Below are 56,908 nucleotides of genomic sequence, written 5' to 3'. Positions count from 1 at the left end.
TTTAGTCCACTTACACCTTGATTTTATACCTGAATATGACGCGAGTTCAAATAATGTGCAATCGTTAAGTCCATTGAATGACTGAAGGAACCATTGAAGGTCCTTGAGTGGAAAACAGGATCAGACCCAAACTCAAAATCTATAGAATTATAATTTTACAACAAACACTTATGCATCTAATTTATAATTATAGCATGCTTAAGAAAATTACAGAAGAGAAAAAAATGGGTTTAGAAAGCCTTACCTCTGAATAACCGTTCTTTATGAAGAATCTCTAAAAAAAAAGGGACACTACCACGATGTTACCACTATATTCTCTAGATGAAAATCCAAAAGGTGTAGACTCTGGCTATTTTGGATGAGAGAGAATTTCAAAGAGAAAAGGGGAGGAGAGGATTGTGTAGCAGTTGGAACTTACAAAACCTTTCTGTAATTCAATTCCATGACGAAAAAGATGAACAACCACTATTCCACACAACTGGCCTCCCACTAACGTAGTTGGGAGAAAATGGGGAGGGAGTTTTTTTTTTAATATAAAAATAACAAATAAAATAATTTTAATAAATACATTAATATATATTTATATAATAACTACTTTATCATATAATATATATTAAACTATATGTTATATCAAATATAACATATAACCTATAGTTTAATATTGTATTCAATATAATATTACTTATAGTTTAATTCTCTCAACCACGATATTTAATATAAATCTTATTTATATTAAATTTAATTATATGAATTCAATTCACATAATTAATATTTGAATCATATTCAAATATTTAATTTTCTCTCAAATAAATTTTATATTATAATGTATCAAATACATTATAGTAATTATATCATATAGAATTAAATTAAATTAATCGTATCACATATAATTAATTCCCTCAATTAATTTGAAAAATCCAAATTAATCTAAAAATTGATCATCGTTAATTCCAATTGAGCTACAAAGGGGACCTATGGACCTGTAGCTTGAAGCTCCAACGGTACGTGAATAATTAATTAAACTTTTTTAATTTTAATATTCACCATCCATTAACTATCGAGCACTCTACTAAAGACCGATAACTGCACTCTTCGCACTACACATACATTTATGTTTTAATTGGATATAACTAATCAATAGTACAATGACCCTTCACAAAATGCTCGTAAGTACAACTGGGCCAAATTTATCGTTTTGTCCCTGTAGTTATATCTAACTCCTTAAGTACCACTGATCCTATGACGCCCCAACAAAAAAAAAAGGAAACAATAAATAACATAGGTTTGTTTTGTGATTTTGGGAATTAGGGTTAGGGGAGGAGGGAAATATTTAAATATGCCTTTACCTCCTCGATATACGTGCAAGTCAAAAAGGAAGAGAAAAAAATAAAACTTTTTTTATCCTCCTTCACGCCGAGAGACCCCTTCCCCTGTCTCTTCATCTCCCAGCCATGCAAGACTTGCAAGGGGTCGATCAATCTAGCCGCGACCAGACACAGACGTGCTCAAAAGTTTCAGACGTCGTCGCCTAGGAGCTTCAGCCGCGATCCAATCGGGAACCCTTAGACGCACGTCGTGCGTGCCGTCAACGAGCCATCCACGATCGAAGCTCCGCCATTCGTCGTTCACCACGTAGCTTCATCGTCGTCGTCATTGCGATCGGTGCCTGCGACAGTCTTCGTCTAGGCAGCTTCAAGGTCTTCTCGTGTGGCCTCTGTTCGCGCACTATGGGGTAAGATCCTTGGTTATTTTTTTGGTCAGTTTCTTAGTTTCTTGAAAGATCTTGGTTATTTGGTGTAATTTTGGCTTGACGATTGGTCCAATGTTGAATTTAGGGGACTGAAGTGGAGGTTCTAAGGCGTTGTAGCAACCGTCAAAGTCTTCATTGGTCCTTTTTGGCAAATTTTGGGTGTAAATTGTGTGGGGATTGTTGAATTAATTTATATAGATTTTAGGGATTTGCCTACAAGTTGAACTGTGTGTTTATGGTTGGTGCTAGAGGCTTTGATTCAAGCCTTTGTTAAGTTAGGAGGAAGGTTCAACTGCTCGTTTGCTTTTTCTTAGGCCTAAATCCAAAGTAAATGATTTACTACCTGTTCGCCCCTAAACCCAAGTATGCATTAAGTATTGGTTTCTACATTGGCTTGGAATAATTTTTTTTTTGTCATGCTTGTTGGTCAGTTGAAATTTTTGGAAGTTTACACTTATGTCATGGAACTTCGATAGTATGTGTTGTTGCAGTATTTGATTGATGAATAAATTGTGAAACTGTTATGAAACTTAAGCATGATTTAAGACTTGATTGTATGTCCATGCCTATATGAGACTTTAGTGACTGTTAGCACTTCCATCGGGCTATGCACTTCGCATATTGTGAGCCTTCGGGCCACACCTTATGCCTACATACGATGTTCCTTTGGGTTCACCACTTATATTTATGAGTGTGCCCTCCGGGGCCACTATTTATGAAAGCATGCCTTCGTGTTCGCCCCTTATGCTTATGCCCATGCCTACGATGCCATTGTGCGCTCGAGTCCGATAGGAAGGCTAATAGATCACTAAGTGGGTCTATAGTAGGTTGCTCACTAAGTATACCTATATACTCATTCTTTTCCTTTCATATTTTTCAGGTAAAGGTAGAGATAGACCGATGAATGATAAGAGGGATCCGTGACTTTGGCCATTTGGACATGTGTCACTTCCGCACTTAGGTTTCATCTGATAGGGTCTGATCTAAGAATTTAGTATTTTAAAATTTATGGATATTCCTTTATCTCATTTGTTAATTTGTTTAATTGATATTTATTTTAAATTTTGGGTCAGGGATACCCCGAACGGTGTTTTCAGGATTTATCTATTATTTAAGTTTATCTAATGAAATAAAATTTTTAATTCTTTTATTTAATTTTACTTCGAGGATTTCATCGTCAAACCTATGCATGCACCTAGTAGCTTTCTAGAAACATAATAGAAATCTGGGTCGTTGCAGTTGGTATCAGAGCCAAAGTTTTAGGTTCTGTAGACTAACTTACATCGTGAGTCCAAAATGTTCCTATGGCCACAAACGGATCTTTTGTCGTCGTCAAGTATGTCCCTTAAGTTATCTAGGGAATTTTGCATGAAACTTTACCTATTGTATAATCATATTTGACGGGTTTCTCGGCAAGTGTTTTGTTAAAGTTTCAGTGTGGTTATTAGGTATGGCACCGAACTGGAGGAAGGGGTAGTTGAGGTAAGAATGTTATTAGGGAGCAGAACCCTAACGTACAAGACCCTGAGGTGCAAAGCCAAGAAATGTGGGACCCGTCGCCTTTTGATCGCAAAGGGTTATACCAAGGAGCGGGCCTCGAAATTCGACCATGACCCCGTCAGACCATCACCCTTAGAGATTCTAGCAGAGTACACTGCCATGGCTGCAACTATTGGGAATGTCGTCATGCGAGCTGTGGTAAGGCAACTAAGGGATTTTGTGGCCGAGCAGATATCTCAGCATGCAGAGTCGCTGCAGGTGCCACCCCCACCGGCCCCAACACCACAAGTTCATAATCAAGTCAGAGTATCGAATCAAATTGTGGCAGGCCCTTCCGTGGAGGCCGAATATCTAGAAGATTTCAAGAAGTATGACCCTCCGACGTTTAATGGGTTCCTGAAAAACCCCACTAAAGCAGAGTTGTGGTTGTCCACTATGGAAGGGATTTTTCAGTACATGAAGTGCCTAAAAGAGCAGAAGTTACAGTGTGTTGCCTCTGTTCTCGTCAATAATGTCAAGCATTAGTGGGGTTCAACTGAAAGAATGATAGAAGCTAATGGGGCTAAACAACGTGGGACCAATTCAAAGAGCAGTTTTACGAGAAGTACTTCTCTGCTCACATGAGGTACAGTAAGCAGGCCGAGTTTATGAACCTAAAGCAGGAGACCATGATAGTAGAGGAGTACGAGGATGAGTTTGACAAACTATCTTGCTTCGCCCCTGATATGGTGTCTATTGAAGCAAAAAGAGCTGAAAGATTTGTGCAGGGATTTCAGGATGGGGTGCGAGATATTGTGCAAGCTCTTGAGTCTCCCATCTACGTGACAGTATTTCGAGTGGTAGCACGAGTAGGCTATCCTTCAAGGATAGAGTTCCTGAAGTCTTTGACGGAAGAACTTGCCTCAAGTCAGAAGAGGAAAGCTAAACAGAAAGCATCGGGGCCTCCGTAGAAGGTTCAGAGGACAGGTCGCTAAGAGACATCAAACAACAAGCTACTATTTCAAGAGGAGTTTGGAGAGATAGGTCGGCGTGCAAATCATATGGGAAGCTCATTAGGGACGTTGTCTGATTGGCACAGGGACTTGCTTCAGATATAAGCAGGTTAGGCACACGGTTGACCAATGCCCTAGTAGTGGTTCTGGGAGTATGGGGGGTCAGTGATAACGGGCAAAAATGCAAGTTATCATAGTGCTAAGTTCTTAAACAATGTTGGATTGCGTTGATAAAACATGTTAAATTGCGTCCATCAAGCATCAATTTCATAATATTGCAGTCGCATGCGTTCAACGCATAGGAACAGTTGATTTTTGTATTTTTATGTAGAATATGCGTTAACACAAGGCAAGAAATGTGATCATAGAAAATCATCGGTCGAGCGTAACTTCACCGTAAGGCTTTGCAATGATTGTGCTCGCAAACATTCGCCCGAGAAGGATTGCTGCAATTAGGTCAGCGCAACATGGTGGGCACATCTGGGTGAAAAGCTAATTAATTCCGATGGGACAGAAAGCTGATGACAGTCAAATCCGAATTAAGTTGACAGCCGATAACGATCACAAGTACATTCAGCTTTTCGGTAACAAATATTCGGCACATCAGTCAGGAATTAAAGTCATTCCATCTGGACGATCATGAGAGATAAGTCGATGTTCACCTTGGATATTTTATAAATACTAGAAGCATCCTTCAGAAAAGAGGTTGACGAGTTCACGAGTTCGGTTATTCTTTGTTCCACATGTTTGCACGCCTTTGTTCATAGTCTTCTTTCATTTTAAGGCAGAGCAAGAGAAGAGTGGTGACACCGGAGATCGCTCAGGGCAACTCGAGAGAGAACTTTGGGGTGTAGAAGCAGAGAGCGGGCCAACTCTCACAAGAGCGAGATTATCTTTTGAGCACGAGTAGAAAAACAGTGTAAACGCCTGGGCAGCAAGAGATTGCTACCAGGCTCTTTATTTTATACTTGTATTGTTATTTTGTACTTTATCTTCATATTTATACAATGGAAGTCCTATTTCTACATCTGTTCACTCTCTTAATATGCACGAGTAACTAAACTAGTCGAATAGGTTGAGAAGAACTAAGCTAACATGACCTAGGAAGTTCATTGTTTACGATTGTCTTGTTTTATGCTGTGCAAAACACCCCTTTAGAGCTCTCGAGAGAGAGTCTGAAGAAAGAACCTAAGACTCGAGAGAGTCAAGTTAGAATATAGACTCAAAAGAGCAAGATTAGAATTGCATAAACAAGAGATAGGGACTTAGAGATAAGCTCTATTAATCAACCTACATCACATGCATCCTAGAGATAGGAATGATATTATGTGGTCGCCTTATTTGTATGTGTGTTATCCTGTCATCGCATAAATAAGAATAAAGGCTTATGTATAGGTCCTATAGGCTTATCGCATATATCGCATGCGTTTTAGCATTAGAAGTCGTAGCATTCGCATCGAGAGATGGTTTACTATTGTATGCATGTTGCATGGTCACAAAGCACGAACGCATCCTAGGAAGTGTTAGCCAAAATCCTTCTCAACCCGTTCACCACATATTCATTGCATCTCCCGTTTACCAACTATTTTCAAACTCCGGCGCAATTGTTATTTTTCTTCATTAATGCAATCAACAACAAACCAACAATTTATTTATTTGGTTACCATAAGGCTTTCATAAAAATCACCAACGCAACCTGTTTTCACAAGTTCCTGTGTTCGACCCTGGACTTACCAAGAAACTCAGAGGAATTTACACTTGGATTCCGCTAAGGAAACTTGAGTGTGCAACGCAATTTCACCAACGCATATCATCCACATTTTCACTTCATAAAATTAAGTATCAAGTTTTTGGCACTGTTGCCGGTGACTTCGGCAAAATAGAGTGCTAACGATAATTTTTCTCATTTCTTTGCAGACTCTCAATCTCTGGCGAATTACGACAAGGAGATTGAGAGAATGTTTAGAAGGAGATTGTGAGACCACTAATAGCAACCACAATCAAATAAAGAAGAGATCGCGTAGCAGCCTGGAAACGGAGAACCAAATGATAACAATGTCATGGCGAATCCAATCCTATTGGCAAACAATCGCAATAGACCCATTAGGGACTATGCATCGTCAAACCTTTATGATTTCTCTTCAGAAATCATGAGGCCTACCCTCAATGGAAGACGATTCAAAATGAAGCCGGTGATGTTACAGATGATCCAGACTGCAGGACAATTCTAAGGAAGGCGTAGCGAGGACCACCTGTCTCTTATACACATCTAGATGTGTATAAGAGACAGCTGCAGGTCAATTCAGAGGAAGGCGTAGCGAGGACCCGCACACCCACCTCTGAAGCTTTATTGAAATCTGCAATAGTTTTGTGTTCCTGAATATCTATGCCGAAGAAGTTCGACTAACTTTGTTCCCATTTTCTCTCTGTGATTAGGCCAAGAAATAGGCGTATTCTCTCGAGCTGGGAGAGATCACTTCTTAGGCTGTCTCTTATACACATCTAGATGTGTATAAGAGACAGGTGATGCCTAGGCGAGGTTTAAGAGGTTGATCAGGGACTGTCCACACAATGGGTTGCCAGACTGCCTTCAGATGAAAATTTTTTTATCGTGGTTTGAATCCTGCTTTGCAGACCACTGCCAATGCGGCAGCCGCTGGTGGTCTACTTGATAAAACGTATGACGAGGCGAAGAATATCTTGAATCGCATCTCTAAGAACCATGAAGATTGGAGAGAAAGTGACCAGAGATTGAGACTCAAAGACAATGACACAAATAATGGTGCTATTGTTTCACTACAAAACCAGATGACCGCAATGATGAACTTAATACAAAGAATTGCGATCAGCAGCCCGACACTGCAAAATGGGCAAATCAACACAATCAGTCAAAACACCGCAAGGGGTGTGACTTGCGGTGATGGGCATGTGATGGAAGATTGCCCGAAAAATCCACAATCAGTTTACTTTGTAAAGAATAACCCCTTTTCGAACACCTACAACCCCGGGTGGAGAACCCACCTCAATTTTCTTTGGAAGAATCAACAATAGAATTTCCAACCCGTGGCACAAAAAGAAAGGCCACCAGGATTATTCCTACGCAACAATAGTCAAACGAGCAATCAAGCAAGTATCTCACAACCACCGCAATCCTCTTCCTTAGAAAGCCTATTGAAGCAATACATAGATAAAAACGAAACGGTGCTTCAAAGTCAGGTTACATCCATTCGAATTTAGAATTACAAATGGGCTAGATTGCGAGTGAGCTGAAGAGTAGACCACAAGGGGCTCTGCCAAGTTCAACTGAACTTCCATGCAACCCGGGGGGATCAGGTAAAGAGCAACGTTAGGTTGTGACATTACGAAGTGGGAAGATTGTGGAGGGAGAAAAGAAGGAGCTTAGTCGAACGACTTCCATTGCGGTTGAACCCGATATTACGGTGACGCAAGAAGAAGAAAGAGAAAAAGAAGCAGTAAAACCAGAGGTTGCGTTGACCTTAAAGCCAACTGAGACGGGAATCGTGAAAGTACAGTTACCCCTTTCCCACAGAGACTAAGGAAGAAAAAGAACGAAGAGGTACAATACCAACACTTCCTATTTATGTTAAAGCAATTACATATTAATATTCCTTTCAGTGAAACGATTGAGGAAATGCCTGCATACGCAAAGTTTCTGAAGGATATGGTAACTAAGAAAAGGGGTGCTGGTAAATTTTCCACGGTGGCGTTAACTCAAAGTTCGAAATCAATTATTCCACCAAAGATGAGCAATCCTGGGAGCTTTACTATTCCTTGCTCCATAGGATAACTGTACATCGGGCAAGCCCTTTGTGACCTGAGACCCAACATAAATTTGATGCCTCTGTCAATCTTTAGATAGCTGAACGTGGGGCAACTTGTACCTACAACAGTGACTCTCCAACTGGTCGATAGATCTCTGATCATCCAGAGGAAAAGGTGAAGAATGTGCTGATAACCATTGATAAGTTTATCCTACTAGCTGACTTCATCATATTGAACTATGAGGCCGACAAAGATGTTCCCATCATTCTGGGGCGACCTTTTCTATCAACGGGTTATGCTCAAATTGATGTGCATAAAGGGGAAATCACTTTGAGCATCAACGAACAGAAGCTCAAGTTTAACATAATTCGTGCCATGAAGTTTCCGGATGAAGAAGACCTGCATGACTTAGATGATGACCAGAATGTGATTGAAGAAGAAAAGTTTGATGAAAAAATGAAGAAGAGGATGTCAGCGCATCCGTTGTTGCCGTAATGCGATCACAATAAAAACAAGCAAGGAAGAAGAAATGATCGCAGAGCAAGAAAAAGAGCCAACAGAAAAAGAAGAAAGAAAAACAATGCAGCCTTTCCTAGTGGAGCCACTAACACTTTAATTTAAGACCCTATCGACCCATTTGAAGTACGCATTTTTGGGGCAGAATGAGAAGTTGCCATTAGAGGAATGAAAGTACGCATCATTTCCTCTGCACTCAACGAAAACCAGGAGAATGCATTGATGAACATTCTTAGGAAACATGTACGAGCAATTGGCTGGACGCTCGCTGACATTAGAGGAATTAGCCTAGCGTACTGCATGCATCACATTCGTCTTGAAGAGGACCACAAAGGAACGATTGAACATCAACGCAGACTCAACCCTGCGATGAAAGAGGTCATCAAGAAGGAGATCATTAAATGGCTAGATGCGGGCATTATTTATCCTATAGCAGATCTGTCTCTTATACACATCTAGATGTGTATAAGAGAGATGAAAGAGGTCATCAAGAAGGAGATCATTAAATGGCTAGATGCGGGCATTATTTATCCTATAGCAGATAGCACGTGGGTCAGCCCCATGCAGTGTGTGTCGAAAAAGGATCACATGACGGTAGTCCTGAATGAACACAATGAATTAATACCGTAAAGGACCATCACTGGATGATGCATTTGCATGGACTACTGCAAGCTAAATGCGGCCACAAAGAAAGATCATTTTCCTTTGCCATTCATTGATCAAATGCTAGACCGATTAGCAAGAAATGACTTCTACTACTTCCTGAATGGGTATGCCGGATACAACCAAATTATGATAGCTCCAGAAGATCAAGACAATATCACATTCACCTGCCCATATGGGACCTTCGTTTTTCGCTGCATGCTGTTTGGCCTCTGCAATGCGCCAAGCACGTTCCAAAGGTGCAGATGGCTATCTTTTAAGATTATCTCGAGGACTCTATTGAAATCTTTATGGATGACTTCTCTGTTTATAGGAACACCTACGAAGTCTGTCTAGCCAACTTGGAGAAGATACTGAAGAGATGCGAAGAGATGAATTTGGTGCTTAACTGGGAAAAAAATGTCATTTCATGGTGAATGAGGGATAGTGTTGGGACGCAAGGTTTTCCGGAATGAGTTGAAGGTGGACAAAGCAAAAATCGAAGCAATTGAAAAACTTCCACCTCCAACAAGCGAGAAGGTTGTACGAAGCTTCTTGAGGCACGCTGGATTCTAAAGACGATTTGTCAAAGACTTATCTAAAATAGCATGACCACTAAATACGTTATTAGAGGCTGAGAGAAATTTTGAGTTTGACAATAATTCCTTAATTCATTCTGAGTTTTAAAAGATGCATTGATTACTACACCCGTATTAATTGCGCCGGATTGGACACTTCCTTTTGAAATCATGTGCGACGCAAGCGGGTATGCGATGGGAGTAGCTTTAGTGCAAAAGAAAAAAACAACCTTGCATCCCATCGCATATGCGAGTAAAACATTAAACCCTGCTTAGACAAATTATGCCACCACAGAGAAAGAACTCTTGGCGGTAATTTTTGCGTCGAAGAAATTTTGAGCATATCTATTGGGAACAAAGGTACTCATCCATACTGATCATTCGGCAATAAAGTACTTAATGACAAAGAAGGACGCAAAGCCGAGGTTGATCAGGTGGGTTCTCCTCCTTCAAGAATTTGATATAGAAATAATTGACCGGAAGGGGACAAAGAATCAAGTTGTAGATCACTTGTCTAGACTGGAAAATCCTGAGGTTGACCACAATGAGTCTGAAGTGAGTGTCGTATTCTCGGATGAGTAGCTGTTCCATATAGAAGAATTGCCCTGATATGAAAACATAGTCAATTATTTGGTTTGTGACCAATTTCCTGAAGATTACACTTACCACCAACAGAAGAAACTCAAACATGAATGCATACATTATTATTGGGATAAGCCGAATCTGTATAAAAGAGGGGCAGACTAGATTTTTCGATTATGCGTACCAAATGCTGCTCAACAACGCATATTATCACAATGTCATGACTCGCCATATGGTGGGCACTTTGGAGGACAGCGCACCGCAGCCAAAGTTTTACGGAGTGGATTCTTTTGACTCACATTATTCAAGGATGCAGTTGTAAACCTCGAACTCTAGGTTTTCTAGATAAGCATATTTAGCCAAAGGAATGTTATATTACACATTTATTAAAGTAGCAATTCATGTTTTATATATAGGAATTATGATGGAAGGGAAGGAAAAACATATTAAATGAGGGGAGACGTGGCAGTTAACCCTTGAACTCGGGAGGCGGTGGGAAATTTTTGGAAGAAGAACTTCAAAAGCATGGTTTCGACAATTGACATAAGCAAATTTAGTAAAATTAGTGTCATTTGAAAATTGAGAGAATCTAGTTTGTGAGGTTGTCTTACTAAAGAAAGATTGCAGGAGGAGAAGAATAAGAAGTGAAGAAAGTTCAGAGGAGGCAGAATCTTGAGTTAATCAGAGCCTGAGGTGAAGATTGGAAGTTCCAGGCCAAACTATAAAGAATTCTCGGCTGAAATTGTAAGGTAAGAAATTTAATTCAATTCTAAACAAGTTTGTAGGAGGAAGTTTCTTGAAAATAGCTCTGGATTTTGAGTTATGAATTTTTAAAGTTATAATAGGGAGTCGGGCATAAGCAAACAGCTGCTTGGGAAGAACAAACAAACAGTTCACCGTGGGGAGTTATAGCGAGATATGGGAATGAGGATCTCGCTCTAGAAGGAAATCTCGCTAAGAATAGGGCTAAGTATCGCTGGTAAGGTGAGTATCGCTAGGATAAAAATTTGCCAGGAAAAGCTTGATCTCGCTCATGAGGATCTCGCTGATCTCGCTAGTAAGGACCTCACTGATCTCGCTCATGAGGATCTCGCTGATCTCGCCCATGAGGATCTCGCCAGTAGAGCTGTCTTTGTTGATGAAATTTCCTTTAGTAAATGAATTATATGAGGTATTTTACTAAGAATTCTAAGTAGTTTAACCGGGAATTATGTCCTTTCAGGCCAAGAAGAGCTAGGAGAGGCGTATAAACTATTAAGAGTCCTGAAGAGCGGTGAGTGACTAAGTGAATTAATGTCTCCAATACTTATGTATATAAGATCAAGTAAGTTACAGTGACATTAATGATGAATTTATACTCCCCCAAACAACAAATGGTTGAAGAATAACTTAACGCATGTTTCCCGGCTTGTATATGTGTAACACAGGCCAAGGTATGTCATGTAATCATTACAAAAGTTAAGTTTCTAATTTTGTAATATGCTTCCTAGAGGAAGGCTATGAGAGAATGAGATCTTGTGAAAATGATAGGCAATGAAACTTAATTTGATGTTACAAAATACCCCGATACCGAAGGACATTTGAGAAGGTACCTGACCAACTTGATACCGAAGGACATTTGAGAAGGTATCTGACCAACTTGATACCGAAGGATATTTGAGAAGGCATCTGACCAACTTGATATTGAAGGACATTTGAGAAGGCATCTGACCAACTTGATATCGAAGGACATTTGAGAAGGTATTTGACCAACTTGGTACCGAAGGACATTTGAGAAGGTACCTGACCAACTTGATACCGAAGGACATTTGAGAAGGTATCTTAGTAGCTCAATACTGAAGGACAAGTTTAAGAAGGTATCTGAGCATAAATACCTAAGATATGATGGTACTTAGCATGGCCACGTACATGTAGGCAGTTATGAATGAGAGGCTGAAGTATGGGTCTTTTGATCGGTAATAAACGTTAGAAGCTAGACAATTAGGCTCGTTCTCAACTAGGGAATAATGATGTTTAATGATGTCTAAGAATGGTTTAAAGCTACATTTCGAGACATTTGCTTGAGTTACTCGTTAGTATATTTACATGTTTATAGTGATGTAATGCTTGATGTTATACGAGTCTATAACCGCTCACTGGGCTTTTAGCTCACAGAATTTCTGTGTTTTCCCTTTTCAGGTAGGGGTCAATTTCCTTAGGGTTGATTTTGTTGTTGCTCGCCATTGAAAGACTCGACTTATTAAGAAGACTTAGGTTGATGATCTGTTTATGTACACATGTTTTGAGAGGGACTAGGGCTTCTTTAGGAATGTTTGGGCCATCTGTGAATATTTTTCTATAAATGTTATGTCATGGTTGTATGCATGTATTTATGTAATCTTTGTAGAACCTTAAGGGAGGTTTGCTATATGCGTATATTACTAATGTTTTAAACAGGTTGGTATTTAGATTAGAAGGCTTAGGTGGTGCATGGGTATTGGCAATAGAGCTAGTAACTACTACGGTTATATCCTCTTCTAGAATAAAAGGGTAATCTGAGAGGGGGTGTGATAGCAGCTGACTACGTAATGAAGTGCGATCCGTGCCAACGACAGGTAACATTTCATGGAAACATGCAATGCCAATGAACACTATCTTGGAGCTTGAATTGTTCGACGTATAGGGGATTGATTTCATGGAACCATTCCTTCCTTTGAATGGTAAACATTACATTTTATTAGCCATCGATTATGTCTCCAAGTGGGTAGAGGCAATAACATGCATCGCAAGTGATGCGGCAGTAGTCTCCCAGTTTATGAAGAAAAAGATTTTCACTCGTTTTGGCACTTCCTGTGCCATCATAAGTGATGAAGGGTCCCACTTTGTCAACCATAATATCAATGAGCTACTGCGCAAATACAACATTCTCCACAAGATGGCCACCGCATACCATACGCAGATGAATGGTCAGGTCAAAGTGTCTAATCGAGAAATTAAGCTAATATTTGAGAAGGTAGTAAGGCCTTCATGGAAATATTGGGCAACGAAACTTGACAATGCGTTGTGGGCATACCAGACTGCATTTAAAACACCAATAGGTATGTCTCCATATGCGTTGGTATTTGGTAAGGTGTGTCATTTGCCTTTGGAGCTGGAATATAAGGTACTGTGGGCGGTAAAGAAGTTGAACTTTGATTTGAAGAAGGCAGAAGAAGTGCGAAAAATGCAATTGGTCGAGCTAGAAGAATGGAGGATTAACGCATATGAAAATGTGAAGATTTTTGAAGAGCACACCAAGCGCTAGCATGACAAACGCATATGCGGTAAGAACTTCCAAGTCAGGCAAAATGTCTTACTCTTCAACTCACGTCTACAGCTATTCCCGCATGGCGCGGTGGAATTATCAAATGATGACGGAATCAACATATTCAAATTTAATGGGCAGCGAGTAAAGGCGTATCATGGAGAAGGATGACATCACCAAGTCGACTCTGTGGAATTAAAGAACTTTGAATAAAGAAGGAAGTAGGTGGTCCCTGCATTATCAAACGATCGTAATTCATTAGGGACACAAGTTTTGGGAAACATCAATTCTTCAGTACTTTTCTACTATTCGGAACACTCACTATATCTTTCAGTCTTATTCTATTCTTATTTTATTTCTTTAAAAAAAAAAGGAGATTGCGATAACAAATTTCGTTTTGTTTAAAATAATTTGACCCTCTCTCTGTTTTTCTTGCAATGATCGAGGCGCTGGATTGCGGAGATATTACGCGAAGAAGCAACTTATCTCACTCCATCACCTCAATCTAAAAAAGAGAGATCGCCGCAAAGATGGATGCGCCAATACACAAATGCGGACGACAACGCAAATTTAGGGGTGTATTCTTCTTTATCTTTATTTCAAATTTTGTGCTATCACATCGCATTTTAGTTTTAAAAGTCTTATCACCACATCCTCTTTGATTACCGCAATCATGTGACATAGATAAATTTAGTAAATTACCACATGTTGTTTCTTTGCCAAGTATGATTTCAATGATGAAAAATATGCTTCTATTTCTTTCATATATACAAGAGTGAACTTAGTTTTAAGATAGTCACCTCATAAAATATTTTTAGAAGTTAGGGGTTTGCTATCTTTCTTTCAAACTCTCTTTACGAAGCTTTCTAAGAACATCGCATGACTCATTTCAATCTTTTGGCAATGAGGACATTGCCGCATTTTAAATTTGGGGGTGAGGTATTTATTTTCAACCTTGTTATTTTGAAGAAAAAAAAATTTGAGAATAACAACTTCACTGTCAACGCAATGGGAAACCTATGTTGATAAGAGTTAAGTTGTGAAAGGCACTTCCCATAATTGGATGTCCACATGACACACGTGAGGGTAAGCTAAAACGAAAGTAAGTCACTAGGATCAACGCATAAATAAATGACCGCAACTCCGTTGCCAAGTAGGTAAAAGTTTAGTATGAAAATAGCGCATTGCTCATAGTTGGATGTCTACATGACACCCGTGGGGGCAAGCCAAAACGAAGGCAAAGCACTTGGATTAGTACAAGGTCAGAAAAAAAAAATAATGTCACGAAATATGCAAGGATAAAATCATTTGACACTCCGGTGGAAAATTTTCTTTTTGAAATAAATCATGCGATGTTCTAGAAATTAGTAGAGTCCTTTTGAAAGTTAAGCTTGCAGTCCCTAGGTCTTAGAAACATTTTAAGAAGAGACTTGAATAAGACTTAAGGAAATTTTGGCATATAGGATTTATACGAAGTATCCTTGAGAAATCTAGGAAAATAACTTTGCGGTTTACTTGCTAAAGGAATCTTTAGCTTATGCTTGAGGACAAGCATTATTTAAATTTGGGGGTGTGATAACGGGAAAAAATGCATGTTATCATAGTGCTAAGTTTTTAAACAATGTTGGATTGCGTTGATAAAACATGTTAAAATTACGTCCATCAAGCATCAATTTCATAATATTGCAGTCGCATGCGTTCAACGCATAGAAACAGTTGATTTTTGTATTTTTATGCATAATATGTGTTAATGCAAGGAAAGAATTAAGATCATAGGAAATCATCGGTCGGCACAACTTCACCGCAAGGCTTTGCGATGATTGTGCTCGCAAACATTCGCCCGAGAAGGATTGCCGCAACTTGGTCATCGCAACATGGTGGGCACATCTGGATGAAAGCCTAATTAATCGCGATGAGACAGAAAGTTGATGATAGTCGAATCCGAATTAAGTTGACAGCCGTAATGATCACAAGTACATTTAGCTTTTCGGTGACAAATATTTGGCACATCAGTAAGGAATTAAAGCCATCCCATCTGTACGATCGTGAGAGAGAAGCCGACGTTCACCTTGGATGTTCTATAAATACCAGAGGCATCCTTCAAAAAACGGGTTGACGATTTCACGAGTCCAGCTATTCTTTGTTCCACAAGTTCGCACGCCCTTGTTCATAATTTTCTTTCATTTTAAGGTGGACAAGAAAAGAGTGGTGACGCCGGAGATCGCTCAAGGCAACTCAAGAGAGAACCTTGGGGCGAAGAAGCAAAGAGCGGGCCGACTCTCGCGAGAGGGAGATTATCTTTTGAGCATGAGTAGAAAAACAGTAAACGCTTGGGCAGCAAGAGATTGCTACCAGACTCTTTATTCTATACTTGCATTATTATTTTGTACTTCATTTTCATATTTATACAATGGAAGTTCTATTTCTACATTATGTGTAGGTTCTATAGACATATCACATATATCGCATGTGTTCTAGCATTAGAAGCCGTAGCATTCGCATCGAGAGATGGTTTATTATTGTATGCATGTTGCATGGTCGCAAAGCACGAACGCATCCTAGGAAGTGTTAGCCGAAACCCTTCTCAACCCGTTCACCGCATATTCATCGCATCTTTCGTTTACCAACTCTTTTCAAACTCCGCCGCAATGGTTATTTTTCTTCATTCACGCAATCAACAACAAACCAACAATTTATTTATTTGGTTACCGCAAGGCCTTCATAAAAATCACCAACGCAATTTGTTTTCACAAGTCCCTATGTTCGACCTTGGTCTTATCAGGAAACTCAGAGGAATTTACACTTGAATTCCGCTGAGGAAACTTGAATGCACAACGTAATTTCATCAACACATATCATCCACATTTCCACTTCATAAAATTAAGCATCAGTCAGCCCCCGAGTTCACATTAAGGTAGTTCAAACCGACAGTAGCAGCACGGTTGGGTCTATGCCACCAACCATCAAGAAGCTGAGCACTCGAGAACAGTAGTAATAAGTACGCTCCCAATCTTGGGACACTATGCTTTGGTGTTATTTGACTTTGGATCATCTTATTATTTAATTTTGTCATTGTTTGTAAAGCATGCTATGCTAGCTTTAGAGCCCTTGGGTTATGTTTTTTCAGCGTCTACTCCGCGAGAAGAAATCATGATAGCAAGTGAAAAGATAAAAGTATGTCAACTAGAAACAGCGAACCACACCCTTGATGTGACTCTGATAGTGTTGGATATGCAGGACTTTGAAGTAATTCTGGGCATGGATTGGTTGGCTGCCAATCATGCCAGTATAGATTGTTCTCATAAGGAGGTGATTTTTAACCTTCATATGGGAAGCTAGTTTTAAGTTCAAATGGGTTGGGACTGTAGTCTTGCCCAAGATGATTTCAGCTGTGAACGCCAAGAGGTTGCTTAACCAAGGTACCTGAAGTATCTTGGCTAGCGTAGTTGACATCAGAGAAACTGAAGTTGCCTTAACCTTAGCACCAATTGTGAGAGAATACCTGGATGTGTTTTTAAAGGAACTTCCAGGGTTGCCTCCACCCAAGGATATTGATTTTGCAATTGAGTTAGAGCCAGACACTATTCCTATATCCAAAGCTCCATATAGAATGGCTCCGGCCGAATTGAAAGAACTTAAGGTCCAGTTGCAAGAACTACTTGATAAAGGGTTCATACGACCTAGTGTATCCCCCTAGGGTGCACCAGTGTTGTTTGTAAAGAAAAAGGATGGATCGTTACACCTATGCATAAACTACAGGGAGTTGAATAAAGTAATCATCAAGAATAAGTATCCGTTTCCCATAATCGATGATCTGTTTGATTAGTTATAGGGAGCTACTATAGGTTACCACCAACTGAGAATAAGGGAGAGTGATATCTCGAAGGCAACATTTCGATCTAGATACGGATATTACGAGTTCATCATAATGTCGTTTGGTTTGACCAACGCTCCAATGATATTTATGGATTTGATGAACAGAGTCTTCAGGGATTTCCTTAACACCTTTGTAATTGTTTTCATTGATGACATGTCTATTCCAAGACAGAGGCGAAACACAAGGAACATCTTTAGAAAGTCCTAGGAACGTTGAGGGAGAATAAGCTATATGCAAAATTTCAAAGTGTGAATTTAATGAGGCAATGGGAGATGTCAAACTATTTTTTGGAGAATCTTTCATCTTACTTAAGAATGTATATTATGTACCGAAGATGAAAAGAAACATAATCTCCATTTGCTGCCTGCTGGAAAATATGTACAGAGTATATTTTGAATTTAATGAAGTATTTGTTTTTTCAATAGGTGTTCATATTTTCTCTGTAAGACTCAAAAATAACTTGTACACATTAAAACCAACTGAAACAAAGGTCATTCTAAATATAAAGATGTTTAAAACGGCTGAGACTCAAAATAAAAGATGAAAAATTTCTTTTAACACCCATCTTTAGCACCTTAAACTTGGTCACATTAATCTCAACAAGATTAAGAGATGGGTTAAAAACGTGAAGGATCTCTTATCAAAAAGCACCTCTGAGTGGAAGCAAGATCGTTCCAAACTCATTGTGACATAAATACCACATTCACAATCAAACATACTAGTTATGCATTTAACAAAAAATTATGGCATGCTTTTAATTTTAAACAATAAAGGAACGAGATACATACCAGTTGAAGAACTCTTCTTCGCTTTAAATCTCACTCACGTCAATCCAGCCAATCTCGCTGTCGCTGAGATCATCAAGCCTATCGTTCACCAAATCTCGGTGTTGTCTACCACTGAACACACTCCTCACGAACAAGGCAACAATGGAGGACACAACCACCTGGAAACCTCGGTATTCTCAGAGTGAGAATCCAGGAGGTGTGGGCTCTGTTGGATTTGGTAGAGGGATGGAGGAAGGAACGATCGTTTACCACGACTAAGTAAGTGGGAGACATCGGAAGTCTATCGTATAGATGGATGCTTGATCGTTTAGGTAAAGGTACACGATTGTGTAGTAAAAGGGGTTTAATCGTTGAAGAAAACACGGGCACGCGATCGCTTAGAAAAAGTTAGATGATCGTTTAGGTAAAACTATGCAATCGTTTAGGAAAAACACGCATGTATACGATCGTTTAGTAAACTTTGAGCTGTCATGTATGCTCTCGTTTGCTAGGTGATGGGCGGTGTACTAATCGGGGAGCGATTAACTAATCTATATGCAAAATGAAAACCATTTTCATTTTATCCTTCAGTTATGTAAACTGATTGCAACATCCCATTATCTCATTCGATTACGGAGAAAAAACCGCCAACAATTATCTTATAATTGTTAAATTAAAAAATAAATATAACCATATTATATTTATAACCTATGATTTAATATCACATTGTATGCAACATATGAACCATATTTCTTTTCTCCTCCACTAGATATAAATCATATTTATATTCTTTTCCTCCAATTAATGTATCTCATACATCATGTCAACTATATCATATATAATTGACCAGTTCAATCATATCATATATAATCAAACTCCCTCTTGTCAAATTGAACATTTCAAACTGACCAAAAAACTGATTCTCAACTTAAATCCATTTAGCTACCAAGGGAACCTTATGGACCTATGACTCAAAGCTTCAACAGTACGTGAATAGCTGACTAAACTTTTTAGCCACGAGATCCACCATTCGTTAACTGTCAGGCATTCCATTAAAGACTGACAGCTGCACTATTCTCACCACATATATATTTGTGTCCATCGGATATAACCAATCAACAGTACGATAGTCCTTCATCGATGCTCGTAAGTACAGCCGGGCAATTTACCATTTTTCCCCTGTAGTTACATCTATCTTCTTAAGTACCACTGATCCCTCTAATGAACAATACAACATAGTCCTACTATATGTAGACACCTTTCAGACCATGAGAAGGTGTGTGGCGCCACATCGTTCAAGCCCATAAATTAGCCCTTAAGGGAGTAATCTAACCCTTCTTCGGGGAAGGAGTGAATTCCATCTTGGTAGCTAAATTTTCAGCTCTTAAATCAGACGAATTCCCAAAGTGGTAGGTTTGAGTCGGTGATCTGACCACTCGCATTCATGCAAATCAAAGGACCGCCCTCAAATGTAGGAGTTCCCAACTCACTCAGGATTAAGGTCATGTTACCTATGGTCATCCTGGTGAAATGAAGTCTTTGTCATGAACGACATTATATAACGAGACTATAACACTTCGTGGTCTGGTCTTATACAAACTCCTTTGTATAGGACGCCCCCGATCACACGTTTCTACATGAATGATCAGGATTAGACCATCTGTAGCAAGTCACAACATTTTTCACTATTCTACTAAGCGGGTCGCATCCATAGCGTTACCAGGATAAGGTATCCCTCCTATATCCATATACTACAGACCATTTTGGTTATCACTTAAGGCATGATCTACCTGTATGACTCCACATACATGCTTAAGTTACAACGACAACCATGGATCTTAGTTTATTGGTTTGTGGTAAAGCAATTAAAACATACAATGTTCCATAGACAACAATGAAGAAAATATCATATATTATTACATCACAAGCATTTATTCAATACAATGTTTACAAATTATATGACCTAACGAGAGCTTAGGGCATCAACCCCAACAAAATGGTTATCTAAGTCAGTTAGAAGACAGTTCTTTACCTCCATATGAATCATGTCTTAATGAAAAATGACTAAAAGATCTTTTTCTAAAAAAGGTCTTCGTGCCAAAGAACCTCTCGAACTTATACATTCAGACCTCTATGGTCCGATGAATATAAAAGCACGAGGTGGATATCAGTATTTTATCAATTTCATTAATGATTACTTTAGATATGACTATATTGACCTAATGTTTCACAAGTCTGGAACTTTTGAAAAAATCAAAAAATTTAAGACCAAAACAAAAAACTTGTTAAGTAAAGAATTAAAACACTTTGATCTAATTGAGGTGGTGAGTATATGGACTCACAATTCCAGAACTATTTAGTAGATCATGGAATCCAAACCCAACTCACAGCACCTGGAACACCACAATAAAACGGTGTTACAGAAAGGAGAAATTGAACCTTGTTGGACATGGTTCGATCAAAGATGAGTTACGCTTAGTTACCTCAATCCTTTTGGAGGTATGCAGTACAGACTGCAGTATATATTTTGAATGTCGTTCCCTCAAAAAGTGTGTTAGAAACACCGCATGAATTTAGAAAGGACGCAAAAGTAGTTTACGTCATTTCCAGATCTGGGGATGTCTAGCGCATGTGTTGGTACAAAATCCTAAGAAGCTGGAAACACATTCAAAATTATGTCTCTTTATAGGATACCCAAAAGAAACAAAAGGGGGATTAGTTTGTGATCCTCAAGAAGATAAAGTGTTTGTATCAATAAATACTACATTCTTGGAGGAAGATCATATTAAAAATCATCAACCTCGTAGTAAACTAATATTACAAGAAATGACCAAATATACTACAGAAAAATCAACAAGAGTTGTTGATGAAGGAAATCAGACATGAGGATTTCCATGAGCAGCGAAAGAATCGTTCAAAATTCCATTCGATTTGATATAAACAATTACAGTACAAGAACAGAAACTAACAGGTCATGCACAATAGGAATTACAACATGCTAACAAGAGTATCAAGGGATAGAGTATGCATACCTTTGAAGAAACATTCTTCAAGAATCCCTCGATCAGTCTACACGCATCCATAGCAATACGGACGCAACGACCGTTACAACATGAGCAAATACACAAACACAACGAACAGCCTCCACAAAACCAATCGAGTCACACTCGATTCACGAAATGAGTGAGAACACCACCACAATGGTTACCTTGGTATTCTCACTGTGAGAATCCAGGAGTTGTGGGCTCTGTATGATATTGGCTTGAGGAAGAGTCTAAAGGACAATGATCATGTAGACGATCAAGCAAGTGGAAGATAGGAAGCTGTCTATTGTATAGACAATGTGCTCGAACGTTTTGCTAATGGCAGCCTATTGTATAGACTTAGCCACAAGATTGTTTAGCTACGACCAGCTGAATGACAATTGTATAGTTAAAACTCCACGATCGTTTAGTCTCTTTATCATCTTCACTTAGTGAAACACTTTCACTTTCGTGAGTTCTTTCCGAAAGTGGCAATTCACTAAATTTAGGAAAACATTTTTCCTTTTATCTCAGGATTACCATAAAACCACCAATAACCTTCCACTCAATCGGTTATTAGAGAAAGATAAATTAATTATCACATAATTAATCTATTATAAATAAATATGATAAACAACTTATCATATTGTATTTATAACCTGTAGTTTTAATATTTCATCTCATGAAACATATAAACCATAGTTCTTTTTCTCTTTTATGGTATTTAATACAAAATCATATTTACATTAATCCTCCACTTGATGTATCTCACACATTACACAAATTATATCATATATGATTGAATTTCCTCTTGTTAGTTCGAACACTACAAACTAACCCCAAAAACTTATTCTCAGCTTGAATCCATTGAGCTACCAAGGGGACCTTATGGACCTATAGCTTGAAGCTCCAATGGTACGTGAATAACCGATTAAACTCTTTAGTCGCGGGATCCACCATCCGTTAACTGCCGAGCACTCTACTAAAGACCGACAGCTGCACTCTCATCACTACATATATATTTTCGTGTCCATATCAACCAATCAACAGTGTGATAACCCTTCACATATCGCTCGTAAGTACACGTGAGCCAATTTACAATTTTGCCCTTATAGTTACATTTAACATCTTAAGTACCACTGATTCCTCTAATGAACAACAAGTCATAGTCTTACTATGACTGGATCCTTTCTTCCAAAGAAAGGATGTGGCCACTATGTTTAAGACTTGGAATCAGCCCTTAAGGGAGCAATCTATATACTCACACCTGCTTCGAGGAAGGAGTGAATTCCGCCTTGTGTAACTATGTTTGTAGCTCCCCAATCAAATAAATCCCTAAAAAGGTAGGCTTGTTGAGTTGGCAACGTGGCCACTCTCACCCATACTAATCAAAGGACCACCCTCAAAGGCAAGAGTTCCCAAAACACTCATGATTAAGGTCATGTCAACTATGGTCGTTTAAATGAGATGTAAGTCTCAAGTATCAACAACGTTATATAAAGAGACGAATCATCTCGTGGTCTGGTCTTATACAAACTCTTTGTATAGGACACCCTCGCTTACATATCTCTGCATGAATGGTCAGGATCAGACCATCTGTAGCAGTTCACAACATTTGTGAACCTCTACAAAGTGGGCCATATCTGTAGTGTCACCAAGATAAGGTATCCCTCCTATATTCTTATACTACAGACCTTTTAGGTTATTACTTAAGGCATGATCCACTTATATATCTCATATACATGCTTAAGTTTACGTACAATAACCACGGATCTTTGTTTATTGGATATGAGTGAATGAAAATAAAATAACTCTTATTTTATTCATAATAATGTGTAAAAATTTTACAAACTATGAGATTCCGGAAGAATTAGGACACCAAGCCCAACAGTTTATCAAGCTGGTCTATCAACAACTGTTATTACCCCGTCACATCCTTTTCAAGAGTTGAGTATGCCTCGACGTAGTGGGAGGGTTGTTCAATAACCTGAACGCTATATGGGTTTAACATAAACTCAAAACATCATACATGACAATGGATCAGAGGATCCATTGACCTTTAAACAGGCAATGGAAGATGTTGATAGGGAACAGTGAATAAAAGTCATGGATGTAGAAATGGAGTCAATGCACTTCAATTATGTCTAGAAACTTATAGATCAACCACGTGGGGTTAAACCTATAGATTGTAAACGAATCTACAAAAGAAAACAAAACTGAACTAGCAAGGTGCAAACTTGCAAAGCCAGACTCATGGCAAAAGGTTTTACCTAAAGAGAGGGGGTTGATTATGAAGAAACTTTTTCTCCTGTTGCCATGATAAAATCTATAAGAATACTTCTATCTATTGCCACATATTATGAATATGAAATATGGCAAATGAATGTCAAGACAACTTTTCTAAATGGTCATTTTGATGAAAATATTTTTATGTCTCAACCAAAATGGTTCATTAAACAGGGACAGGAACAGAAAGTCTGTAAGCTTAAACGATCAATTTATGGATTGAAACAAGCTTCTAGAACCTGGAATATAAGATTTGATACAACGATCAAATCTTATGGCTTTGAATAGAATGTTGACGAACCTTGTGAATACAACAAGAAAATAGTCAACAAAACTGTAGCATTCTTGGTGCTTTATATTGATGATATCTTGCTCATTGGGAATGAGACAAGCTTCCTTATTGACGTAAAGAGATGGCTAGCATCATAGTTCCAAATGAAAGATTTGGGTGATGCTCAATATGTTCTAGGGATTCAAATTTTTCGAAATCGAAAGAATAAAACTCTAGCACTATCTTAAGTATCTTATATTGACAAGATGTTGTCAAGATATAATATGCAAAATTCCAAATATATATATATATATATATGTTGCCTTTTAGACATGAAATTCATTTGTCAAAGGAATAGTGTTTTAAGACGCCTCAATGAAAAGAATTGCATATGCATCTGCAGTTGGGAGTTTAATGTATAAAAAGGTTATGTACACGTCCTGACATATACTTTGCAATTGGAATCGTCAGCAGGTTCCAATCCAATCCAGGACACAGTCATTGAACTGTTGTAAAAAACATCCTTAAGCATCTAAAGAGAACAAGGAACTATGTACTTGTGTATGGACCTAAGGATTTGATCCTTACTGGATACACTGATTCTGATTTTCAGACTGACGTAAATTCTAGGAAATCTATGTCAAGATTGGTTTTCACTCTCAATGGAGGAGCTATAGTTTGGAGAAGCATTAAACAGAGTTGTATCACTGACTCCATAATGGAAGCAGAATACGTAGCTATGTATGAAACCACTAAAAAAGCAGCATGGCTACGCAAATTCTTGGCAGATTTGGAAGTAGTTCCAGATATGCACCCATCACTTTGTATTGCAACAAGAGTGGAGCAGTTGCCAACTCCAAAGAACTAAGGAGTCACAAACGTGGAAAACATATTAAAAGAAAGTACCATCTCATCAAGGAGATAGTACACCGAAAAGACGTGATCATCACGAAGATAGCCTCAGAAGAAAACTTTGCTAATTAATTTACGAAGGCCCTCTTGGCTAAAGTTTTTTAGGGCCACTTGATTGGACTAGAACTACGAGTAACATGATCTAAGGAAAGTGGGAGAATGTGTATGGTATTTTAAATGCCCATTGTATTTTCCCTCTATGGTTCTCAACATTGTACATATTTGTAAGTTTATTCTCACTGGAGTTTTAGTCCAACAGGAGATTGTTGGAAAATATCCTAAAACTCGCAGTTCGTAAACTTCATGTTAAACATTCTATTTATCAATAAAATATTATTTAGTATTTTATTCAACAAAATTATTGATATTGCATTCTATCATGAAAATCCAATAAAAAAATCCACTGCTATAGTATGAATGCATTAACTTTATGTGGTGACATAAATAGGATCAAGTTATAGTATATAGCTTAGATGGTCTATAAGTATATGGATGAAATTGGGTATCTCATCCTGGTAACACTATTGGATGCAGCCCATTTTGTATGCTGATACAGATGATGTGATCCGCAGATCATTCATATAGTGACATGTGAGTGGGGGCATCCTATGCAATGAGTATGCATAAGACTGGACCTCGAAATAGTCACTTTTCTTTATAACGATCATTTACTGTTAAAACGGACTATTTTATACTGAAATAACCTAGGATAACTCGATCTTAATCTTGAGCTAACTATGAACTCCTGTTTATTCGAGATTATCATTTGATATGCATAGATGAGAATAGTCCAACAACACTGTTTATAGGCCTTCCATTTTGGGGATAATACCGGATAGATAGCTGGGGACATGGCCTTGCAAGATGGAATTCACTCCTACCCATCGTAAGGTTAACAGATAGGTTGTTCTCTTAAGTATTGATTCCTGGTCTTGAATGATAGGGCTCCGCCCTTTTTGGCAAAGAGGGACATGATTCATAAGTGGTATTGTGGATCAGTTGTTCAATAGAGGGTAAGTGGGAGCTTAAGAAACAAGATGCATTTATAGGGGTAAAACAGTAATTTTGACCCACCTGTAAATACAAACAACCTGTGAAGGACGACTTATCAATTATGGTTAAAATGGACAAAAATATATCTACAATGAGAAGAGTGCAACTATCGAGTTATAGTGATATGTCTTTATAGTTAACGAACAGTACAGTGTGGTATGTCTTGATATTAATTAGTGACTTCTTTAGTGGAATTGATATTTTATTAATTTAATATCTATATTAAATTAATAAAATATCAATTCCACTTTTATGAATCAATTTCATATAATTAATATTTAAGCCATAATTTAAATATTAATTGATTCTCCAATTTCATTTAATTTTCAATAAAATTAAATATTTCAATCGTATCGTATACAATTAATTGAAATTCTAAATTACATTCAAAATGTTTCAAATTCATAATCCTAATTCATAAATTAATACTCAATTTATTAATCCAATTTATGAGCTAGTAGAGGGACCTAATGGACCTACAGATCATGAGCTCCAACAATTTATAATTAATTAGTTAAACTCTTTAAAATCGAATTAATCACTATTCGTTAATTATCAAGACATAACACTATAGCTCAATAGTTGCACTCTCCTCACTGTAGATATATTTCTGTCCATTTTAACCATAATCGGTAAGTCGATCCTTCACGCATCGTTAGTATTTATAGCTGGGTCAAAATTATCGTTTTACCCCGATAAATGCATTTTGTTCCTTAAGCTCTCATTGACCCTCTATTGAACAATTGATTCACAATACCACTTATGAATCGTGTCCCTCTCTGCCAATAAAGGGCGGGGCCCCGTTATTCAAAACTAGGAATCAGCATTTAAGAGAACAACCTATATGCTAACCCTACGACGGGCAGGAGTGAATTCCATCTTGCAAGGCTATGTCTCCAACTATCTATCCGGTCTTATCCCCAAAATGGAAGGCTTATTGAGCAATGTTGTTGAACTAATCTTACCTATGCAGATCAAAGGATAATCTCGAATAAACAGAAGTTCATAGTTAGCTCAGGATTAAGATCAAATTATCTTAGGTTATTTCAGTACGAAATAGTCAATTTTAACAATAAACGGCCATTATAAAGAAAAGTGACTATTTTGAGGTCCAGTCTTATGCAAACTCATTGCATCGGAAGCCCCCACTCACATGTATCTACACGAATGATCTGTAGATCACATTATCTGTATCAGCATACAAAATGGGTCACATCCAATAGTGTTACCAGGATGAGATACCCAATTTCATCCATATACTTATAGACCATTTAGGTTATATACTATAACTTGATCTTATATATGTCACCACATAAAGTTAAAGCATTCATACTATAGCCATGAATTTGTTTATTGGATTTTCATGATAGAATATAATATCAAAAATTTTATTAAATAAAATACTCAATAATATTTTATTGATAAATATAATGTTTAACACGAAATTTACGAACAACGAGTTTTAGGACATTTCCCAACAAATTCTGGCTACGTAAGGTGTCTTTTCTATGGCACGTGGTGTCGAAGGATGGAGTTTTGGTGGATCCAACAAAGATTGAGACTGTTAAGAATTGGCCTCGCCCCACAACAGTCAACGAGGTGTGCAGTTTTCTTGGCGTTGGCTGGATATTATCGTAGGTTTGTAGAGAATTTCACTAGCATGGCGACACCATTGACCCAACTAACCAGGAAGGGAGTTTCGTTTGGTTGGAGCAAAGCTTGTGATGACAGTTTTCAGAACCTCAAACAGAAGTTGGTTTCAGCACTTGTTCTTACAATACCTGATGGCTCCGAGAGTTTTGTGATCTATAGCGATGCTTCTAAGAAGGGTTTGGGTTGAGTGCTTATGCAGCGCGATAGAGTGGTTGTCTATGCCTCCCGTCAATTGAAGTACCACGAGCCGAACTATCCTACTCATGACTTGGAACTGGCAGCAGTGATTTTTGCCCTGAAGATCTGGAGGCACTATTTGTATGGGGAAAAGATCCAGAATTTCACTGACCATAAAAGTGTGAAATACTTCTTCACCTAGAAGGAATCAAACATGAGACAACGCAAGTGGCTCAAGTTAGTAAAGGATTACGACTATTAGATTCTCTACCACCCGAGCGAGGCAAATATGGAGGATGGTGCTCTTAGTAGGAAGACTGCTCATTCGGCTGCCTTGATCACTAAGTAGGTTCAGTTGTGTAATGATCTGAAGCGGGGGAAGATTGCAGTGGTAGTAGGGGAAGTCACCTCGCAGCTAGCCCAGTTGACGGTATGACCGACTTTGAGGTAAAGGATCATTGATGCGCAACAGGGTGATTCATAACTTGTTCTGAAATTTCATCGGGTAGAGTTAGGCCAAGTAAGTGAATTTTCAGTATCTGTGGACCAGAGTCTTCTGTATTAGGGATGATTATGTGTACCTGCAGGTAATGGCCTAAAGGGCGAATTATTGGCTGAAGCTCACAACTCCCCATTATTGATACATCCAGGCAGTACCAAAATGTACCAAGATTTGAAGCGGTATTACTGGTAGTCCGATATGAAAAGGGAGACAGCTGACTATGTTAGTAAATGTTTAGTCTGTCAACATGTGAAGGCCCCGAGGTAGAAGCCAGCGGGCTTACTACAACCATTGAATATGTCGGTATGGAAGTAGGAGAGTGTATCCATGGATTTTATTGTGGGCTTCCCCATGATGGAAGAGGCTTCTCAGTAATATGAGTTATAGTAGAAAGGCTCATTAAGGTGACACATTTCATTCCAGGGAAGCACACATACCCGGTGAGTAAGTGGGCTCAGTTGTACATGAAAGTGATAGTAAGATTGCATGGTGTGCCGGTGTCAATTGTGTCCGAAAGGGACCCTCGTTTTACCTTTAGTTATGGAAAAGCCTCCAGACAGCATTAGGAACACGGTTAAATTTTAATATAGCCTTCCACCCTCAGTCTGATGGACAAACGGAATTCTTGAAGAAGATGATGGAGGATATGTTACGCACTTGTGCATTAGAGTTTTCAGGGAGTTGGAACTCCCATTTGCATTTAGCAGAGTTTGTCTATAATAACAATTATCAGGCTACCATTGGCATGTCACCATTTGAACCTTTGTACAATAAGGGTTGCAGGTCTTCGATTGCTAGGCCGAGGTCGGAGTGGGCAACATTTGCCTCTCATTCTATCGGTCCCTTACATTTCATAAGAGATTGATAAATCTATAACTCATTCAGGAGGGTAGTGATAACTTGTAGAAATACAAGTTATTTATACTGTTTATTTAGATAATGCGGCTAAAAGAAATAAAAGTTGCGTCGAAAGTATAGAATTTGGCTAAGAAATACGAGAATTATAAATTGTCGTCAATACACCCACTGACACCATTGCAATGGTAGAATAGAATGTTTCAAGTCTGTTTGAAAGAAATCATCAAGTCACCGCATGTGTTCATGGTTCAAAGATAAAAGAAACAACGCATCTACTTCGCATTGCGCCCGTCAATCAAGAACGAAGAGACGATCAACGCAATGACAGCGCATGCGACAATCGATCAAGAGCTTTGCGATCAACGCAATTTCAACCACATGCGGTAATTAAAAACAATACCGCATGTGGGCAAATGATCGAAGATGTAAAGAGCAACACAATTGCGGAGGATTCAGACGCGTATATAACTGTCAGTGTGCATTTCTGATGGGATTCATTGTGTAACAGAAGGAATATTCACTCCATCATTTCAGGAACTGCCTTAACAATAAAGTGGAGATCACAATGCAAAGAGTCAAAGCTTCACCTATAAATAACTTGTGCAATGCCATTGAAAGATATACAAGAATACTCGATACACAAAAACTTGATACTTGTACATTCAGAAATACAGAGAAAAGTGTATACTGATCTGAGAGAGAGAGTGGTCTGAAGCGATTTTCAGAGAAGATCGGGGAAGAATCAAGAGACAAGGCCGAGAAGTGAGTCTCTGGGCAAGGAATCCTTCCAATCCCCGCCCTCTGTACGAAGGTCACTTCTACCAGAAGAGCAAGCCTGAGAGGGAAGCTCTCCTCTTCATCCATTCCACACGCCGGTAAACAAAACCTCTCTCCAAATTTGTGTCAAGATGTTGACACTCTTATGTATTTGTTTCTATCTCTTTTTCATCACTTGTACTCATCTTCTTTACCCTATCATTCACACCATGTATCCCACGCTTAATCATAGTATTAATTGTTATGATCATTTCCATTATCATCTCTCTGTCTATTTCCGTTCATCCATGATTCACTTTCTCCATGATGTTTTCTTAATTCCCTGGGTAATTAGTAAGAATTAAGCAAGTAAATTAATCTGTGTTAAGGAAATAATTTTGTTTAGCTAAAGCATGCTAGACGACATCTTCACCTGTGAGAGCAAAAGTGAAGATGTTATTCCGCCTATCGAGAGAGGGTTGGAAGAAAGCGTTAACTAAAGCGAGAAGTACTTCCAGAGATGGAAGCAACTTTGCGTTCATCACGTTCATCCCTGTTTCACCATAGAGATATGGGAACACGGCCGATCACTGAGAGATGTACGCCAAGGGAAAGCGAAACCGTAGTTATATCTTTAACGCAATTAACAAACTTGCGATGTTTTTACTATTTATTCTTCCTATTTCTGATTCATCCATAAAGCCTTGTCATCGCATACCATAATCCTTTGTATAAACTTTACAGTCAGTCTCGAACTCAGTATCATGTATCTTGTATCTCGTACCATGTTAGTTTAGGATTTACCTTTTAATGCACTTTTATTTTATCAACGCAATTTACGTTTATTACAATTTAAATTCATGTACAATCCAAATTTTTATTAATTGTAAAATTGGTCACATGTATCACAAAAGTAACACATTAACGAAAACAATCCCTGTGTTCGGCCTCATATTATTCTCAGAAACTCGCGTTAGAATTATACTTGGTTTCAATGCAAAGAAACTTGTGACACGCATTACTATATTGCATACTGCAAGTATATCATTAACAACGCATATTTAGAAGTAGTGTGCATAAGCGATAACACAACATGTCATTTTATTTTTATGTCAACAATTTTATGGCAACATGAGCTTGTATGATTCATTCATTCACATTTATATTTGTCCACATGCTGTAAGATAAAGATATAAATTCATCGTGTCAAGTTTATAAATTCATGCTGTAAGATAGGATATAAATTTATGTCACCAGGTAGTCATGGTGTACTCTATTTTATTTATAACTGCATTGTTGCAAAATGGAGGAAACTTTTCGAAAGAGATAAAAAATAAAGGACGTTTCACTTTGTTTGTCGATGACCACGCCGTTCATCTCGACGACATTAAAGTGGACCACCAGGTCGAGAACATGTTCTCTCACTAACTAGCCTTTCTTCATGCGCGCATTATAAACGTACTAGAGGGCCTCGTGTTAGATCTAAGAGGACAGTTGTCTAAACATTTCATGGAGGAACTCCATGATCTGATGTACAGTGATTGTGGTCTCGTGTCTTTTGGTAAAAATATCAGGCGGACTTGCCAAGATATAGACTTGAATCTTGTCATTGGCCTTTGTCCATCAGTCATAAGCATCCCTTAATGCCTGAGATGAATTACATGCGGGGATTGGAGGACACTTCTCAGTTAAGACGAACTGTAGATCATCTATAACTAAAATTGTACTCAAGTTAGACTTCCACATCTGATAATTTTCATCGGTTAGTTTTTCGTTCTTAAGCAAGGAAATTATTATGAAAGACATGCTAAAAAAAATAACAAACAATTGACCATATTAGTTATATTTGCCTAAACCCATTAAAAAGAAATATCCAATCAATTCAGGAAAAAAAAAAAAGTAACCACATAACCCTAATTAAACTATTGATTTAGTTTTTGCAACAATACTTCAGAGGTTTAGAGCAACCATCACCGAAAGGTGATCAGCTACCCTTCCCTTGAATTGAGACAATCTCAACTAATTACTATTACCAGAATAACTCTTATTCCTATAGTTCTTAGCGACAATTTTTTTTGGCCAAGAATTCATTGACAAGCTTATTTCATCTTGTAAGTGTGACCCTACCATTTTCGGATCCCAAAGGTACGCTTCAACAGGCTACCGTAAGGAAAAAAGCCGTTAAAGATTAACCTAAGAAATCCTATCCATCACTGGAGTTTAAGTTGTTCCGAATCCTATGATCAAACCTTTCGAATAGATGGTCGCTCTAGGACGACATGTAGTTGAACATAGGAATCTCACGGTGCAACCTAATGGAGGAGACGTAGGATATGTTGACACACGTCTTTCTCCCATTTACTATGAACATTTTTCCTATTCACATTGGTATTGACCCATGCAAACACTTTTTGAAGGGAGGTCGCGCCCAAGGCGACATGAAGCCAAGTATAGATCATACGGTGTGAACTCTTAGGGACATGAGAGCTAAAAATTGATATATCTCGTATACCATTTTCTCCTGCTAGAGTGTTCTATTAATTTAGGGCTTTTATTATACTTAGTTAAAGTTCAGCTAATGAATCTATTTAAGTCTATGCCTATTATAACTCTTGATATAAGTCTTTACTCTAAATTTTTAGGTAAATTAAACCATTTAATTGACTTAGTGACATTACATGCTAATAGGATTAAGGTTAATTTAACTCAAGTTCCGAGTCAGTTCCCAGGTAGGAGGTGTTTCGTAAATAATTAAACACAAATCGATATGGTTTTGGTTTTATTTTTGGAAAAAAAAAAAAAAAGCAAACAAAACCTAATTATTAATAAACAGCTTCTGAACCGCTTTCGAATCGCTCCAAATCGAACCCAAACTACTTGAATCGGACCCAAACTGTCTGAACCGGACCAGCCAAAAACCATTTGAGGCTGAACTGGACTACTGATGCGTTGTGAATGTGATGAAATAATGTGATGAACTGAACTAGACTAAGATCATAGTATCGAATGACAATGAAAAATAGGGATAGAGAGTATGGTAGCAATGTCTTACTTCCCAAGTCTTTTACACTTAGTGTTTCTCTACTCTGCCCAAAAGAATGTTCTTGCTTCCGCAAGAGTCGACCTTCTCTTCGTTCCCAACACTTCCTGGCACTCTTCCAAGCTAACCAGGACGATCTTTCGGCGTCTTCTCTCTTCACTCGCCTCTGCCTTCTAAAGATATAAAATTACAGACTATGGCTATCTATGTATATGGCGAATAAGAACTCTAAATTATGAACAACGGAACCCCTTTATTGGAGGTGGCCTTTGGTATTTATAGAGCTTCATGGTGAAAAGCTTTTCTCTTAAATGATTGCACCGATGGAATGTCATTAATTCTCCGTCTGATGCGCCGATTAATTGTCACTGAAAAGTTGAGTGCACTTGCTACAGTGTTGTTAACATCTTGTCAACTTAATTCAGATTTGTCCGCCATCAGGTTTCTGTCCCATCGAGATTTATTAAGCTTCCACCTTGATGTGCCGTCTCTATGTGGTCACCTTTTTTAGCAGATCTTCGCGAACGCATACGATTGCATAGCTTTGCGGTCGCAATCTTCTAATGCGCTCAGATGCTGAATTCCTTGGATCGCAATTCTACCTTGCGCCAACGCATTTTCCTGCACAAAATACATAAATTAGCTACTTTAATATGATGGGCGCATGCGATCGTAATGCTCTCAACTTAATGCTTTTGGACACGATTTTACATATTTTTACTATCGCAATCCTACATTGTTTTACATCTTTGTGTTGTATAACGTGCATTTCTGCTCGTTATCAACTACACCTCAAGAGAACCGATCAAACCAACTGCTCTTGCTCTATGCTTAACATCTCGCTAAGGCTTATCGTTTAGCATTGACGACCACCGTCTTACGTTTGCCTGATTGTTTAGTGTTTGCTTGATTGTGTAGTAGCCAACGCATAGCACCAGATCAAGGTACATGATCGTGTAGTGTCTTCCTTCTATTGCATAGTGCCATCGCTAGTGTCGGACAACGCTACACAATCGCTTAGTGTCCAACAATATTATGCAGCCCCATCGTTTTACGCCAGACAAATACTACACGATCGCTTAAGGCTATCGCATAGCACCTCTTGTTGATCGTTTAATGTGCGCATAGCTACACGATCGTGTAGCGCTATCACATAGCGGTTTAACGCATTGTTTAGCTACTTCACAAAGGTAAACGATCATGTAGTGGTATCACATAGCTCTTCAACGCATCGTTTAGCTCCCACGCGAAGCTACACGATTATGTAGTGCCATCGTATAACACTTCAACGCATCAACGGCCATAACTACACAATCATTTAGCTTTTCTTCACATCGTCTAATACCCGAAGCTAAACGATCATCTAGCATTGAACCTCAACAACGATATGAACAGAGGCTGAAAAACTGGAATCTGTAACTCGGCCTTTTTCACTTGTTTCTTCAATTACAGCTTAGTTTCAACTCTAATAACTCGAAATAAATTACAGACCTTTAAGAACATATATAAGTTCATCAAACAAGAGCAAATTACAAATTTAAACGAAAAATCAGAGAGAAATTAAAAACCAAAACTTAGAAAACCATATCAGTGCAACAGATTCATAAAACTCATATAAAACACCCACCACACCAAAAAACCGAATTGAATGCTTATATGATACTTTGATACCAATTGTTGGATTGTATCATCATGTAGCGGAAGCGAAAAGGATCAATAAGCACTCTAATTCATTAATTTTGGTAGAAACTAAAGTATGCTATTGCAGAAATAAATGGGTTTCGAGTCTTACCTTTGTAGAACTATTGAAATCTCGATTTCCAGTTGCAACTTTCTCCAAATCTTATTGTAGACCACCACTAGATCTTTCCCACTATCCTCTTAGAGCTCTAGATTGAGTTGGGGACTCAAAATAAGCTTGAATTAAGGGAATTTTGAGAGGTACTCACAGCAGCAACCCATTTGAAGAACTCCTTCTTCAACCCGAATTTTTCAGCAAAAAATCAACCAATTCCATGCCTTAAATTCACTCCAATCTTCTCAATATATTGCAAACCATCATGCAAAGAAGATAGCTGCATAAGATGCAGCTCATGCTTGGAGTAATTGAAGCTTAAAGATGGTGGGTTGTGGGTGAGCTACTTGAAGATGATAATGGAAAAACCATTTTTTCATTTTGTGTATTTTTCTATTTTGAAAATCCAAATTCGATTTTAGAAAAACAATTTGATTTCAAAAATAAAATATTATTAATTTTATAAATTAATTTCATAAATTGATTTTTCTAATAAAATTAATAAATAATTATTTAAATAATTAAATAATTCTAATTAATTTAATATTAAATATTAAATTAATTTTACACAAATCCACCTTCATATATTTAAATCATATTTAAATATTAATTCTCCAATTTCATTTAATTCTAATTTAAACGTTTCAAATTAACTTATCACGCTACTCTAGAGCTAATCCATTTCTGAGCTAGTAGGGGGACCTCACGGACCTACAGATTATGGGTTCCAATGATCCGAGATTAATCGGCTAAACTTATTAGACCGAACTAACCCCCATTCGTTGACTAATGGGTCACTCCACTAAAGCTGTCTCTTATACACATCTAGATGTGTATAAGAGACAGCGACTGGGTTGAATCTTTGTTTTATCCCCGAAATTACCTCTTGTTCCTTAAGTCCCACTGATCCTCTAATGAACAATTGTTTTGTGATCCAATCAACAAACTAAGTCCCTCTTGGGCCAGTGAGAGGGTGGGGCCTCTTATTCAAGACCCAAAATCAGCACTTAAGGGAACAACCTCTCTACTATCCCTAACAGCGGGTAGGAGTGAATTCCGTTTTACATCCTATGTCCCTGACTGCCTAGCTATCTATCCGGTCTTACACCTGAAATGGGAGGTTATTGAGCTGGCGTTGTTGAACCAACCCTCACCTATGAAAATCTAAGAATAATCCCGAATAAACAGGAGTTCATGGTTAACTCGGGATTAAGGTCAAGTTACCTAGGTCATCGCTTTGAAATAGTTAGTCTTAAATAGTAAACAACGTTATAAAGTAAGAGTGACTAATTTCGTGGTCCGATCTTGTACAAACCCTTTTGCACAAGGACACCCCCACTCCTCATATCATAACACGAACGAATTAGGATCACTTTATTTGTAGGACTTTACAACTCTTTGTAATAATTACAGAGCAGGTCGCATCCAATATTGCTACCAGAATAAAGCACCCAACCTTATTCATATACTATAGATCATTTTGACTATTTACTCGAACTTGATCCACTTTTACGTCTCCACATAAAGTTCAAGTACTCATCTAATAGTCAAGGGACTTTTAGGTTTATTAAATTTCTAATAAGCAAAACATCTATTCAATAACAACTTATTGAATTTTCAGAATAAGTTCTAATGTTTACAAACCACAAATTTTAGGAAATAAAACCCAACAGAAAACCATATTACATGCATTTCATGACTTTAGTGTAACAATTATATTAAACTATGGATGTGTCATGCTCAATGCAAGTTGATTTTCAACTTTATTAATACAAAACTTATATTAAACAACTCATGAAAATCCACCAAGCAGATATAAGACATTAATGAATATAACTCTTTATATTTACCTAAGTAATGTCGTGCATCATGCTTTTCCAATTTCATATATTGAACATATCAAGATATATTAAATAATTCATGAAATTATATCTACATCATGCATTAAACCATATATTATAACACTTATAACATATTAAAAATGCATGAACATGCTTAACCCATGATGGACTTATCTAAATGACATCCATAAAGTATTTAAATAACAAATGAATCGGTAATTTGGCCCATAGGATAAAATAAAACAATAGATTACAATAATCATGTTAATTTTATCCTAAAAGATGCTTTTGCTACTTCATAACCGAAACAAACCAAATCGAATCAACTCAAACCGTCGAACTGGACCCCAAAACCACAAATCGAGCCAACACAGTGCAAAACCAGACGAAACCACTTTGAACCAGTTGAACCAGACCAAACCACCCTGGATCACAGCTGAATTGCGCACAACGTAGCCTAAAGTCGCATTATCGTAGCGTTGCAACGCTGCAACACCAAAATGCGTTTATGGGCAGTTTCTTCGACTATTCTTCGTTTTGGCCAAAAATTGGTCTCGATCTTCATCAATCACGACCCTAATTCTAGACACAGCCTTTTAGAAGACTCAAATTTCATGATTAGATGCCCAAAAACGCAGAGGCCTTTATGATTTGATTAAATTGAAAAACATGAAAATCTATGGCCATAAACCACCATAAACATTCATTCGTAACAATGCAAATAATCCCACTAAAAACCCAATACAAATTTCAAAAATCTAAATTAATACTACGAGATGGCTCTGATACCAATTATAGGGTTGAAAGCTCTAACGCAGCGAAAGAATACAAGACCAAACTTGTAATTAATTTAGGATTTCTGAAATACCCATATATTGGAAAATTTCAAAAAAAATTACATAGACCTGATACCCAAAAAAAAAAAATATACTGTAAATTCCACCTTAGGTTAAGCATGCTTAAACCACACAAAGAAAAGAGAAAGAAATCCTTACTTTCATTGAAGACTCGATTGGAAAACACCAATACTCCTTTGGATCAAAATTAACACCATCAAGAGGCTAAAATATTATTCTCTGAGAATCTTTGGTATTTTTGGTTCGTGAGAACCAATTCGATTTGGGATCAAAGAAGGAGAATTTGAGAGAAAGTTGTACAGAACAATTTTATATCTTGTATGTTTTGTGTGAGAAAATCACACAGTACTTTTTTATCAAAAGAGAGAGACTACCGAGGGATCACCCACGTTTTAGATAACTCCCCTACATGGGAGTTATCTGTTTAATCAATTGAATTAAAAAATAATCAAAAGTTAATTAAATTTAACATAATTAATGATTTCATTTAAATCATATTAAATGAAGAAACCTCTCACATAGCCTATAGTTTTAATTCAATTAATTAAATTAAATCAACTAAATAAAATGATTATTTAATCCTTCAGTTACATAATTACCAAACTAAATATCAAATATTTAATTTTGCCTACATTTGAATCATATTAATATTGAGAATGTCCTAGAACTCGTAGTTCGTGTAACATTCTATTTGTCAATAATATTGACTTGTAGATTTTGCATCTTATTATGAAAATCCAATAAACATATCCATGGTTATAGTTTGAATACTGTAACTTTATGTAGTGACATAAACAAGATCAGTTGATAGTAAATAGCCTAAAGGGTCTAATAAGTATATGGATGAAATTAGGTATCTCATCCTAGAAACACTATTGGATGTGACCTACTTTGTAGTTGTTACAAAAGTTGTAAAGTGCTACGAACGATGTGATCTATAAATCGTTCATGTTGAGACATGTGAGTGAGGGCATCCTATGCAAAGAGTTTGCATATAGACTGGACCACGAAAATAGTCACTTTTCTTTATAACGACTGTCTATTGTTAAAACTGACTATCTCATTTATCAAGTAACCTAAGTTAACTCGATCTTAATCCTGAGCTAGCTATGAACTTCTGTTTGTTTGGGATTATCCTTTGATCTGCAAATGGTGAGAGTAGCCTAACAACACTACTCAATAAGCTTCCCATTATGGTGATAAGACCGGATGAATAGTTGGGGACATAGCATTGCAAGATGGAATTCACTCCTACCCAATTTAGGGTTAGCAGATAGGTTGTTCTCTTAAGTACTGATTTCAAGTCTTGAACAATTGGAGCCCCGCCTTCTCATGATAGAGAAAGGATTTGATTCATAGAGATTATGAATCAGAATTGTTCATTAGAAGGTCAGTAGGAATTTAAGGAACAAAATGTATTCATAGAGGTAAAACGGTAATTTTGACCTAGCTATGATTACGGACAACCTGTGAAGGATCGACTTACTGATTATAGTTATAAAGTGGACATAATATATCTACAGTGAGAGGAGTTCAACTATGGGCTATAGTGAAGTGTCTCATTAGTTAACGAATGAGGGTTAGATCGGTCTAATGAGTTTAGCCGATTAATCTCGAATCGTTGGAGCCCATGATCTGTAGGCCCGCGAGGTTCCCCTACTATCTCGTAAATGGTTAAGCTTTAGAGTAGCTTGAGAAATTAATTTGAAACATTCAAACTAAAATTAAACGGAATAGGAGAATATATATTCAAATATGGTTTAAACATATGAAGATGGTTTTATGCAAAATTAATTTAATATTTGATATTAAATTAATTTATGAAATTATTTTTAGAAAATTATTTTTCACCTTTAAAATCAAAATGGATTTTGAAATCAAATTTTGGTTTTAAAGAAAAATTGGAAAATATGATTAAATGCACAAATGGAATTTTGAAGTTTTCCATTACCATCTTCTTCACACAAAGTCCACTTCCTTTTCTTCATTAAACTCCAAGCATGAGCTGCAAGCCATGCACATTCCTTCTTTTGCATGTTCATCTGCAATAAATAAAGAAGAATGGAGTGATTTGAAGGCATACATTACACATAAATTTTGAGAGAAAATTTTAGCTGGAAGAAAGAGTTCTTCGGTAGTGTGCTACTGTGAGCTTTCCTCTGTAATTCTGTTGCTTTAAGTTTTTCTTGAGTCCCACAACTCGGTCTAAAGCTCCAAAAGGATAGTGAGAAAGATCTTGAGGTAGCTCGCGGTGATCTTTGGTGAAGACTGCTGCTGTTTGATCGAGATCTTGAAGAGTTCTACAAAGATATGATCTAAAACCCTCTTATTTAGATGAGCATGCTCTAGTTTCTGCCAAAAATAGTGAATTTGAATACTTATGGATCCTTGATACTTCCGCTGCATGTTATCTTGTTCTAACAATTGATATCAGAGCATCATATAAGCATTCAATTCGGTTTAATTTTGGTATGGTGGGTGTTTTTTATGTGATATATGAAACTGATGCACTTATATGGTTTTCAAAGTTTTGGCATTTTAATTCTCTTTAATTTCTCAATTAAATTTGTAACTGGCTTTTATTTCGTGAGCTTATATGTGTTAGTAAAAGTCTGTAATTTATTTGGAGTCATTAAAGTTGAAATTAAGATATAATTGAATAAACGAGTGAAGGAGGTCGAGCTATTGTTCTAGTTTTTCAGCTTCTGCTCAAAATCGTTGTTGAGGTTCAGTTGCTAAGCGATCGTATAGTTCCAAGCGTACCCACAAATTAATTTTGAATCGTATCCAATATTAAATTTATCATAAAGTTTAAATAAAACATAAACTTTATATTATAATGTATCATTATACATTATATTAGTTCCCTAAGTGATTTTGAACATTTCAAACTCAATTCAAGACATAGTTACCTCAATTCCCTTTACAAGTTAGGAAGGGGACCACATTGACCTGCGGATCATAAGCTCCAATGATATGAGATTAATTGGCTAAACTCATTAACCAAATTATCAATATTCGTTAACTGCAGGTACACTCTACTAATGACCTGCGACTGCACTCTTCTCACTGCAAATATATTTCTGTGTATACGGATATAGACCAATAACAGTAAATTAGTCCTTCACGAGTGTTCGTAATACCAGGTGGGTCAAATTGTCATTTTACCCTTGGGTTACCCCTATTTCCTTAAGCACTAATGCTCCTATTGTAAATGACTTGTTTATGGTCCAACCATTAAACAAAACCCCTATCGGGCCAGTAAGAGGGTAGGGCCATTTATTCAAGTTCCGGAGACACCACTTAAAGGAATACTCATCTACTTACCCTAAAGTCGAGAAGGAGTGAAATCCATCTTGTATTATTATGTTCCCAACTCCCTACTCGGTCTCATCCTCAAGATGGTAGGTTTATTTAGTCCGCGAACTGACCACTTTGACCCATACAAATAAAAGGACAATCCCGACTAAGTTGCTTAGGTCATCCTGATGAAATAGAAACTCAACTAGTCAACAGTGTTACATCTAGTGGTTACTATTTCTCGATCCAGTCTTATGCAAACTCATTGCATATGATGCCTCCACTTGCATGTCACCTATATGAATGCGTTGAATCATTTTGTTTGTATCAAATACAAAATGAGTCGTATCCATAGTATCACTAGGATAAGGTACTCAGCCTTATCCCATATACTATAAACCCTTTAGGTTGTATCTTGAACATTGATCCTTGTACGTCTCCACGTATAGTTCAAGACTCAGAAGACAATCTAGGATGTTAGTTTATTGGATTTAGGGTTATTAAGACAAAACGAACATGATAAAATCAACAACACTTATTGAAATAATATTGATAACTCTTTATTGATAACAGTCAATTATTTAAGTTTTAGAGCATAAAACCCAACAAGGGTAAGTAGATAAATTTCTTCCTTAAGGATTGATTCCGGGGCTTGAACAATGTGGCACTGCACTCTTCTGGCCTGAGAGGGATTCGATTATAGTTGGACTATAATTAACTGTTCATTAGAGAGATTAGTGGGACTTAAGGGGTTAGATGTAACTACAGGGGTAAAACTGTAATTTTGACACAACTATACTTACAAACAATTTGTAAAGAGCCAACGCACTGTGTATTTGTTATATCCAATGGATGCAGAAATATATCTATAGTGCGAAGAGTGTAGCTATCGATCTTTAGTGGAGTGACCGGCAGTTAATGAAGGTTGATTAATTTAATTAAATAGTTTATTTGCTTAATCAAGTATCACTGGAGTTTCAATCTATAGGTTCATAAGATCCCCTTGTTAGCTCAATAATGATTAATAAGAATCAAATTAAATTTTGATTAATTTGAATTGTTCAAATTGATAAATTAATTAAAGGGAAGTAATTACATAAGACATGATTAAGATAATGTATGTGATACATAATAAAATAAGGTTTTAATAAGAGAAATAAATATTTTAATATGATTCAAATATTAATTATGTGAATGTATTTCATATAAAAACTATAGATTAAAATTAATATGAATATGATTCATATTAATACTATAGGTTGAATGAGAGAATAATAAACAATATATTATATTATATGTGATATAATATACACTATAGGTTATATGTTATTTGTGGTATAACATATAGTTTAATATGATATATATGTATATATATATATATATTAAATTTTAAATTCGTTTTCGAATTATTAGAAAATTAAAATGGGGAGGGAGTTATTTTAATAACTTCCCTCAACTCCCATTTTTCTCTCTTCTGCGTACAACCGGGAAAAAAAAAAAGGTTAAGAGGCTTTTATCTTCTACGTCCTTCTGACAATTCACGAGATCTCTTTGTGTATGTATGAAATTTCTCTCAACAAAACTCTATCCTTCCCTTTCACAAAATTAAACGCAAGCCTACATAACTCTCTGTGATTCTCACCTTGAGAATAACTTGGAAGATCTCGTGGTGGTGTTCAATTTGGAGCATCATTTACTATTTTGAGTTGTTGTCCTTCCGGTGTTCGAGTTTGGGAGAAGAAGACAGTTTGTGATCATTCTTGGTTGTGGAGAGGAGACGTGAAGGCTTTGGTTCTTCAAGGATGAGTTTCGGGTTCCTTAATTTCTCTCTGTAAAAATCGCAGTACAAAAAAGCACGCTTAGGATTGATTGTGTTTATCAAAGTTTCCATCCCCTTGAATTATAATGTTTTATAAAACAAAAATGGGGCATAGTAACGGTCAATTGCTTCCTCTTCGGGGTATTCCAAACCCTTCAAGTATAACTGCCTAAGCTTCTAAGCTTTATTCTGTTCAAACTCAACTATATATTTGGGCCTATATCTCAATTCCAATCACTATATCAAACTCATCATGGCCAAAAGACCTTCACATGTAACATAAAGCTAATTACATCTTCCCTTTCTTCCTCCTTAAATAGAATACAGTGGCACAGAGGACCATTAAAAACTAACTTAACATCCAAAAAAATGTTCGAAAACATTTTTCCTAAACATGTGTAATTGATTGGGTGATAACTTTTTCTTAATATTTAAACTTTTTTTTGCTAGACGAGAACGACAAGTCGAATTTATAGGGAAATAGTCATAACTGCTAGTTTTAGTTACCAATGCCACTTGTAACACATACCACACAACATAAGCATCTTGGACAATCAATTAAACAAAACAAAACAAAACAAAAGCATTGTCTATGAAAACTGCCTTAAATCTCGGGGGAAATGCGGTCAAGATCGTGTATTATTCATGACGAACTCGGGACATTTATATCAGCATGCTAGGGTTTTAGACCCATTATGTATAAAATCTCGGGGCACTCACGGGACACATTTACCTTGAGATTCTATATAGAATGGCACTGAAAACTCAATAGTCAGCCAAATCTGGGGACAAATTCAATGAATCTCGGGGAAACTTCATCCAATATCGGCCAAGATTTAACTAGATTTTAAGCGTCATAAGTTGACTCCATAAAATCATCGAATTAAGCCAATATATATTAAAAAAAAAAAAGTCTAAATATGGGGAGAAAAACACAAATATATAACCCAAATTTCTCAAATATCTCAGACAACTTCTCAAAACACTAACAAACATTAAATTAAAACTAAGGTATCTAACTAAATAAAATAAATAGTGGAATACCTCTAAAAACGAGGCTTAAAAATGTAGATAACTGTATTAATGATGCAAATAACAATGAAGATGAGCTAAATTTGAAATCGAATTAAGCGAGAACTCAAACGAAGTGAGAACGTAAATGGTTTCCATAAAGATGAAGGATTTTTTCAATCAGGGGTATTTTCTTCATTTTACAAGATTGCATCGTTTGAATTCTTAACGTTCAAAACAAAATCTTAGGCCTGGCCTCGTCTGAAAAGGTAGAGAAAATCCCTTTAAACGACTTACCAAAAGTGTGTCATTTTGGTAATGTGAAAACTTAAGGGACGTTATTTTAGACAATTTCCCAAATTGTTGATTGCTTCATCCGCGAACTCAAATAAGCATATATTTCCTATAGCTTTTATTATTGTTAGAATATATTACTTTTAATTTATTGTCACGATGACATAGAGAATTCATTGGATTATACATTGTGATCGTTGTGCATGAGGTGATAGAGTAGATCAATCGGTTGTGCCGAATGACTTCTTATTTTGATATGGCTCAATCAAGATAAGGAATATCTTTCTAAGATTTTTTCGATTATATATACATTTATGTTATATATTATATTAAATTTCACCATAAGTCCTACAAAATAGCTTTGTTCAAGATGTGTGACAATAGTTAGTAGAACACAATTTACCGAAATTTGAATTATATGTGTGACTAATGTATTGTATGTTGGGTTGTATGTCCTAAAACTCGTGATTTGTAAACATTAAATATATTCTATTTTACAATAAAGTTGTTATTAAGATTATTCAGTAAAGTTATTATTAAATATGTAAATTGCATCTTTTAACCCTAAATCCAATAAACTAAGAACCTCTGGCTACAACATGAATACTTGAATTATATGTGGAGACATAAAAGTAGATCAAGTTCGAGTAAATAGCCAAAATGATCTATAGTATAGGGATAAGGTTGGGTACCTTAACTTGGGGACACTATGGATGCAGGGTATAATCTTGAATTGTTCATGTGGCGACATGCAAATGAGAGCATCTTATGCAATGAGTTTGCATAACACCGAACCATAAAATAGTCACTTTTACTTTATAACGTTGTTTACTATTAAGACTAGCTATTTCAATTCGATGACCTAGGTAACTCGATCTTAATCCTGAGCCAACTATGAAATCCTGTTTATTCAGGATTATCCTTTAATCTCTATGGGTGAGGGTGGTTCAATATCACCGATTCAATAAGCCTCCCACTTTAGGGGTAAGATCGGGTAAATAGCTGAGAACACAATCTTGTAAGATGGAACCCACTCCTACTCGATTCTAGGGAAAGTAGATAGGTTATTCTCTTAGGTTGGGCTCGAACAAAGGGCCCCGCCCTCTCATCACCCTAAGAGGGACTCAGTTTAGTGGCTCGACTATAAATCAATTGTTCATTAGAGGATCAGTGAGACTTAAGGAACAAAATGTAATTATAGGGGTAAAACGGTGATTTTGGTCCAACTGTAATTACGAACAACCAGTGAATGATCTACTTACTAATTATGGTTAAATCAAATGGACAGAAATATATATGCAGTGAGGATAGTGCAACTACTGGGCTTTAGTGGATTGTCCCGGTAGTTAATGAATGTTGGTTAATTAGGTTAGAGAGTTTAACTGGTTAATCTTGGATGTTGGAACTCATAATCTGTAGGTCCATTAGATCCCTTGCTAGGTCATATCAGACTGAACCTTAGAACAGTGTGATAAGAATTTGAAATGTTCAAATTCGGTTTAGGGAATAAGAGTTAATTATATGCGATATAATTGACATAATTATATAGTTCGATTGTTTATTAAACAATATGGAGAGTTGGAAATATTTAAATATGATTTAAATATTATATACGTAAATAGGGATTCATGTTCTGATGTTTTATTAAATTTAATGTTCGATATTAAATTAATATAATTAATTATTTGAATTAATCTTATTTAAAATTTTTTAAAATAAATGAATTTTTTAAGATTAATTTTGTTTAAAATTGAAATTCTTTTAAATTTTGAATTTTGAAAATTAAAAAAATCATTGGAATTTTAGAGTTAGTGGAAAGTTCCCACTTTTCTCACTTCATAAACACCTCACATTTCAACTCCAAATTAGTGCTTAATTGGTGTCACTTCAAGAGCAATTCATTTTACTTGAGTTTCTTCTATAAATAGAAGAAAAATTATTTGAGGAAGTGTTCCTAGAATTTTGCTTTTGAAGCTTAACTTTTCCTCTCAAAGAGAAAAACACCCAAGCTTTCTCAAACTCTAAATTCCCTTCAATTACAACACAAATTGTATCCCACGATCCGTTCTAAGCCGGAGAATAGTGGGAAAGACTCTAACGGTGGTCCATGAATTGTTCGTGGTCAGAATTGTTAAAGGGATTGGATCAATTTGGAGTTTTTACAAAGGTTGTATTCTGAAACCCTATTTTCTTTTTATGAACATGTATGCTTTAATCCTAAATTAATGTAGTTAGAGTGCTTGAGATCCTAATTATTTGTGCATGCTTGTAGTTAACTCTTACATTGTGAATGAATCATATATCACTAAACAAATTCTAAGACTAAATATTGTTGACATTGATCGGAGATGTACTTGTAAATGCCAAAGACAACAGGCAAAAGATATCTCAAAGTCACACGAAGACTAAGAACTTCATATAGTTGATGCTCATATTCTAGTTTATAATGTGTACTCATCAAGAATTCAAATGAACAATGCATCAAGATATGGTCATCGACATAAGTATCATATCCAAGACCCACTACTACTTGCTGTAACACAATGAGATACCGATGATGCCATCATCATCGATAGGTCTCCTTTATGAGACTTATTTAGCTATAAAAGTCTAAGTTGTTTGATTGTTTTAATATATTTTTTTTACTTAAACTGGGAAAGAATCATATGGAAATATAAATATTTCGTGTGAGCTCATCAAATACTCTTGATCTTTGATCTTTGGAGCATTTTCGTATAACTCTCGAGTTTATTAAACAAAATTGGCAAAAAAATTCAGAATTTCAACTTATGATGCAACTGCATTGCAAGGTAACTAGATATATCTTTCGATGAGGAAAGAATATCATAATTGTAGTAGTTTTGGAAGAATTCCTCAATTTTGTTCAACGTATAATTATGATTAATCCACAAATGATATTTTTTCTATATGTTTTGGATCACCATAAAACCCAATGAGCTGAAAAGTACCATTATTGTCTACAATTTTAACATCAATGTGTGATTTAGATAAAATAAAATAAGTCTACAATGATATCGTTTGTCCATCAAAGCGCCAAATGTTACGATACTGTCCACAACAAGACTATTGGGAAAGTGAATATGGTAGTTAACTCCTTCATTTTAAACTGACGAGCTTTTGTTTCCATGAGAAAAATAATCTGAGGATGATGGTGTTTGGACTAACTCCTTTAGTGTTCTAAATGCATGAAGTTTCCCTACCCTCGTCATTCCAACTCATTATTTTCATTGGTCTCGGTGGACCTGCTCCATAGGCTCCACCGATTGCATAACTGAGGGACATAAATAACTCATTGCATTGTCTTTTTTCAGAAGAACACATGTCATCACTAATATTTTTTTTCTTTTCCTATCCAATTTATTAAAACTTTGTCACAACTACGAGCGAGAGTTGGTATTGACATTTTAAACCTTAGTTTTATGCAAATCGATATTACCACATCTCTCTCAATATGTTCTCTCTACTACATATTTGAAATTTGTTTTTTATTCACATTATTATTATTATTATTATTATTATTATTATTATTATTATTATTATTTTAAGAAAATCGAACTACCTCCAATTTGTCTTTTTTTTTTTCTTCCGAAAACTGCATTATCGTGGCACCTAACCACAAGGCAGAGCTATATATTATTATTTATTGCCAGAGAGCTACATCACATTTGCTGGTGTGTTCTTCTAGTGTTCGCAAGTTCCTGTTATTGATTGTCTCCATTTCCTTTCCGAAATTGTTCTGGAATTCAGAAAATCTCTTTGTTGGATGTGACTTGAGAGGAGTGGTTCCTCTGTTCAGTAGCTGAAGTGGAGCAATGGCATCTGATCATCAGCAGCCAGTTCTATCTTCTCTCGGAAAGGTTTTTTTTCTCTTACTTCAGCTGAGTTTCATACTTCTTTGACTTTTTTTTTGGTCGAATTATGCTCAATGTAATCGCCATCTCTTTGCTTGGAAAGTATGAAATTCAGCATAAGTACTTTGCTGGAGGAAGAAGTTGGAGGTAGAATTTTGGATTTTTGAACCGGGGGAAGGTAATAGGTTAATCAGGGGAAGATCGCGAACAAATTTTCGTCCTTTTCATCGTTTTCTTCCACGGATCAGATGGATGCTTATATAAAGTGCTAAGTGTTTGAACATAAATGGGGTTTTTTTTGCTTTTTGCTTGCCTTTCTTCCATTTGGAATGGGAGGATCAATTGATGAAGAATGTAAAGTGACTTCGGAGTTTTATCAGATTGGATGTATGCGAATAGCTCAGCAGAACACGAGACTTCTTTCTAATTGAAATACTTGTTCTAAAAGAAACTCTGTCAATGTACTAATTATATTTCTTATCATGTCCTACAAACGAGGCAATAATTAAGAATCTTCTGTTGTGTTGTACTATGTAATCTTTCCTAACTTTGCGTTCCTTCCCACTATCGAGTCAAATTCTCAAGTACACCGGGTTAAGATTCAGTGAGGTGTTGAAATATAGAATTAATGAGCAGCAATGATACAAACTTTTATGTCTTTGGTTCCAAGTATTTACATTTTTATTTCTCAGTGAATTACCACGGTGTTAGTAAATACCACTGCTTCCTTCTTCCAGGTAGGACATTCATCTGGTGAGATTGACGATGTTGAGGAACCATTAGTTTCCGTCGAATTTAAAAACTCAGAGAATTTTTCTGCCAGAGCTGCAATATTACCGTAAGTTTCTTGAGTGAATTGTTTTTCCTCCTTCACTTTGTTTGTATATTTGCTGTTGGAGTTGCCATCACTAATTTCCCGAATATTAACCTTCTGTTCCACCACGTACTTATTACATTGGCTAGCTGATTATGAAAATGGAATTCACAAGTCTCAATTATTTACTAGGTGATTTGAAATAATCAAATCACAATACATGAGGCTACTGGAGCACCTTTCTGCGTATCCATTTCGAACTCTACAGCTTATTGTCGACAGACTGTCAATTGAACTATCTGTTGTATGCTGAAATACTACCTTTCTACTTAGCATATGTAGTTGGCATTTGGTCGAATGTGTATATCAATTATTTGTAGCCAAAGTTTGGGCCTGTCACTAAAGTGAAAATCAGGGAATTATTGATCCACAGTTGTCAAGCGTATTAGTCAATATGAAATCTCTAGGTTCAATATTTTTCTTTCAACAAATAAAATTGGGATCAAGAAAGACCTATACTTTTATGATCTGAGCCACCACCATATCTTCATCACTCACTAGTTTCTCAGCATTGCTGGCATTAGAAACACCCTTCATACTGGTTACATAGGCTATTCATAACTTTTGGATTAGGTTTCTATATCCTAGATATTTTGAATGATCACCCCCGACAAACTCTACTTCCTTCTTATGACTTGCAGCATAGCCTTAAAAGAAGCTAGTGAACGACAAGCTCATGTTCATGAATCTTAACCATCTCCATGTCCACCGTAAATTTCAACCATAGCCTTTAACAGTTTACTTGCACAATCTCTGCCATTATAGATGTGTATTGGATATAGGAATAGGAACATGGTTCCTTAGAATGAATGGAAGAAAGTTCTTGATGACTTCCATTGACAGTAATTTCAGCACCACTTCTTTGCACTTACCCTCTTCTTTCATGGAATTGTTTTGATTTCAGTACTCGATACTCAACAGTCTTAGTTTTAGATAGGTTTAATTATAATATTATCTCTCTTGAAATGAAGTTTCGTGGCATTGCAATTGATCATGAGTTCATCGTCGTCACTGTTTCACAAATGATCATGCTTTATGTATTTGAGAGGGGTCCATATGGTTTACAACTTCTCTTTGCTGCGCATATCTTCTCTTTCTTCCGATTGTCTTCTTAAATCTCTAGAAATGTTGCTCTATATTCATGTAGTAGTATCTTGCTCAAATTTTCTCCTTGCATGTGAAATAAAATCCTTTCTTCATTTGCCACTAGCTCTACGTCAGTTAAAATTTGTACTTTCTTTTGCCTGGATACTTTGTACTTTCTCATTCTTAATGAAATTATTGTTTCCCATCCAAAAGATGTGCAATGAACTATGGTGTCATCACTGTCTCAAAAAAAAAAAAAGAAAAAAAAAAAAGAACCATGGGTGTCATCACAAGTAAAATAAAATGATTAAAAAATTACACTTTATGAGGGTTTTCCTATCTATAATTTCAGATTTCTATTTCCAGCTCTTGGTGGATTACTTTATGGCTACGATATTGGTGCAACATCCTGTGCCACCATTTCTTTACAGGTATAATTTTTGTTATGTTGTAGACAACATCCTATTTGTTGTGCTACAATGGCAATTTTATGATTGCTGTAAAACTTATTGCAAAAAGACATTTGTGCTTTTCTTCTAAAATTGATGGTCGATAGAAAGCTAAATTGTTATTAATTAGGTTTATTTTGGAGATTCCGGATTGTGTTATGCTCTATTATCTTTCTTATAATGTGTAGGGTTGAAAGAATATGTTTTAAGTTTTCTAATTCTTCGACTCTCTTGTTTAATGTGGCTTGCAATGCAAATAAACGTGGTTACTGAGTTATAGAGTAAGAAGGTATCAATTTCAAGAAGTTAATGAGATGAATCTTTGTTGAAATTGTACTCGGCTAAATTGAAAGTAATTTAAATTGGTAGAGAGGAATTAGCTGGTGCCTAAAATAATGGAGAAAATTTTTACAGATTACTGGCTACTATTCTTAGAAAAACATTATTTTCAAACAAAAATTGTGATTGAAGAACAATCAAGACTTGGTGAGATCATTTATTCTTCCTGATTTTGACCTGCAGAGTTATGCAACTGTCGGTCTTTGTAAATTTTGCTTCAGTTTCTACTCATGCTTATTATGGTTCATTTCTGTTTTCTCTCCTTGCAGTCAGCATCATCTAGTGGAATTTCATGGTACAACTTATCTTCTGTGGAAGTTGGTCTTGTAGTGAGTCTACAAATGAAATTACGAGCTTATATTCATGGATAAAATAATAGTATGGTTGGTTTATTAAAGTTTTGGGGCCAAATTTTGCAGACTAGCAGTTCCTTATATGGAGCCTTGATTGGCTCTGTCTTGGCTTTTAACGTTGCTGATTTTCTAGGTTGGTTATCTTAAATTGTGAAGCAGAAAATGGTAATGGGTATCTTTGTTTCATTCTCTGATTAATTTAATGCTGAATTCGCATGAAAGGGAGAAGAAGGGAGCTGATTCTCTCGGCTTTGATGTATCTCGTTGGAGCTACCGTAACAGGACTTGCTCCTAACTTTGCTATTTTGATTATTGGCCGCTTCATGTCTGGAACAGGAATTGGACTGGTAACACACTTTATGTTCGTTTCTTTACTATTGATGTTTCACTTTTGTCAATATTTCAAGTCATGATTATGTCCATACGAAAATATGCACACCCCCAAAGATATGTTGATTAAGAGGATAAGTCCCAAGGATAAAAGAATTATATGTACATTGCTTCTTTGATGTCCAGGAACTAATGAGATTTATCTGGCATTTATTTCTTTAATCCCATAATTTGGAACTAACGATTGACCTTATGAAGTTCTAATAAATTTTATTGTAAGATCATCAAGTTTGTACTTTGGGCGTTAATTCCAGTATTTTGTCTTCTAGGCAATGCATGCAGCGCCAATGTACATTGCTGAAACTTCCCCCAGCAAAATACGTGGGCAACTAATCTCTCTTAAAGAGTTTTTTATAGTACTTGGAATGGTTGTAAGTGCTTCTATCTTATCCTGTTTTTTTAATTACTTTATTATAAGTTTCTCTCTATCTACTTTCTTTGTTAATCTGTTGAATCCATCAAATGAAGATGTAAGGTATCTTCCTTAGAAAGCAGGTCTGTTTCAATAGAGCATACAATGATTTCAGTCAAATCAAGAGGACTGCACTCTCCCTTACCAAAGTTTACCACAAAAATATCACATGCCCATACGGAGGAGACCCCTTTTCTTAACTAAACACAATGCCATGGCTCACTAACAAAACTAACAGACCAACTATCATTCTAATAGAAATGAGCTCGCTAACCAACTAGCCCATCTCTAGCCTTCCAAACTTAAGGGCTGACTATTGGGGGCCTCATAGCAGGTCAAAATATCTGTATTGGATTTCCCGCCTTCTCTATCTTGTCTACCGATACTTCAAATTTTCAGTATATCATTTTAAAGTGTGCATGGAATGATGCTCCGCAGGTGGGTTACAGCATTGGTAGTCTTTTAGTTGAAGTGGTTGCTGGTTGGCGCTACATATATGCAGCCAATACCCCAATTGCATTTGTCATGGGAGTGGGAATGTGGTGGCTGCCATCATCTCCCAGGTGGCTACTTTTATATGCCATACAGAGAAAAGGAAATATGGCAGAATTGAAAGAGCGTGCTATAAGCTGCTTGTACCGGCTGCGGGGTGCAGTTATTGGTGAGAAAGCTTCTGAAGAAGTGGATGAAATTTTGGATGAGCTCTCTTTTCTCGGTGAATCAGAGGAGGCCACAATAGGGGAAATATTTCAGGGAAAGTGCTTGAAGGCCCTAATAATTGGTGCAGGATTAGTATTATTTCAACAGGTATTTGATATATGTGAACAATATCTTCAAGCATAGAATTTGTTTATCGTTTGCTTATATTTGGAAATGACATCAATTGGTGGCAGATAACTGGTCAGCCAAGCGTGCTATATTATGCTCCCTCAATCTTTCAGGTATCTTTATTTAGCAAGCGAGTTCTAGATTTCTAATGCTGTACTTGGCAAAGATGTGTATCTTTCCTCTTTACTTTATTTTAAATATATTTTTTATTATTTATATGTTAAAGCAACAAAATGTATTTTGTGAATCTTATAAGAGGGAATGAGATTTCATCTATTAGAAAAGGAATGATACAAAAAACTAGACCATCAAGAGTACAAAGAAGCAAATATTATCTGGAAGCTTACAGATGTTTTACTCCTTTATGCTAACGAAACATGCCTTTGTCCTAATGTCACATAATACGATAGAGTGCAGGATTCTCTGCAGCTTCAGATGCAACACGAGTATCAATTTTACTTGGTTTGTTGAAGGTAATTGTTACATAGATACGCCCATAATCTGTCTTAAATACAAACTCCTACAAGTTCTGTGAAATGATAATTAGCTTGTAAATCTAATGCTAGTTGGCATGTGTTTTCTAATTTAGATGTAATGGTAAGCTGAACAAATGCTTCTGTTCTTCTTAGTTTCTTCTACCTAATGCTGGAATCCACAATTCCACGTGATCATTTCATGAAGTTTTGAACTAAATCTTCTGATACTGCAGCTATTTATGACTGGCGTAGCTGTTCTTGTTGTTGATAGACTTGGGAGGAGGCCTTTACTCCTTGGAGGTGTATCTGGGATTGTAAGTCCATTTTCTAAAATCCTTGCTTTTCTTTTCTTTTAAACTCTTGAACATAAGATGCATGGGGCATCATCACCCTGTACGCAAACTATTACCAATTTTAGTTCTATTATTTAGTTCTTTACCTTTGTGTTTCCTACGTCAATACTACTGTCATGGCATATCAATTGTTTGAAAGTACAAATATTTAACTGTTCTTTTTTTTTAAAAAAAAAAAATGCATCTGATTTCAAAAGTTCATTACCCTGTCTATTATTTATACAATGTATTCATGTGACAGGTGGTTTCTTTGTTCCTCCTGGGTTCGTATTACCTTTTCCTGGGTCATGTGCCTGCTGTTGCTGTAGTTGCGCTTTTGCTATATGTTGGTAGTTACCAGGTATTTTGGATTTTCCTTTTGTTTTCGCATGTATATGGCTTGAAGCACTTTTCCTGAAATATTTTCTTTAGTCCCTAGGTTTGAATATTTTTCACTTTTACCTCTAATTTTCACTAGTGCCCACTTTTAGTTTTTGACGTCGATTTTTCGCCAATCAATTTCAAATAATTATATGTAAAGTTTCTCAAGTATTTTTAATAATGGAATTCTTCTAAATCAATTTACAGGGCATTAACACTAATTACCAAAAAAAAGTATATAGTAAAAAAAATCAAGGTAAAAGTGTAAATCTTGAGACCTAAGGATCAGAAGGAAAAAGCAAAACTCAAGACTCAAGGGTAAAAGTAAAAGTGTAATATTGTGAAAGCTAGAAACTAAATGGAAATTAAAATCAAAATTCCGGGGTAAAGGTACCACTTTTGAAACCTAATGAAATGACCAAATGACCAAATGAAAACTCGACTCCTAACAATAATTTTCCCTTAGTTCTTTAATAAAAGACCCAATAATTTCTTTTGATAAGATAAAACAGGGTGATACAAGAAGAGGCATGGAGATAAAGCAACTCCTTCCAAAGAGACAAAGTGGGGATTTTATAAAAGGTGTACAATCAATATTAATAACTGAAGTAGAAAAACTAACTCCAAAAAATGTTTACTTACTAGTGTACAGCTGCCTCACCACTCCATCAGTTTCATCGAGTGAACTCATCTACTTCCTATCTTTTCTTTTTCTTGTGCTTTTATTTATTTCTTAGTTCTGTAATGTATATATTTCCAAGTTTGATTCTGGAACCATCTTTTCACTATCACATGAGTCAGAGTCACTCTTAAAATTTTATAATTATTATTTTTTAAATAAAAAAAAGGATGTGGAAGTATTGCTATATTCAGTATTCGTTTCAATAGCACTCCCAAAATAGTTTACATTTCTTAGATGAGGACCAAAACATAAGCAAATGTTCTATTCTTTGCATGAATGCTTCTCAAACGAGGTTATTCAAACTGCAGAGAAATGTTTTATTGCAGGGATACCTGAATGAACTGTCGTTTAGTAAGTTTTCCATTTACAGAGTTTGAGTTGAACTAAGTTAACTTTGTTTTGCAGTTATCTTTTGGTCCCATTGGTTGGTTAATGATTTCAGAGGTTTTCCCATTGCGGCTGAGAGGTCGGGGGCTCAGTATAGCAGTACTTGTGAATTTTGGAGCAAATGCTCTTGTGACATTTGCCTTTTCTCCACTAAAGGTATGCCAATATATCGAATCTTAAAAATTTTCATAATCATAAGTTTGGAGCAAACTATTATAGTCCAGATATAATTAATCTTTGAGTTGAGCAAACAAAATTTCATAAAGGTATTTATAATGTTCCATTACCATGTTACATTTGATGAGTAGTTGTGAGTTGAAGTTTATCCAATATGTACGTTCATCAATGACAATTGTCTTTGCAACAAATGCTAGGTCACGAGGTTGTCCCATGACTAGAACAATTGCTTTAGAAAATGATAACGATGATGGCATACAATCTCTTGGTGATGCTCAAATCATAAATTAAAGAATATATAATAATAACAAAACAAAAAGCAAAAAGCAAAAAATAAAAACTTCTGTAACTACAACTTTCTCATAATTATGATCTATCGGAAGGACTTTTGCAGTTTTTTGGGCAGAGTTCTCTTTTCTCTACCCGGCCTTAGCTTCTTCCTCTTTCTTTCCTCTTATACTCAGTTCGTTTCTTATAATGAATATGATGTTATACCATTCAAAGAATATACTTGAATATTCTTAGGATAATGTTTTACGTTGATTTATTTTGCTGATTCTCTCTTTATTTCCTCTGTGTTTGGGAATCTTTATGTTATTGGCTTCATTTTCTCTTTAAATATCAATTCAATATTGGATGCTCTGTGTAGATTTGATCCCATTTTCCGCATTTCTTTCCTTCTCTTTTATAATATGGTATCAGGCTGTAGGCTCGTTTTTTTTTCTTTTTCTCGATTATGGCATCAACGTCGGGTATCTCTGGTGAAGATGATACTCGTCCTGTGATAACCCTACCTACCTCGATCCCTACTGTTACTCAGACTCTACCAACGCGTACTGTTACTCAAACTTTACCAAATACATCTACCCCCTCTTATTACACCTTCATTAACCGTCCGCAATGCCAGATATGTGGTAAACTTGGGCACACTGCCCTTGTTTGATACAAATCGCCTTAACCTCCAGTATCACGCTCCTCAAAATGCTGCAATCTCTGTCTCCTCAAGCCCATTTTACTCAGGTCGCCCCCTGTATTGAATTTAATCCTGTAGTCCTTTCCACTCACCCTGATGATGACTCGTTTCTCGAATTAAAAAATAAGATATTGATGACAACTTTATGTTATCTTCGAAATGTGGTACCTGTGGTGAGCTGTTAATTGATGACAATGAATAAAAATGATGAAAAAGAGAATAGAGAAAGAACACACAATTTACGTGGAAAACCATAGAATAGGGAGAAAAAATCACGATAGAGACTTATTTTTTATTATTGCTCTGATACACAGAATACAAGGGAACATATCAAATAAATAGACAATGGAAAACATTAGGTGCATAAGAAATTACAAAAAAAAAACCCTACTTTAACAAGCTATTTTCGACAAAAAATGATATTTGATGGTTGAAGTAAAACAAAAATCACTTTTGATTGCAGGAATTGCTTGGAGCTGGGATCCTGTTTTTCATATTTGGCGTGATAGCTGTTTTGTCTCTCGTCTTTATATTCTTCATTGTGCCAGAGACAAAGGGACTGACCCTCGAGGAAATTGAAGCTAAGTGCCTCTGAACTCCAAATTATCTGCACAAATTCAACCAAAATAGAGATATGTCATTTCTATCTCAAAACCTCAAACTGTTTTAAGCTGTAAATCAAAAGAATGACATGTACTCCTTTATTTTAAGTTGGAGGTTTAGGTATTATATTAAAGGAAACTTTTTTTTTATTGTACACATTGCTCTTTGTTTCAACAAAAAAAAAAAAAAAAAATGTACGCATTGTTCTTTTAAGAGATGCCTATACTTGTTTGAGGCCTCCAAGGTCGATGTCATGTTCGATTAGATCATGAATATTATTTCTATCTTGGGAGGGAAATAATTTTTTACTTGAATTATATATATATATATATATTTTTTTACAATGTGGGGAGGAGATCAAACCTCTAACTTTAATGTTGATGATACGTTTTTTATGCCAGTTAGTTAAGCTCATTTTCGCTTAATTTAGGGCATTTATTATACCTATTTGAAAAACTTGTAAATTTTTTGGGATCGAAAGGTTTGTATTTAATTTTTTTTTCTGAGAGAAATTTTCCCATTCTAAGAAAAATGTCAAACTATTTGCAGAAATAGCAAAAGAAAAAGCACTGATAA

At 36.4% G+C, this 56,908-nt stretch overlaps 1 protein-coding gene across 2 annotated transcripts; it reads left to right on the top strand.

The window, feature by feature from the left end:
* Positions 1-47,376: 47,376 nt before the first annotated feature.
* Positions 47,377-56,605, top strand: LOC120091399 (D-xylose-proton symporter-like 2). 2 transcript variants are annotated; one of them, XM_039049405.1, is made up of 14 exons: positions 47,377-47,596; positions 48,328-48,428; positions 49,903-49,981; positions 50,608-50,667; positions 50,758-50,824; positions 50,914-51,038; positions 51,351-51,452; positions 51,932-52,300; positions 52,387-52,434; positions 52,732-52,794; positions 53,031-53,111; positions 53,392-53,490; positions 54,598-54,735; positions 56,193-56,605. In XM_039049405.1, exons 1-14 carry the CDS (start codon positions 47,552-47,554, stop codon positions 56,322-56,324), a joined length of 1,509 nt encoding a protein of 502 aa, XP_038905333.1. In that variant the 5' UTR covers positions 47,377-47,551; the 3' UTR covers positions 56,325-56,605. The 2 variants fall into 2 exon arrangements, with proteins under 2 accessions (XP_038905333.1, XP_038905334.1); XM_039049406.1 differs by lacking the exons at positions 47,377-47,596; positions 48,328-48,428 and having other exon boundaries at positions 49,916-49,981; positions 50,608-50,633.
* The last annotated feature ends 303 nt before the right edge of the window (positions 56,606-56,908 follow it).

The sequence above is a fragment of the Benincasa hispida genome, chromosome 11, assembly GCF_009727055.1.
Source record: "Benincasa hispida cultivar B227 chromosome 11, ASM972705v1, whole genome shotgun sequence".
In the NCBI taxonomy this organism is placed as follows: domain Eukaryota; kingdom Viridiplantae; phylum Streptophyta; class Magnoliopsida; order Cucurbitales; family Cucurbitaceae; genus Benincasa; species Benincasa hispida.
This window is presented reverse-complemented; position numbering and strand designations above follow the sequence as displayed.

Bases quoted from the DNA above. Each gene is read 5' to 3' on its own strand.
- LOC120091399 (XM_039049405.1), top strand. From the start codon at position 47,552: ATGGCATCTGATCATCAGCAGCCAGTTCTATCTTCTCTCGGAAAG. The intron at 49,982-50,607 runs GTATAATTTTTG...CTCTCCTTGCAG, and splicing joins GTGCCACCATTTCTTTACAG to TCAGCATCATCTAGTGGAAT. The intron at 52,435-52,731 runs GTATCTTTATTT...ATAATACGATAG, and splicing joins ATGCTCCCTCAATCTTTCAG to AGTGCAGGATTCTCTGCAGC.